Source organism: Rhinolophus sinicus, chromosome 7, assembly GCF_057876585.1.
Source record: "Rhinolophus sinicus isolate RSI-liver-muscle chromosome 7, RSI-T2T, whole genome shotgun sequence".
Taxonomy (NCBI): domain Eukaryota; kingdom Metazoa; phylum Chordata; class Mammalia; order Chiroptera; family Rhinolophidae; genus Rhinolophus; species Rhinolophus sinicus.
In genome coordinates, this window is record NC_142507.1 from 43555286 (window position 1) to 43626636 (window position 71351).

At 47.9% G+C, this 71351-nt stretch overlaps 2 protein-coding genes and 1 long non-coding RNA gene across 8 annotated transcripts in view; 1 reads left to right on the plus strand and 2 right to left on the minus strand.

Annotated features, from left to right (window-relative positions):
• Window positions 1-13127: 13127 nt before the first annotated feature.
• Window positions 13128-27254, minus strand: KCNA2 (potassium voltage-gated channel subfamily A member 2). Of its 5 annotated transcripts, none has more exons than XM_019730466.3 (3): window positions 27030-27254; window positions 24839-25097; window positions 13128-24395 (listed from the first exon to the last, which is right to left on the minus strand). In XM_019730466.3, the coding sequence occupies exon 3, from the start codon at window positions 24230-24232 to the stop codon at window positions 22733-22735; it is 1500 nt and encodes a 499-aa protein (XP_019586025.1). In that variant the 5' UTR covers window positions 24233-24395; window positions 24839-25097; window positions 27030-27254; the 3' UTR covers window positions 13128-22732. The 5 variants fall into 5 exon arrangements, with proteins under 5 accessions (XP_019586025.1, XP_074175244.1, XP_019586027.1 ...); XM_074319143.2 differs by lacking the exon at window positions 27030-27254 and adding an exon at window positions 26665-26958; XM_019730468.3 differs by lacking the exon at window positions 27030-27254 and adding an exon at window positions 26364-26472.
• A 3204-nt stretch (window positions 27255-30458) lies between these two features.
• LOC141568610 (uncharacterized) lies at window positions 30459-34784 on the plus strand. The gene is made up of 2 exons (XR_012491780.2): window positions 30459-32263; window positions 33799-34784. It is a non-coding gene; the product is annotated as an uncharacterized LOC141568610 (long non-coding RNA).
• Window positions 34785-64534: 29750 nt separating this feature from the next.
• Window positions 64535-71351, minus strand: part of KCNA3 (potassium voltage-gated channel subfamily A member 3) — a 19302-nt gene continuing 12485 nt past the window's right edge. Inside the window, exon 2 of one of the 2 annotated variants that reach the window (XM_088799483.1) lies at window positions 64535-65280. The gene's annotated coding sequence lies outside the window, so the exon portion shown is untranslated. Of the gene's footprint in view, window positions 65281-65336; window positions 71123-71351 lie in introns of those variants that run through there. The other variant, XM_088799484.1, reaches the window with a different exon arrangement.

Sequence of the window (71351 nt, forward strand, 5' to 3'; positions counted from 1 at the left end):
AGGGTATCCGATGGACACTTGTCTTATTAGGGAGACCACCTCAGGGATGGTGTAGATGCCTGATCTCTGCACTGTATACCTGAAGCTGAACAATAATGAATGTCAACTATAATTATATATATATATATATGTATACATATATATATACATATAATCACAGGAAGTGGAGTACAGCATAAGGAATAGAGACAGTGGAAATGCAATGACTGTATGCGATGTCAGAGGGGTAGTAGACTGGGGGAGGGGAGTTATCACTTCGTGAGGGGTATAAATGTCTAACTATTACATTGTTCTGTATACCTGAAACTAAAAAATAAATAAATAAATAAATAAATAAATAAATAAAAGGGCTCCAGGAAGTGTTTGTCCAGGAAATGTGCTCTGAGTATGGAATCTGGTGGGAAAGAAGACCTGGGTTTTCAGAGGGACAACATTTAAAAAAGAGTTGCAAAAATAGTGGTGACTATGTCTTATATTGAATAGTTAACCTGTGCCTTTATATACATATGTTCTAACCCTTGTAGCCAGTTGTCAAGGAGGGAGATATTCTTCAAGTACAGGTGAGGGAACCAAAGCCCAGAGACGTTACCTGCTCAGGGCCACACTGCTACTGAGTGGGAGGGCTGGTTTTCAAACCCATGGTGGGCACTGAAGCTGGTGCCCTGTACACTCCAGAAAGCTATCTCCTGTGACTCAGGGCTCAGGGCGCACTGGATAGAGGTGGACAAAGGGCAAGGAGGGAGGAAGGCTGGAGGCTGGTCAGAGGAAGACGTCCACGAGGCCAAAGGACAATCAGTCTGCTCTTGGACTTGCCCTGAGAGAACCCATGTTTTATGATGCTCTCCTGTGATATTTTCTGAGACAGCTGACAACTTCTCATTTATGGAAGAAGTGGAGGCCGGGAACTGGACAAAATGACCCCGGTGGCCACTGAAGGAGGCTCTCATTGACGTAGTCCTGAGGAAGCCATCTGTGCCTACTGTCCCACATGCTTCCTTCCAAGGCTGACTTGTCAGTTTTAGGTCAGTCCCAGCCTGGGAAACTGTCTGGATGACAAAATGACTAAAAAAAACAAAACAAGTTCCTGCCTGCCAGATGGGTACCTACTTCTCCCCTTGGCATCCCAGGTAGGGCAAACCGGCAGAGAGCATGACCCATCATTGTCTGCCTGTCACCATGAGGGATATCTAGGAGGTCTGGCAGGGGCCAGGATGTATCTGTCCAGGGAGAGTGGGGCCTAGAGTCTGCAAGAGGTGGCCCTGGCAAAGGACAACAATTCTGGACCATTCTGTTTTCCTGTGTAAAGGTTTTCTTCCCTCTGCTAAATATGGTGACTCTTTGGCCTAGGTCACTGAGCTATTCCTGGAAGGTAGGCAGTGTGCCAGTGTTCCAGGCAGGCACTGATCTCAATCTGTAAATAGATGCAGTGGAGCCACTGCCCAGCAGCCCCAGCGAGCGGCAGCCTCCAGTGCGCTTCCAAGCAGGGTGAGGGCCAGAAAGACAGGGACCAGGAGCCCACCCATAGCCAACCTCTGGGTGGCCCCAGGTAGGGGTTCCAGCACCCTGCTTCAGCCCCTTGTTAGCCCCTCACTGGTAGGGCTCTGCATGTACCTGGCACCTGGCCTTGGGCTCCTGAGCCTGGGGGTGAGGACGTAAGCAATGTTTGCGTGAGCCTGGTCAGCCCAGGTCTGACTGGAGGGGCAGGTGGCCAGCCCAAGAGGAATTGCAGCCACTTCTAGGACAGTGGGTCTCTGCTTAGACCAGAAAGATAAAAGCTGAGAGAGGATGAGAGTTGAGTTAATAAATTCAGGAAGAGTCGGAGCTGTATAAACACAGACGTGACCTTCATAATCTAGACTATTGGAAAGACAGGCAGCAGTGCGGTGGTGTTGGCGAATCCCAGCTCCCTGTTACTAGCCGGGCAAGTTACTGAGTCTGTTTCCTCAGCTGTAAAGTTTCAAGATTGTTGGGAGGAGTCACTGACATATCTGTAGTGCTCAGTATAGTGTCCGGCACATGGTAAACGCTCAATAACGTCAGCAATGATCACCGTCACCACCAGCACCACCACCACCACCATCATCATCGTCATCATCTGGTGCTTTTATCAGCACATTTGGACTCACAGTACTTAGATTTGAAACCACCTCCAACATTTCGTTATTATGTGACTCTGGTGAAGTTAGTTGACCACTATGAGCCTCAATTTCCTAATTTGTAAAATAGGGAAGATAATAATAATAATAATACCTTTCAGAAAAGTGTTAGGAGTAGCTAAATGACTTAATATGACAGCACCTGGTACCAAGTAGTCTCCACATAATTTAATTAGAGTGGGGAGACCCTCATAAAACTTAAGAAGGTCAGTCTAGGACCCTTCCCCCACAGAAGTACAATTTTACATGGCAGCAATCACCTCATAGACTTATTTCCTCAGGAGATGATGCAGATTAGTAACTGAGTCAGGAGTGTCTCAGAGGCAAGTGAAGAAATCCCATCCAAATTAGCTTGAGAAAATAAGGACTCCTAAGAGAGTTGAGCCGAGCTTCAGGTATGGTGGCACCCAGGCATTTCAACAATGGCGTCAGTACGTTGTGTCTCCTGCTCGGGCACTCGGCTCCATCGGGCTCTTATTTCTCAGCCAGGCTTCGCCTCGTGGTGGCAAAGCTGGCTGTTGTCAGTGCCTGGCTTGCATCATTCCACGCCTTGCTTCAGAGAAAAGAGCAATACCATCTCGCCCTGAGTAAGCATCGCGTTCCCTTAAAAGGATTGTTTGGGTCACATGACCACGCTTGCACCACTGACCAGATTAGGTCTGGGTCACATGCCCAGCACTGTGACAAGGCCTAAGGGCCCTGTAACTGACAGCGTCATTGGAATCCAATGAGGAAGGACCATTCCCATACAACAAAGAAGCGTGCAGTTACCAGAAGAAGGGAGAAGGCTCGCTGGGCAGGCAGATGCAATAGCTGTCGATGCGAGTTAAAAATATGCTCTAGGTAAATCCCTGGGTGACCCTAATGCATCATCTTAATGGGCTGTTAAGGGGAGGGTGAAGACTTACAAGATTTCATTCTATGGGTCCCTCGATGCCCTGGCAAGCAAGGATTCATGGAATGGGCACTCACTGGGCTGTTTTGTCCTATGCACACAGCTGGTCCCCAGCTTGCCCCAGACCACATCCACGCCCTCACCCCTGCCTTCAAGCCAGCCCTGGAGGCCAGACCACCACCTTGCGCTACAGTGGTCCAGACAGCATGAGGGTCTGAAGGCTGCAAATTCATACCCGCTTAGATGAGTGCTGGGAGGGGATAAAGTGAAGTAAAGATGGCCCTGAAAAAAACCCTGCACTTGGACTTGGAAGCCGAGGGCTGATGCCAGCCTTGTTCCATCCCAGCTGCATGACCTTGGACACATTGCCGCCTGCTGCCCTCAGCCTCCTCCCCTGGTAAACGAGGGGCTGGGCTGGCTGGTCGCTGACGTCTCTCCCAGTGCTGACATTCTGGGAATCTATGAATGTTGTTAAATTCATGAATCGGCTTCTTTGCCTGGAACAAGTCAGCTTAAAATACATGCAAATTGCACTAAGTATAGCTGTTCCCTTGCTGAGGAGGCAGCCTGGCATATTTACATAGTTTGAAATTGGCTGCTGCATGCACGGTGGGGGTTGGGGGGGGCACAGTACAGGCTCTGAAGGCTGCCCGGCACAGTCATTTCTTAGCGCAAGTGGGGTTCTAGACCTTTCGCAGCCTGGAGTCCTGAGGCCTTTTGTGAGCAGGGAGGGGGAAGGGAGGTGCTCTGTGCTGGAGCCTGGGTATTCCAGGATCCATCTGGGTACTCGTCCTATTATCTTATTGAATCCTCACAGCGGTCCTCGAGAGCAAATATAACTGTTCCATTTAACCAGTGAGAAAACCCAGGACCATAGCCTGTCCAAGCTCACACGGCGAGGAAGTGCTGCGGTTAGAACCCAGGTCTGGCTGAGTCCAAAATCCACATTCTCTGCCGCACAGGCGAATGCCATAGATGAGTGAGTGCTGAGCCTGTGGGTTCCAGTCTCAGCACCTCTGAGCTGGTTCATTCTGACCAGATCACTTCCTCTTTCTGAACTGCAGCCTCCTCCTCTGCGAAAAGGAAGTGACGAGCTCTCCCGCGAGAGGGTGGCGGTGAGAAATGTAAACTGTCTATAAAGCACCCAGTGGCTGGCATGTAACATTTGCACACGGTTGTTAATATCATCACTGTACTTTCTGATCGGGGCCCGGGGCTGTGTTACTCTTGGGAGCGACGCTGCGTGATGGAGTCCCTCTCTGGCTGACCCCAAAGACCACACAGCTTAGGGTGGATGCAGGTACTAGGCCAGGTGTGGGGTCCTGGTTCCAGTCCTGGCTCTGCTCCCTGCTGCTTGGTGACCTTGGCAGGTCAGGGAACACACAGGGTCTCTCTCAGTGTCTCCACCCCTTGGTCACAGCTGCCTCCCAGGACGGCTGTGACGCACTAGGGTATAGTAATAGTGCTCTGAATAGCTCTGTGTCCGTCCAGTTCTCTATCCAACCAGCTGCATGACCTTGGCAAGTTTCTTTGTCTCTGGGCCCAGTTTCCTCATCTGCCAAAGAGGACTAATAATACCCACCTTATTGTCACCGTGAGGCACAGACGAGGTTTAGAATGTGAGAGCACCCCAAGGGCTATAAAGCAGGACAGACATGGGAGGTTGCCACGCTCGGGCCGGGTCCCCCTCATCCCCGCCTCCCACCAGAAGGCAGAGGAAATGTGGACTGGAGCAGCTTGTTTGCTGAGCACGGGTCGGGAATGTCGGGGGGCTGGGGCCAGAGAGAAGACATGTTGGCCGTGGGCTAAAATTTGAGCTCCTGTCGAGGTGAGGGCAGGGACTGAGTCTCGTGAGCTAATTCTCCAAGAACATGCTCAACGGGGCCAATGACTGGTGGAAGTAGTGTCCTACATCGTCCATCCTGAGGAAAACTGGACTCAGGTTTGTACCTGTCTCTGTACAACTGGAAGGAACAGAGGCCGAGGAGCAGTCTGAGGGCCCTGCTGTGTGCCAGTGCACCCTCACACCAACGTTTCAGATAGAAGTTTCAGAGAGGTTAAGTAACTTGCCCAGAATCACACGGCTTGTAAGTGAGTTTGAACCTAGGTCTGTCTGACTCCCGAAGGCAGATGCTGTTTTGGTATCTGTGCTTCCCTGGTCTGGGGAGGGGCCGTCAGCCTGAGTTTCCGTTCTAGATCAGCACTTGGTGTCCCCCCAGCTCCACTCTGCAGCTCAGTTGCCTCCCCAGGAGTCAGGTCCACTATGGATGGCCCTTCTCCTTTCCCAGCAGCCCTAGCTCTTCAAGTCCCTGCAGGCTCTGCACCCCAAATCCTCTAGCCTAGGACTGGTCTGGACCAGACTCTTCTCAGCCTCCAGGTGGCCAGTGGCAGGGCTGGCCAGACCTGCTGGATGGGACCCAGGGTGTGGTGTGTGAGGCTAACTCCCTCTGACAGCCCCAGGAGCTGTGCCCCAGGGGCTGGCCAAGCTGTGCCCCAGAGGCACTCCTGCTGGCAGGGAAGCTGGTTGGATTGATCTCATAATTAAATCAGGGCCAGGCCTGGCTGACTGTCTGGACTCTGACCCTGCCTGGGCTCTTGTCCTTGGCTCCCAGCGCTGGCCCTTGGTTCCCATGACTGGCCAGGGTTCGCCTCCGAGAAGGCGGAAGGTGTATGGCTGGGTGGGTTGGGACAGTGTGGGATCTCATGCGAGGGGCTGTCTGTGGCTAAGAAAGGTCCCCCCCACAGAGCACTGGCCCAGGTGCCCCCAATTAGGACTCGGGGAGGCTACAAGGTGAGATTCCTTAAATGAAAACCTTGGGTAAGTGGACTCTTGATCAGCTCACGCAGATGTCTCCATCATAAAAAATGGCGGCTCTGTGATACCAGATGCTGAGGCCAGAAGCGTGGAGTCATCCTAGATGCCTTTGTTCTTCTCACACTGCACACCAGCCTACCCGCGAATGCTCTTGGCATCATCGTCATCCATAGGAAACATAGGTTGGCTCCACCTGTGTGTCCAGACTCCAAGAACTTCTCACCAGCTGCTCTGCTGCAACCGCCATCCATGCTATCATCCATCGCCTGCATTATTGCGATAGCTTTCTAACTGGTACCCCGCCTCCATCTTTGCCTGTTGTCGTCTATTCTAAACACAGCAGCTGGTGTGATCCCAGAAAAAAGGTCCAGTTAAGTCTGTCTTCTGCTGTAAAGTCTCCGATGGCTTCTCACCTTACCCAGGGAAGTATCCAGGGTCCTTTCCGCAGCCTGCAAGGTCCTGCGTGAACTGCAAGCCCCCTCCCCTCTCCCCATTCCCATGCTGATGCCTTCCCCTCTGCCCACTCTACTTCAATGACAGTGGCCTTAAGGGCACATCCTGTCTTGCCTTGAGGACTCTTGCTGTTCCCTGAGGCTGGAATGCCTGTCCTACCTCTATCTGCATGGCCACCTTCCTGGCTTCCTGAAGGTCTCTGCTTAGATACCACCTTATCCAAGAGACCCTCTCTGCCCACCCCTACCATCTCCTCAATCCCCACGAGAGCAGGAGCTCTGCCTGCTTTGTTTATGGATGTGTATTCCCAGACTAGCAAGGAAGGAGGTACAATTCTTTGCATAAAATCAAGGGAAGTGCTGGCATATGATAGGGGCTTAATTCATGCTGCCTGACGTTGTGCAACTCTCCCTTGTCAAATGCTGTGGCTTCTGACATCTTTTGAAGAGCGTGGTGCTGATGGCTTGATTGACAGTCGGCAGACTAGCATTCCAGTTACCAATTTGCTGTGTAGCCTTAAGCAAGCTGTCCCTCTCTGGGCCTCAATCTTATCTATAAAATGAAGCAATTGGTCTAGTTGACCCCTGAGACCCTTTCCAGATTGGACAATCCAGGGTTCTAGTGCCCTCAACCTCCCTACCCCTTACTCACTGTTGGGAGGCAGTTATGACACAGACATGAGTTTTGTTTTGTTTTGTTTCCAACTGGTATCCTTGGCTGGTTACCATCCTCTCAGTGCCTTGGTTTCCTCCTCTGTGAATTGGGGATAATAATGCCTGCCTGGCCGGCTGTCACATAAATGTATTGTGAGGCTCAATGGATGAGATATTTCTTCAGAGTCTGGATCATGAATAAGAGGGAGAGTTAACAGCATGGCTTTTGGTGCCAGAGGACCTGTGTTCAAATCCAGACACTGCAACTTATGTAAGCCTTCCGGTGTCTCAGTTCCCTTGCGTGTAAAATGGGAATAATTAGTGTCTCCTGCATAGGATAGCCATAAGGATTAAATTAGATAATATATGTAAAGTGCTTAGAACAGGGTCTGGCGCAGAGTAGGTGCTATGTAAGCATCTTTTTAAATTACTAATTCCTGGAATCATTCATTCATTCTGCAATCATTTCCCAAGAGCCTAATCATGTGCTATTACTGATTCAGGGCACATGTCCTCCTCCTCTCCAGTTTCTATCCTGAGAGGAGTGGTCTTACCATGTGAGATTTTCGACGGTCTTATTTACCTCTGACCCCCAGAGCCAAGCACAACGCCAGGCTCATACAGCTGCTCTGCAAACGTTCACTGAGTGAATGAATGAGCAATTCGGAGGCCCCTGCACTCAGCAACATTTGAGAAAGACTGATTGAGTCCCTGTTACGCTCCCTGAGAGGTGTTTTATAGTGCTGATCCCTAAACAGCACTGCAAGGAGGGCAGTAGCACCCCACTTTATAGAAGAGGAAGTTGGGATTCACTGAGCTCAATTACCTGGACAGACAACCAGAACTGGGATTCTGGCCAGAGCTGAGGCTCCTTGCTTCATGGGGCACTTCCTTCCTCAGAGCAGAAGGTACTATTTATTGAGCACTTGCTGTGTACCAGGCATTGTGCCAGGCAACTTCCAATATGCTTTTCATCCTCACAGCTGCCCTCTGAAGAGCATTTATCCCCGGCCCCCACCCCTGATTTATCAACGAGGAGACTGAGTCAGGCTGTCAGAGGGAGGAGGAAGAATCGTGGTGCCCCACCCTGGACCCTGAAAATGCAAATTGAAAAGGGAGGCTGGGGAGGGGTGCAGAACCCCTCAGCCTTCTTCCCTTTCTCTCTCAGGAGCTGAGGCCCAAGGGAAGGAGGGCTTTTTCAGGAACTTTTAATATAGCAATTGCTCAATCACACCTTACAGCCTCGTGAATTCCATTGACAAAAATACCCCAGGAGGGTGATCCAATTCCATCACACCTCATAATCTCTGTAGACTTCCTGACTCTTTCCCAAGATGCCTCATTCCTTTATTTTCCTGGAGGCTCCCAGAGATCAGAGAGCTCAGAGGACAGAATTGGAGTCCTTGGCGATTTTTGCTGCAGTGTCATGTAAGACTCCAGCTGGAGTTGGCCACCAGGGCAGCTGTGGGGTTATATCAAGGGCACTAGACTTCGCTTTGATGGCTTCCAGCTGAGTCCTAGACTTGGCTCTCATTAGCTGTGTGACTTTGGGCAATTACTATGCCTCTCTGAGCCTCAATTTCCTCATCTGAAAATCAAGATACTGGCAGTGATCTCAGAGATGTTGCAAGAATTGAACGAGATAAGACAGGCAAACTGCCCAGCACAATGCCTGCACACGGGTGGAGTTCCTCACATTGGAGTTGAGTTGGAATAATTTACTCAGTCAGCATATTTACTGACTATCCACTTTGCATGAGGAACCCTTATTTTTCTTGATTTGAGAGCTTTCAAGGGTCAAGGCCCGAGGTTAGGCTAAGAGCGATGGAATCAGGTCCTAGGACTTGTGAGGATTTTTTTTACTGTGCGCGTGTGTGTGCAGGCATGTGTGTGCACACACATACGTGTGTACATGTGTCTCTCTTTCCCCGGGTGGTTCTGAATGTACTTCGCCCTTTGAGGGAGGAGGAGAAGGAGAACCCCTCCGTGCTGCCACAGCCGCCACCTGAAGTATCTTTGGGGCAGGTAGAGAAGGGGTGCGGTGGACAGGGGACACTGCTGCTGGGACGTCTGGCTCCAGCTGGAGCCAGGATGCCAGGCATGCCGAGGCCTGAGGGATGGGCTCTGTTACCTGCTGCCTTAAATGACTTATGACTAGAAGCTGAAATGGGAGACGGGTTGGTGCCTTTCCCCATCCCACAGATCTCTCAGGCCACTTCCCAGGGCTCCGTATGACAGGGCTGAGAGAGAAGACTGAGGCCATTCCTGTCCTGCTCACCCAGGCTGAGTGGGCTGTTTTGATTGTATCAAGTCTCCTCAAGGCAGACAAGGTTTTCTTGTTTGTCTTCTTGTAGGACTCACCTACGTGCCTTCAAGCACATGAGGGGAAGATGTGGTGGTGGTGGTGGAAGGACTAACATCTATCGATTGCCATACTTGTTAAGAGTATGGGTTTTGGCCTCACAGAGGCGCTGCCAGTTATTAGCTGTGTGACCTTGGGCTAGTTACACAACCTCTCTGAGTTTAGGTTTTCTAATCTGTGATATATAGATAGTAACACCCTTGTCATAGGATTGTTGTGATAACTAAATGACAATAGTGCAAGTGAAGCACTTAGGGGAGCATCTGACACAAAGTAAGCCCTTGACACACATACAGGGTAATGTGTGTGTGTGTGTGTGTATATATAGTATATAAATATAATATACCATATATAATAAAATATCATTTATATTAAATCACTATATTAAATATATGTTCAAATATAAAAAATATAAACATGCATAACTTTTTAAAAATCTTCATGACAACCTTGTAAGGCAGGCATTTTAAATTCAAGTCAAGACAGAAAGAACAGAAGTTTAGAAATATTACTTCCCTTGTTAAGGTCACATAGATAATACACTTTACATACAGTGGAGCCAGGAATGGAACCCAGCCCTGACCCTGAGGCACAGCATATCCCAAGATCTCCCAGAGTTTGGGAGCCTGAGGGAAACTGTTACATCTCTAGTCTCTTGGGATATGAAAAGGTTTGGCCCTGGGGCTGGTGTGAGGTAGGGCAGGCTTGGGAAGGCAATTTCTCTGGGACCTACGGGAGTGCGTGCTGGGGACAGGGCATGAGGAGATGCGTGGCACCTTGATATTTGACTCAGGGGACTCAGACCACTTGTACCTAAACATCTGAATCTCAGAAGATGGAGATCAGAGGTCCAGAAAGAGATACGGGGGAAAGGGTTTCCTACAACTGGTCGTATCTTTGCTATCCCAGTGACACAGCTACCACGACACAGGTATCATGGCCACCGTGGTGACTACGTGATGTAGATATTTATTCACTCAGTGGATAGTGATTGTGCCTTGGCACTATGTCAGATGCTGGGGATTCAGAGATTATTAGCAAGACAGAGATGCCTGGTTTAGGCTGGGAGAGACAAGGCACCACAAGCCACCAGAACAGCACAGCTGTGGTCTTACGTCTCACAGGGTTGTCGGTGGCTTCCCAAATAACCAGTGAAAAGAGTGTAAATCTCCCATCGGAACAGACCTGGGGAGAAGCAGATTTTCCTTGTTACAGGAAGCCACGCAGGTGGGAGATTTTCCTCTGAACTTCACTGCAAACCATTAAGCATGGTGCCCAGGCTAGTGTTCAGGTTGAATGGGTACCAGGCCAAAGAGCCTTGAGCTTTCCTTGATAAGCCAATGATTTGCAGGTGGGTTGTTTACTGACCTGGGTGAGGGACGGGCCTGAGGGGATGACCTAAGGGAACAAAAGGGAGAGGATAATCAGAGCTGACAGTTACATTAAAAAATGCCCCAGTCCTAGGGTCAAGGAGAGGCAGACTTGCCTCATTAGCATATCATTTAAATAGCACTAATTTCCCATCAAAATCTGTGGTCCTTTCCCTACTGCTGTGCTAAACCAGCCTGGGGACACTTCCGGTCTAGATCCCAAGGCCTGAGGCCCAGGCTCAGCTGCTGCACAGGGGACAGGTTAATGGGATGTCCTAAGAGCAGAATCAAGTTTAGTTCTGTGTCGGCCACTAAGCGACTGCTGGGTGACTTTTCGTCTTCCCCTGGAAGACCCACAAGGGCAGAGTATCCTAAACACTCAGTGCAAAACTATTTTTTGAATAGATAGTAGTTTTATGAACAAATGACAATGACTCTGGGACAATCACTCTTCCTTACTGGACATTGGGGAGAAGGTGAGGAGGCTACATTTGACCAATAGTTTTAACATGTGGGGCCATGGACAGTTGGGAACACTCTCCATGGAAAAATGACCATATTACAACATGGCATGCATAATTCCAGAAATTTTCTAGACCCTCTGAGGTCAATTTTTGTACCAGATTGGGACCCCCTGAACCAGACAAGGTTGAAAATCGTTCAACTTTAACACCTCAGATTTCTGAGTATCGTGGCCTACGTGGATCTTCCGGCCATAGGAACCCAAGAGAGAGAAGGCAATCACTGCTTTTACTGGGCTCCCACTATGTGCCAGGCATTCATTTAATCTTCACAAGATAAAGGAGGAATTGTGATCCCGTTCATAGAGATGAGACACCTGAGGCCCAAAGAAAATGAAACAGTATGCCCAGGGTCACAGAGCTGGTGAGTGATGAAGCTGGGATTGTCTAGGGTCAATTTTCTTTCTCAGTTGTTCCAATCCAGCTTCGTTCCTCTCACCACAGTGGCCCCAGGGCAAGGTGGGCTCTCCCCCTCAAGCCGCCTCCCCCACCCCATCATGCACCTCTCCTCACTGGGAGGAACTGGCTAAGCAAAGCCCAGGGTCCAGACTTTGTAGTGGAGAGTCCACAGGGCAGGTGTCCCAGGCCAGGCAGAGAGCGGTCCAGTGTACTCAAGTGGCCTACACTTGAACTAACTGAGCTCCCCGCCACCCCAAAGTGGAGCGAAGAATGGGGACCTTGATGTGGTAGTTTCCACACATCCCCACTCCCTTTCATTTTTCCCCCGTTGATGTATTTACCTAACAAAAGCTAGACAGTCGGGGACAGACAAAACTCTCCCCAGCTCCCATTCCTCAGCTCCAGAGGCAGGGGAAACCAGCGGGCGTGTCCTGGCCTTGGGAACATGATTGTTTCCCACTTTTCTGGAGCCCCACCCCACTAGCTGGCTCCCCTGCGCTGTTCTGCAGAAGTCTAGAGCTCTCTTGGGTGCTTCACAGTTTCCACTTCATGCTGGAGGAAAGGCCCACTGTGCAAGGTGCGGGCAGGAGCAGCTATCCCAAATGGTTCTCTTCTCTTTATCCCCCTCTCCCTTGTCACGTCAGTAGCTGCTGCCGAGAACAGATCCTTCTGAAGGTGAGACGGGGGAGCGGGAGGGCGGGAAGACCAGCTGCTTCAGTCGGTCCAATTTCCCAGGGGCAGAGTATGGCGGACATGAAGGGGTATAACTGGAGATCATTAATGAGAGATTTGGGGGTGGCATGTGGTTGCTCTTGGCTGAGGGCAAGGATTCTCTGTTGTCATACCCCGCACCATGGCCACTTCTGAGCCTCTGAATGCTGGGGAATCCAGCTGTGGAGTAAATTAGCCCTCAGAGGAAATCAGACAGAAATGCCTCAGGTGTGTGTGTGTGTGTGTGTGTGTGTGTGTGTGTGTGTGAGAATCTTCTCCAAGGAGGTGCCACTGCACCACTGTGTAGCTGGGAACCAGGTCCCTCTTCCTGGGGAGGCAAAGGGAGATGGGCCCCTCACTTGAGAGTTGCTAATGTGGTTGCTCCAGACCCCAGGGCACCAGCAGGAATGGGCAGAAGTCAGGGTGGGGTTGAGAACAGGGCCTGCAAATGTGGGTACAGCTGGAGTTCAGTGCCTTCCAGAGGTCTGCCTGCCTTTGGTCTCCACACCAGGTCTCCCTTCCCCACCCACCCCCTGGCTCCGTAGAAGACGCAAGAAGCACTGATACAATGAGGGAGGGGATTGCAGTCTGCCCCCCACCCTCCCGTCCACATCCTCTGCTTCATGTGTACTGGGCTCAGGAAGAGCACAGGGGCACGTGGCCAGGACGCTCCCTGATGCGCCCAGGAGAGGCTGAGCCCTCACCGCTGCAGAAATGGGAGTGGCATGAGGCAGTCACAGACGCACGTGCCGGACGGAACTCCAGTCAAAGGAGAAAGGTGGAGATGCTCGGTGTCTGTCAAAAATTTTATTTTATTGTTTTTCATTTCACACAGAATGATGTTAAAATAAATCCTCAGTAATATATATTTATACACTTATGTACTTGTGTTGATATTTACAAAAGACTGCGGAGCTTTATGAAGCCTATGTACACCCATGATCAGGTGGACAGGCAATGTTCATTGAGGCACGTATGTACACATATATGTATAACCTATGTACAAATATCAGACCCTACTGACACGGGAACTCTCAGCTGCAGAAGTCCTGGGCGGGGCAGTGTTGGTGGGGCTGAAAGCTTCCGGAATATGTCAGCAAGAATGATAATATCTATACATCCTGTGCAATGCAGTTACAGCTGGTGTCTAAATTTTCATGAAGCAAACAAAGAGTTAAATGACTCCCAACTCCCATGAGTCTTCCCACAAGTCCTGCTCCGCCTTCCGCTCCCATTGGTCCCCAGCCTCTTATCACCATGGAGACCCCCGTTCCCTTTCCACATCATCCTTAGGAAGCTTTATCATTAGCTTTGGAGTTCCTTCGTCTATTGATCCCAAGGAGGTTTATTTATCTGCCTGTGCTCTTTGAGTTTTCAGCAATTATTAGAGACAGGACACAGGAGGGCAGCTGAGGAGTCATAGATGAGAGGCAGGGAAGCCAGTGCAACCCTAATTAGAGTCTGTGCTGCATGAGCCTACATGAGCGGCCATTTCCACATTTCATATATATATGTGTGTGCATAATATATAAAACCTCCAGAGACAGCCTCTATAAGCACATAAGTACACAGGTCTACAAAAGGAAATAGCATCCTGCACTCATGAGCCTTACAGTTGGGTCCCTGGTGGAAAGTAGACAATCCTCCTTAATTGCTGGCACCGACTATTCCAAGATTGCCCTTGGTGGAGAAAAGGGGTGCAGGGATGCAGAACCCCAGGCCGAGGCCAGTTTGGCTGGGGCACTGTTTGCTCAGCAGGCTGGAGCTCAATCATGGGGCTTTCCAGCTTCCTGGGGCCCTCCAAATGAAGGAATCATCCAAGCACGACAACAAAAGGAAACTGGGTCGCTGGATCCCACGTGAAGGCAGAAGTGGGGCAAGCACAGAGCACACTCAGACCCTCCGAAGCGGATGCTCACGCTCACCGGAGCCAGCAAGGCCGCTCTTCCTGCTTCTGTCTCCCCCCTCTTAGCCCGTGGCTGCTTGCTCTGTCCCAGCCCTACCTGGCAGGTCACTGTCCTTGGCCTGCATTTCACAAACTAAAAAGGCAGTCATGTCACGAGTTGACATGGCAATTGTTTGGTAGCGAAGTCAGCCCCTATCTAGTCTCTTCCTCCTAGCTTTTCCCCTTGCTTTCTCTTGCAGCCCAGAGCGTTTATGCGCTCAGACAAATAAGGCAGTCAGTGTCTAGGGAATTGTTTTCCAGGAGAAGCAGGGCTTAGAGGCCTGTCATGAGGGCCGAGAAGAGACACAGGACTGAGTCCTTTGGGTAGCTACCTAAGGTCCTAGCACACAGCCAAGTCTACACTGCCTGCCCCCCCCCCCCCATATGTGGCTGTTGCAGCAGCCGTCCACACTGTTATGTAATCACACCTGCCTTGTGCATCCATCAGTGGAATGATGCAGGACTTCTCAGCTGCAAACTCATCTGGAATATATCTGACTATTTTAGGAGTGCAGGGGAGCAGAGAAAGTCATATCTGTTTTTACGCCGAGGTTCATATAGCGTAGAAGTAGCCATCCAGACAGGCTGCTCCAACTGCCCCAGTTCACCAGCTGGTCGCGCTCAGGCTGATGAATGGGCTTCTCCTATCTGACCACTACCAGCTTGGCTGGATTGGAGGGCTGCGGGGGCGTTTGAGATGGCAGACCCCCGGCACGACCTCCATCGCCCCAGATACCAGTGAGGAATCCCTCCCACCCCTGTCCCGGTACACAGCGAGCAGGAAGTGAGCTTGAAACGACCTCCCATGGGTCTAAGACGCTGCCCGGCAAAATGGAGGAGAGTGTGATTCCACTCAGACCCAGCTGTTTCTCCAAAGAGGCAACTAAATTAGAGCTGCTCTACTGCCCACATCCACAACCTACATTTGGTCAGAATCAACAACAAGATGGGTTTGTTAGCCGCACTCTCCCCTTCCGTGGCGCAGACACAGGCGTTAGAAAACAAACGGTACTTTCGGATCTCACAGAATTCAAGCCTAGGGCACCACCCAAAACAAAACAAAACAGAATGACAAAGAGAAAGCTAAACAGATCAGTCCTTTGCCAGGTCCTTCCAGCTTTCCACGCCCCCAGAGCTATAAAGTTTGGAATAACTTTCCTGGTCCCCAGTGATGAGGTTACAGCCCACCAGAGCAGACAGAATTAAGGGTTAAGCACCTCGCCCTTAGATCAGACTTCCCTTTTATCCCTGAGTCAGGCAGCCACCGGGGAGGGAAGGGAAAGATCCTGGAACTTCATCTTTTGTTATGAAAGAACCATCTCCTAGAGAGGTCCCTACATCGAAGGCAAAGAGCTGAACTGGAGAGGTGGTAAGAATGCAAAGGAAGGTCATTTTGAAAATTCAGACACATTCAGTTTATTTCCTGGATTGCCAAATTTAGGGGATCAGTCACTGTATAGTTGTCTAATTTTTGAAACAGTGGTATACATATATACATATACTATACATCTATTTACACAGACATATGTATATATGAAAAACCTCTGCTAACTCAGGACCAATTAACCAAAACCTCGATGAATGCGAATTATGTTTTCTTACTATACTTTCAGTACAAAGAGGCAAATGCCAGCAAGGGCATTATCTGATGAGCCAGATGTGCCCAGATGGCCAGCTTCCTGGGGTCTGGCAGCCAGCATACATTCAGCCTATCTCTTTGGTCTTCTCCGTTTACACTTCTGGACAGTGAATCCTGAGGCTCAGAATGGCAACCCTGAGCAATGCAAGGCCTTCTGTCATCTGCAAACACTTGACTTACTAAGGCAGGCAAGTTTATACTAACCTACTTAGGAAATGTCTTTTTTTTTTTTTTCAATAACAAAGGTTGAACCAAAACATGTTTCCCATTCCCACTCAAATAATCAGAACTATAAAGCAAACAGGACGTTCCCCTCCCTGAGCATCTCCCCACCAGTTAACTGAGGTGTGGCTGTACATACGTATACAGAGCAAGGTAGACTGAAAAGCATTGGAATGGGATCCCGGGGTTGCCAACCTCCCTGATTGTCCAGTCTGAATATTTAACCTCACAGATATTTTTTTTTTTTTCAGGAAAGGGGACTCTTCTGAACCCCCTGGTTATGTGCGCATATATTTGTGCAACTGCACACCGTACTGGGTGGTGGGGTCTTTCTGTCGCTAATGTCATGGTTAACCACCCAAATTTCTATCCCTGTAGACCTCTACCCACAATCCCTTGTTTCCCTCCATAGTTGTCATGGAGCCCCTTTGGTTCAGCAAGTCAGCCTATTTTGAAGGGCAGCCAGAGGGCAACTCCCCAAATCTGCCCACGTTACCCATCCCAGGTGCAGCCCTCCAGGCTGCATTCCCCCAGCATCCATGTCCCTGGGGAGGAAAGGAAACAAATAGATCAAGTAATGGCTTTTAGTGCATGGAAATGATCTACTGTAATGGCTCAGGATGCTTTATTCTTATCTATTGGTAAGCGCTTTCCTGCAGGCTTCCATTACACCCGGCCTGATTGAATGAAAGTCAATGAGATGGGCTGGTGCGTGAGGTCACTCAAACTCAGGGTTTCAGTGCCTAGAGGTTGTGAGAATGCTGTGGGAGAGCAGACAGAAAGGGGAGGCAGGACGGAGAGAGGGACAGAGATGCACTTACAAACAGAGAGAGACACACGGGAAAGCGACAGAGTGACAAAGAAAGCCTCCTCACGGACCTTCTTTGTGCATACATTGCACCTCTGCATACGTTTACATTCCAGAAGGAGGACCAGGGCCTCAGGACAGGAGTCACATGAACTCGGGGGAAGAAGAGGGAACTACGGAGACAGTGAACTAACAATGCCCAGAAACCAAGGGCATTATCTGATAATCCAGGTACTATCACTTTTCGGTCCTGAGAACAAGATTTTGAAATAGCTATTGCTAAAGAAAACAGTCACTATTTATTTTATTGCACTTTTCCTCTTTAAAAATATTTAAACACAAACTATGAGAGATGGAGCTGAGCTTTGGTGGGAAGGAAAGCAAAAAGAAGGGAAAAGTGAATGAGATTAGGTTCAGGGAGAGACCCATCTCAGCTGGTAGGGGATTGACCACCTCCACCTGTCCCTGCTTCCTGCTTTGATGGGGGAACAGGGCTGGTCTCTCAACAAAGGCCAAGTCTGAGGATATAGATGATGGTCTCAACAGCCATTGAGACACCTTCCTGCATCCGGCACCCTGCCAGTTGGCTCAGATGTCTAATGATGTTAGTAAGGTTAAGGTCATGGGTTCAAACCTGGCAATGGACCCTGCTGTGGCTGGGGGGAATCTCCATTGTGTCCCCAAGGAGCACCCTCCACATGACAGCCTATGTGGACCAGCCCTGTCCGACCAGGCAGCCATCACCCAGATGAAGGCTCATGGCACTGGGCCCCAGGGAGGCTGGAACTGGAGCAGGGCTCCCAACTCCCACTCCTGGGTCAACAATTCAAAACACTGTGCTCCTCCTGTCTGCCATGGTGGGTGTGGTGCCACCTTCACAAGCAATTTGCAAACTGTCCTATGGGGAAAGTCAGACTCCACCTCTCTTCTCTACTACTGTGGGTAGCACTGAATCTTCAGTCCAAGAATCTTCACAGGGCACTGCCCTTTCTCAACAGGGGTTGGCACTGATATTTTAGGGCTGCCCATGAGGAAGTCAGTTGGCCACAGACCTCACGACAATGGAGCGAGAGATCCAGAAAGAGCAGGTAAGACAAGCGAGTCCTACAGCCCTCCCCACTTGGGGCAGACACGTGAGCACCCAGGCTGGGGGCCCAGGCCAACAAAGCTTTCATGGGAGCCCTTTCCACACCAGGCCAATGGGGTCTGGAGGCACACTCCCGTGGGACCCCTTTTAAAAGGCTCACCTGCTGGTGAGATGCCGACTCCATCCTCAGAGGCCCAGTTGAGAGGGACAGAAGGATGCAGAGAGGAAGAAGCTTCAGGAAGCACGGAGCCTTAATTATGTCCTTACTTAAATTTAGGCTCCTGAAAAGTTTACTCTGAAATTTGACCAGCTCAGGTACCCTCTCTTCCTGACAACCTCCCCATCTTTCCTGGACCTTTCTCTTCAGCCCCCTGAAGACTCCAACTTCCTTGAAAGCTTGAGCACACAGAGGCACCTGCTGAAACCAAAGGGAAAATCGCTATCTTGACTTGGAAAAGCTTGAAAGGCCAGCACGTTGCACTAAATGTGTGAATTTGGACCCACCTGTCCATTCCCTAATGTTGCTTCCTCCATGGAGGTCAGGAGCTGTGACCGTCATTAGGAGGGAAGCATGGGACACACCCGGGATGGCCGCAGGAGTAGAGACCGCGATGCTTGATCTGACACCAGACTTGAACCCCCAACTTGACGTGAGGGGAAGCCTTTGCCAAAACGTACGTAGCTCTCAGCTAGTCCTTCTAGCGGAAGAAGCTGCTCTGTAGATAAGCCAAAACGATGGGTAATCTTACAAAGCATTTAAATCGGGCCTTAGAATATAGGCTACAAATCAGGCCCTTCAAAAATTGTTATTTGCTTGTGTAGCATGAGGTTCAGGCCCTCGGTCTTGTTTTGCTTAAGCTGAATTGGTGTGTGTTTCCTCAAGGCGCAGCAATTGGATGGGAGATGGGGCATCCAGATGGAGCCCCAGAGAGGGGCAGGAGCATGCCTGGCATTGAACACCCATAAAGGGGACTCGGCAGTTGACCCTGTTGGGCTCATGCCCACGAGCAAATAAGATGCCACAAGCAAGTAAAGTGGCTCATTTTGAGATAAATCTATATGCGGTCTCCACGTTCAGACCCACTGGGGATGAAGGGACAGTAAGGTCTGTGGACTGAGAGAATGTTGGGGGCATCCTCACTTCGGTTCTGATTCTCGCAGCGTTGAGTCATCACTGCTTTGAACAGAATGAATGGGTCTGAATACAGAGATCCCAGGGGTTGGGAACAGGAGAGCCTGGGCTATGGGGTTCTCTGTGTGGACTGGCTCTGAAGGAAAGGGCATGGCCAGGTGTGTACTAATAACCCGCCAGCTGTCCCGGGTCCTTCCACGCTCTGCACCCAGGTTTCTCGTGGGAGGAAGGTGAATAGGCAGAAACCCCTAGGAGGTTTCCAGTCTTAATTAGAGATCTGCTTGACAACGGTAGCCCATCCTTCCGCTTTAACCCTTGGAGGTTACTTCTGTGAAATCTGGAATGAGAGGGAGAGAAGAGACTAGAGGAAAAGGCTTCTTGAGGAGACTGAGGGGTATAGATACAAGCTAGGGAGCGGTGATTAAATCTGATCTTTTGTTTATGCCTATTAATTTATAGCTCTGGGGGTAGAGCAATGCATCTGAGTATGTGCACATTTCGTATGTATTGTGTGCGTATGTTCTTGCATGTGTGTGCTGTATCTTGTGTGCTTTGTACGAGTAAGTGTGTATAAACTGAGTTGTTTGTATTTTGTGTGCAGAAACAATCGCAAAGTAGCCTTCGTATATTTTGTATGCAGACTCCTTGTGTTCATGTAATTTTATGTATTTTGCATTTGAGTCACAGGTTGTATCTACATACATGGTGTGTGTAGGTCTTTTGTGTGTGCCCTACATTAAGCACACTCTATGTCTGTGCTGGATGTGCGTGTGTATTTTGAATATGGGTATCACCATGTATCTTCTGTGTATGCCCTTTTGGTTAATTTGGTCTCTGTGCATTTTGCGTGTATGCTGCACGTTTTGACTTTGTGTATCATAACAGTGTATCTATCTCTTTTGTGGTGGTTGTGCATGCATGTGTGCCTGTGTGTGAACATTTTATGGTCCCAGGTCAAGGACACAGGGATAAAAGATGTACCCCCTGACCTAGGCCTTAGGTATGGGTGGTTTTACCATCTCTTTTTCCAAGGTCTAGGTCCCTCCCACCCCATGTCATGGAAATTCAGCACCACCTCCCGTGAAGGAGAGGAAGAGGAGCACAGACTTCTTGCTGGGCCTGGGATCCCTGCAGACACCTGGGGATGTGGGTAAACAGGAACTAACGAGCACCCTGGGCCTAGCACCCTTAGCTGGTGCCCCACCCCCAAGGTAACTGTAGGTGCTAAACAGCCAACAGTGAGGCTAGGGCTGGAGTCACGATTGGGCAGCCCCCCCACCCAACTCACTGGGTTTGGGAAATTTCAGCTATTATGTTGGAAGGCAAAACAGCCCAGGCTGTGAGGCAACGCCTCCCCACCTCACCCCATTGCACGGTGAGCCTGCACTCTACCTGTAGGCTGTGAAAGTGCTCATTTACTCTCAACCTGTTTTGGGGGTGGGGACCAATTCGCTACCCATCCTTTGGTTTGTTGAAGCAGCTCTGGTGGCCAGTTTAATGGGGAGAGAGTTTGAGCTTGTCAATCAAAATGATGCCTGTGGATCGCCTAGGGATTCCACCCTTTGGTCCTGGACTTTAGAAGTTTCCACATAGAAGAGGCTCCCTTTACGTCCAGACCTGTGGAATTGGGTCCCCAGAAGCCTTCTTCCTTGGTGTCCTTGGTTTCAAAGCAGACGATCTGCTCTGGCCCTTTAGGGAAAGGTTCACGAAAATGACTGATGCATAGCTAAATGACAGTAAAAACCGAATGGGTGGGGAAAGATGAAAATGGAGATGGTTCACATGAGAGACCGTAGAGAAGAGGCCTGGGAGGGGGCTGGCCCAGGACAGCTGGAGCCGTGAGGGCCATGGGCCCGTGGGCACTCAGTAAGACAAGCTTCAGCCATGGGAAACTGAAGCCGCAGCACATGGAGGGCAGAAAGAGAATTCTAACGTCTAAGAATCCACAGAGACTGGAGTGTCTGAGGCAAGGGCAGCAAACCCAGGCCCAGTGAGGTTCCAATGAGTTCAATGAACCCATTAGGCCTCTTAGACAACCAACCCACCAAGCAGTGGATTTGCCTGAACCTGAACTCCAGAAAATGAATATATTTGTGAGTGTGAGTGTGCATATAAACATACACACACACAGGCATGTATATGTGTACATATACATACACTATAGTGCACATAGTCAAACACATGCATAAATTGCCCTGTGTCAAAAATATTGCATAAGCTTATACAAGGTTCAAATGCAATTTTTTCCCCCCCATAGCTAGCTAGGTAGAGGAACTCATGAAGGACATACCCGGTATATATTTATATACACTGGATCCACAGATCCGCCTTCCTCAGGACCAGATGCCCTGGTCAGCTGTACAGTCACACCCACGGCTCAGTTAATTCCTAACGTATGGTCATTGTGAGGTGTTTAGACGCTGCCTTCCCTGCTCACTCTCCTGGATTTGCAGAGGTCTGTGCCCCCATTTGGAAGAACAGGGATGGGGTGGGCTGGAGGGCCAGAAGTTTTGGGTCCCCATTCCAAATAGTCTATTTTTTTTTTTTCTCCTGATTGAGGGCTTCTGTCTTTAGGTAGGGGAAAAAAACCCTTAGTTCAATGCCATTCCTAGGCTATTAATACTCTAAATATGAATACTGTGTAGGCTACTAAGAAAATAGGTTATCTCCTGTTTTAAATATTGAGATTCATGCAACAAACACCCATGCAGCTCTATTGCATCACTGGAAGGTTTCACTGCAGTGTCACTGTAGCTGGACCACAGCACTAGGAAAGCAGACGTCTGCAAACTCCAGTGTAACGAAGAAGTCAGATGTGTTTTTGTGACCCCGAAGCCTGCAAAAATGGTGAAATTTGAAGCTGAGAGGTCCCTTGGTTTGTTAGCTTCTCCCCATAGGCCTAAGGGGGCAAATGTGAAACTTGACAACTCACATTAGGTCATACTAACTGTCCCTCCCCCGGGCTTCCCTCACATCGACACTGCAGAGAAAAAACCAAATGCAGCATTTTCTGTTATGAAACACACAAGCCTCCCAAGCAGCTACTTGGCAACTACAATTCGAATGCAAACCCCAGCCTGTGACACAGAAAGGAATTCCAACACACAGGGTGGTGTGTTCTTTTCAATGCAAAAATGGGAATGACCTTTTCGAATAATTACCAGCATTTTCAAGCTAAGCCACCTTGCTTTTCCTCTGTGAAGAGGAAGGTAGACTCAGATGAGTGGTGGTGGTGGTGGTGGGGGTGCTGTGTGCATTTAATTAGGAAGGAAAGGTGGCACTGATATGGTGGGTTATGTATGTGCTACGAGGTGGCCTCAAAATCCTGGCTCCAGAGGTGACTCCCATCTTTGGAAATCCCTAAGCCAGTAATGAAGATTCGCATGAAAGCCATGGATAGGTATTCTGTGTTCTAAATCAAAAATCAAAAGATCGAAAGTCACTTGCACGACTATTGCTTTCCATGCAGAACCAGAAACACACTGTAGAACACACTGACTACAATGCAGGCTATTATGCAATGTCTGCATTAGTTCCGGGGAGCTGTATGTTAATAAGTTTCAATCAGACATCGGTTAACATTTTGGTAATATTCACATAGTTTGTATTAGCCAAAGTGCAGTTGGCTGTTTTCAAGTTCTCCTCTCTAAAGTCCTCGTGACTGTTGTTCACCCCCTCCTGGATCTCCATGTAATCAGACTTACTAATGGTAGAGGCACTTCTACTTTTCTTTAGGTCAGGGGAGGATGGGATCTTTGGGCAGCTTGTCACTTGCAAGTACTGGGCCTGCTCCTCTCCCTCTGTCTCCCGGTGGTAGAAGTAGTTGAAATTGGACACTATGACGGGCACCGGTAAGGCAATGGTTAACACACCTGCAATTGCACATAGGGAACCCACGATCTTTCCCCCAATGGTAGTCGGAACCATGTCTCCGTAGCCTACAGTTGTCATGGAGACGACTGCCCACCAGAAGGCATCCGGGATGCTGGGGAACTGGGAATCTCGTTCATCGGCCTCGGCGAAATAGACAGCACTAGAGAAAAGGATGACCCCGATGAAGAGAAAGAATATCAGGAGGCCCAGTTCCCTCATGCTGGCTTTGAGGGTCTGACCTAGGATCTGGAGACCTTTGGAGTGTCTGGACAACTTGAAAATCCTAAAGACTCTTACCAACCGGATGACACGGAGGATGGCCAAGGACATGGCCTGCTGGCCCTGCTGGGCATCCTCTGGCTTCTCGGCCAGCTCGGTGCCCAGGGTGATGAAGTAGGGGATGATGGCCACGATGTCGATGATATTCATGATGTTGGTGAAGAAGCCGGCTTTGCTGGGGCAGGCGAAGAACCGCACCAGGAACTCGAAGGAGAACCAGATGATGCACAGGGTCTCGACAATGAAGAAAGGGTCAGTGAAGGAAGTCGACTGCTGGTACCCGATGGTGCTGTTGGAGTAGGTGTGGAAGGTCACTCCGCCACCATGCATGTCTTCGTTCTCGTCCCGGAATATGGGCAACGTCTCCAGGCAGAAGCTGACGATGGAGATCAAGATCACCATGACAGACACTATAGCGATGATCCGGGCCGGCCCTGAGCTCTCTGGGTATTCGAAGAGAAGCCACACCTGTCTCTGAAACTCGTTTTCGGGCAGAGGCCTCTCTTCCTCTTTGATATAGCCTTCGTCTTCCCGAAACATCTCCATCGCTTCTTCCCCGAGCTCGTAAAACCGAATTTCTTCAGAGAATATATCTAAGGGCACGTTCACAGGTCGCCTCAGCCGGCCTCCGGACTGATAGTAGTACAAAATGGCATCAAAGCTCGGGCGGTTCCGATCAAAGAAGTACTCATTTCGAAGGGGGTCAAAGTACCTCATCCGCTTCTTTGGGTCCCCTAAGAGGGTCTCTGGGAACTGGGCTAAAGTCTTTAGCTGTGTCTCGAACCGCAGCCCCGAGATGTTGATTACCACCCGCTCACAGCACTCGTGGTCAGCCTCTGGGTCATAGGTGTCCTGTGGGTGCCCGGGGAGGGCAGCAGCCTCGTCTGCTGGGTCTCCGGTGGCCACTGTCATAATTGGGACTAGGAGAGGTGCCTCACGCTACGCCTTCCAGCTGCCTGGCAGCAGGGAGCTCAGGATGCTGCTGACGGCTCCAGGAAACTCAGGAGCATGGGCCTGGGCTCCTGGGGGAGAGCCCCGAGGGCTCTCTGAGAGCCGGACAGATAGCCTCGCTCGGCTGAAAGACAAGGCAGGTAAGGACATGAGACCATTCCGTGTTGGCAACCCGGCCTGAGGTGCCAGTTTGAGTCGCCCATCTCTCAGCCAAGCGTTCAGAAACACGGCCACTACTACCACCACCAGAAAGCACAACTTACTTTCACCTTGTAAGTTGGCTGGGGCTCACAGGGAAGTCGGTGGCCATCTCTCAAGAAAGCCCGAGAATGCCCTGCATTGGAGGACGGTGGCAGTCCAGGCCCCTCTGCACTGCACGGGCTTCATGGAGCATACCCGACACCAGAAGCTGGAAGGGAGCCCTCCCCCGGGTACCGAACTAATATCTTGCGGATACCTGCACCCTGGGAGGTATTGTCAGTGGTGAATCTTGGACTTGGGTGTCCCTCACTGCCCTCACCGAAATGATTCTACACGTGGCTGTTATTAAATGATAGACTGAGTTACCTGGCAAGGCAGGGACCTGAAGTTCTCTTCCTTGCAGAGGTGATCAAATGCTGACAGACTCCTAGATACACAGATAGGCAGCCTGACTCCCCATCATGTCTTCACGCTTGAGCTGGAAATAACGGTGAGTCATTCTGGGCAGGAGGGCAGGTTCCAGGTCCTGGAGGTGAGCCCCAGGGCTGAGCTAGGCTGGAGGGGCCGTGGGGTGCCCGGTCAGGGGCATGCAGGACTCGAGGACGGCAGAGCTTGGGTCTGGAGCCTTTGGAAGGAAGGAGATGAGATGCAAAGGTCAGCAAAAGCTGGAGTCCTCCTGGCTGTCCTCAGGAGGTTGCCTGGATAAAACAGCAGCCAGGTGGAACCAGGGCTTTCGGGCAGCTGGTGCCAAGATTTAGGAGCTCTCTGGAAGCTTCCCTTCCATGCCCCCTTCCATTCTGGTGTCACATCGGAGACTAACCCTCAGCCCCCTCCAGCCTCCTCTGGGCAGGCTTCCATCAGCTGGAAGCGTTTTCTCGCAGGGAGCCAGCCTTCAGGCTTGGCTGAGACTGTCTCCTCGGAGGCCTCTCTGGGCTGAGCCAGACTCCCTGTTGGTCCTCAGCAGCCATCAGGAGAGACTCTGAGCAAAGCCCTCCCGCCCCCAGGTCAGGACACAGCATCTTGCAAGAAAGGGCTTCCCAGACTGAGCCTACTACAAACTCTGACCTCCTCAAGGTCCTGGAGGAAGAAGAGTCCCCCCAACCCCTACCAACGCATACTCCTTCAGAGCTCATGTAGGGAGACTCCTCACACAAAAAGACCCGCTCTACAAAACTGGCTGGCTGGGGCCCAGGACTGACTCTCCCTTGGGGATCCCTAGGCAGCAGGCCTCCATCGGGCGGGTAGCATTTGAACTGGGCAGGCGCTCGACCACCGACTTCTTCCCAAGAAAAAATCCCCCCCATCTCCTCGGCAGGGAGCACAGAACGGCCGCTCAGCCAGTTTGACTGCCAGGCGGCTGGGCAGCAGCGAGAGGGGAGCCTGGATGAGGCAGGCATCCGAGCTGGCCCCCTGCCGGCTCCATCCTGCCGGCCCCGGGGTGGGGAGGGGTCTGGGTCCTCTCCCCACTGCTCCCGGCTCTGGCCGGGATTCCGCCCGGCGTGCTTCGCGTTCGGCTCTGCGCGGGCGGCCCAGACCCACCGGCTGGCCGCGGCAGTCAGCGCTACCTTAACCCCCTCCTGCCCGGTTCGGGGGGGCTCTCGCTGCAGGCCCGAGCGCAGCCCAGCTCTTTTGCCCCTGGGGTCCGACCGAGGGACGGCCGAGGCTCCATCTCCACTGGAAAACACTGGAGCCTGAACTCTGGAGGGTGGGGAGCCGGCGGCTACCCCAGATCTCAGCTCCTCTTGAGCGCGGGGGCTCCACGGCAGCCCGCGGCCCCAGGGAAGCGGAAAAGCCCTTCTCCGCCGCAAAGCTGTTTTGATTCTGAGCCGGAGAAGAGCCTGCAGCCCAGCCGTCCCAAGTGACACGGGTCCCACCAACCAGCGCAATTTACCAGACATGGTTATGCTGTCAGCTGCACTTCCCATCACCCGCCAGCTCCTCGCTGCGCCCTCCGCCCCGCGCCACGCACAGCCCGGAGGGTCCCCGAGCCCATCTGGTGCCCTCTTCTTCCTTAGGGCGCCAGCTCCCCACCCCCCGTCCGCTCCGGTCCGGCCGAAGCTCGCCCGCCCGGGACTCAGCCCGAGCCCGCCGCGCTGCAGGCTGCACCGTCTGCTACCCCGCAGCCCCTCCGGGCGCCGCAGCCCAGACCCGGGAAGCAGCACGCGCAGCCCAACGCCCCGATACCGATTTACCCTTCCCGATGGGCACTCGGAGCCTCCATGTTTCTGGGTGACCGCAAGCGCCGGCGTTACCGCGGTGGCGGGCGGCAGCGGCGGCGGGGTGCGGGCGGCCAGCCGGGAGCCGGCTCTGCAGTCCCGCGGGCGGCGCGTACGGAGCGCCCGGCCGCCGCCCGCAGCCGCACCGCGCCGCACCGCGCCACGCAGCGCCGCACCTGGCCCGGCTGCGAACTCGAATTAAAGGGGCCGACCGGGGCCGGGGCCGGCGAGGCGCGCGCCAGCCGCCACCGCCACGCTGGTCGCCTGGTTGGGTCCCCGGATCTCGGCCCCCACCCCATCAGGAAAACACCCGCTTCTTTGGCAGAGCCCAGCTTACTAACCAGAACCTCGCGGAGAGCTCAGCTGGGTGCTGCCGGGGCCGGAACGCAGGGCGCAGAAGTTGCGGAGCGGTCAGGAGGGGCTCCTGACAACATAATGAAGTAGGCAAGGAGGAAACAATCGATAGCAGTTATCCCAGGCCCGAGGGAGAGGTGTTGCTATCATTACGACGTTGCCAGACAGAATCTGTAGACCCCCCTGCTGGGCCCCGTGCGCCGGCTCGCCCCCTCGCCCGGGCCTGCCTCCCCACTTCCCTCTTTCCCATCCACAGCTTTGGCTTGGCGCGGAAATGCAGCAGGTGCGGGCCGTGGTGTGGCAGAAACTTGCTGCTGCGTTTGCCCCACCGGGAGGAGCCACAGGGACCCGCAGAACTGCAGAGCCGGTCCTCCGGACCCCTCCCCCAGGGCCTGGGTAGGGAAGGCTGGGGAACCTGCAGTGGCCCTAGGGAAGGGCCAGCTACTCACCAAACGGGCCCCCTCACAGACCTTACAAAACCAGCTGGCCCACGGGACTCTGAAAATGGGAGTGCAGCTCACAGCACCTGGGGTGGGCCTAAGATGCCCTCTGCTTTGGGAACAACGTGTGTGGGAAGCCCACCCTGCCCTCTGCTCAGACAGGGTATCTGAGAGGGTTGGGTGGCTCCCACCCAAGCACTCCAACCCCTGCCAGTTCTGTTCTTCAGATCCCTGTCAGAATTCCTCTTCCAAATCCCAGTTCCTTGAACCTAGACTGCAATGCAGAGAGGCTGTAGTCCCAGGAAGGCACCTTCTGGGTCCTTCTTTCTCAGAGAACCTCTCTCTAGGTCTGTAGCTGTGAGGGAACCCACAAGGTCCAGCTCTGTGAGATTCTGGCCTTTCATCCGGGGACTCTACCTAGAGCTGCAGAGGGTGGCCTGGAAGGGCAGATGACTGTGTGGTAGGGCCCCTTGAAGCTGGGTGGTCAATGTCCCACCAAAGGATGACCTGGGTGTTTTGGAACCCTGACAGTTACTAGGCAAATTAATTCACGTCTCTGAATCTCAGTTTCCTCATCTGCAAAATGAGGGTATCTCGTGGGCTGTCTTAAGGGTGAAACTGTTCATGTAAACAGTTTAGCGCCCAGTGGAAACTACACAAATGATGGTTTCTCTACTGTTTCCCTATGAAATTTGCCTCATAGCCCCCCACCTCCAGCTTCGCTTTTGGCTGTTTCTCAACCTGCCCAATCACCAGGGTTTTATTGTACGATTCTCTCTGCTTCCAAGCTTGCCCAGCCCTTACTCTCCCTGCGGTCTCAGCCCTTCCCACCTCTGTCACCAAATTCTGCTCCACACTCCTTCTGGAAGCCTTCCCTGCCCAGCGCCACAGGATGGTTCCTCCTTGTTCTTGCCACAGTGGGCCCTCGGGTCAATGAAAGCCCAAAAGTCTTACCCATTTGATTGTGTCTATATATGTTCTTTGTTCTCCTTTGTTAAAACAAAAGCCGTAGACAAGAACAACTCTTGAGGGAGAGTTAATAATTATGCAAATTGGCGACATGTGCTTACCATGTGTCAGAAACTGTGCTAAGCACCTCTAGCCCTGTGGGATGTTTAGTCCTCAGTTCTAGTCGTTTCTACCTCGGTACCATTTCAGGGAAAAGGAACCTGTGGCAGAGAGAGAGATGAAGCAACCTGCCCAAAGTCACTAACTGATGACTCCATCACTTGAATGAAGTCTTTGAGACTCCTGGACACATAGCCCCCACTGCTCACATAGAATGAGTAGCCCTTCAATTTCACTTCCCTCTTTGGGGTCTTCTTCTGACCTCCGTTCCATCTGATTGGCCTCCCCCCTTTAAAGCCAGATCTAAGTGTGAGCAACAACCAAAAAGGAATTAACGAGAGAAGGAAATAAACCTAGTTGTTCAGGAGCATAGGGTGTGGCCCCTGCCCCAGACAGCTGTCTCTCGGTTTGGCAGTGCTATGTGAGAAACGTACACAGACCCAATTCCTAGCTCCGACACTTGCTAGCTGGGTGAACTTGGGTGAGTTATTTAAACTCTCTGAGCCTCAGTTTCCTAATTTGTTGAGTGGGATAGCAAAACTAGTTCCCAGGGTGGTAAGGATTAAACGTTATAAAGAGTGGTCAGCCAACTAGCTTAACCTAGGTGTTTAGTCATGGTTAACTCGCTTTCCAGCCCTATAGCAGTCACCATTTCTTATTTTTGGCCACAGAAGAACAGCTGGAAAGCCCCTTGATTCCCCCCCAACCCCCCGGGGTATGTCAAACCCCAAAACCACTCCTTTCCCCTTTAGTCCGTCTCCTGATTGGGGGCCATGCCTTCAGCAGAGGGAAGGACTGGTGACTGCCACAGAGTGACCTGCACCGGCCCCACGTATGGAATCTGTTGGTTCCTGTGGTCTGTGACGACAGTCATTGAAAAGAGGGGTTTATGAGAGTGCGCCTACACCCACCCCGCCCAGGCACCGCAGGTGCAGGAGGGAGGGTCTCTTAGTTCTTCCCACCACAATTCATATACACAGAAAACTACACGAGCTCCCTTCCCAGGTGTCACTCCCAGAGGACCAGCGCTCCTTCCTTGCATGACTGCCACCTCTGCTGATACTTGCTCCCCCAACCAACCCACTCGCCCCCTGCTCGGTGGCAGCACCGCGCGCTCTAGCCCACAGGAAGCAGGGCAGGGACGTGTGGAATACAAGCCCAGGCACTGGGCTGACAGCTTTCCACAAGTCCTTTGATTTAATCCTTGCAAGCACCCTGTGGGAAGCATGCCATTATCTCCATCTTATAGTTGACGATATTGAAGCTCAAAGAGGACAAGTTGCTGTCCAGGGTAATTTAGTGGCGAGGCTGGGATGGAACTCAAGACTGGCTGACTCCACAAATCACCGTGGCGTTCCGCTGCCCGCTTCCACTGCTGGGGGTCAGGCCTCGGGGCTCAGTTCCTGGTCTGAGGAACATGGGTTCAGCCAAACAGGGCTCGCAGTGACTTATCCACACATCTGGGGAGGTTGTCCAACTTGACGGGAGGTCTGTTTTAGAAGGGGGTTGGTGCTGGTGGTAATGAACTATTCACACCAAGGGAGTCGGGGCAGTCGTGCAAGGTTCTTCCCTGTGCCCCTTCCTGAAGCAGCTCAGTTGATGTGTCTCACATCTGCAGGGCCCAGGGCCAAGCGTCCCTCACCCCGGCACAGGGCGGATAAGGCAGAGCATCTGACCAGGGTTGCAGTCTGGGTTTTTGCCTCAGCATGCAGGGCCATGTGACCCAAGGTCTCTCACTTGACCTTTTGTGCCGCAATTTACTCGTAAAATAGGAAAGATAGCATTGCCCCCTACCTGCCCCTTGCTTCACAGTGTTTGGAGAGAGAGAGGAAGGAGGGAAGGAAAGAAAGAAGAAAGGAAACGAACATTCATTGTTTGTATGTATTAAAATCTCATTTGTTAGGATCGGAGAGGAGAAAATGTGTGAACGTGCTTGGAGAAGCAAAAAACTGGTCAGCGTGGAAGAGTACACTGTTCTTGTGGTTGTCATCGCTGCCAGTGTGCATCGTGACTAATGTCTGAGGACGTCCCCTGGAAATGGAATGAGCAGCCGTTCCAGCCCCCTACTTACCTCAAGGCTGCCTCCTCCAAGAAGCCTTCTGAGATTAACTCCAGCTGCCTCTAAGGAACTCCTGTGCAGAGGCGTGGGCCTTGGCTCCTGTCCTGAATTAGCTGCTACACTCTCATCCCACTCTACTGCGAATCTTGGCCAAACAAAAGACTATTTTAAGGAATGGCTAAAGAGGGGAGATCCTCCCTTCCATTTTGGAGCTGCTGCTCTGTGTTAGACACTGTGCTGGGTGTCTCACCATCAGACCCCTGACATTAACACCCAAAGGCAGAATAGTGTGGTTCAAGTACAACTGATGCCAGCAGGTCTAGGGCCTACTTCCAGGCTTGCCATGTTTTAGCTCTGTGACTCAGTTCCTCGCCTATAAATGTTGTTGCATGGCTGGAATATAAAGCACTTAGAACGGTGCCTGTCCCAAAGCACTCAGTGTCAGCTGTCAGCAGGTCATCCTCTCAGCGTTGCCACCATGTCTTCTCTATTAGGAATGAAGTGGGAGAGGTTTAGGATGAGCTGTGACAATCCATAGCTTTTGTGTTCCAGGCCATATCCCCGGGAACACCTGAAGTGTTGGTGGCTCACTCAGGTTTCCCAGGGTGGTCTGGATGTGCGTGGAGGCAGCTCTGAATGCCCCCTCCTCCCATCTGTAAGAGGGACAATTCCTGCTCTACACCAACCCTTCAGCCGGCTCCATCTGTATGGAGCCCCCACTGGTTCACAGGCGTAATCAACTCAGTCCCACAAGCCAGCTGGCCTGGGTCAGATCAAAGACTGGAGCAAAGGCTGCTCGACCCAGCACCTCGGGCCTGTGCTGGGCCAAGGCTGCTCCCTGGGTGCTCTGTCTTCAGCCCAGGTCTCTCCCTGGAGCCACAGACCCATCAGCCCCACTTCCTAGGCCTGCTTCGCCCTCACGTCCCCCTTGTTGGGAGAGATGTCACCTTTCACCCTGCTGCCCAAAGGAGAAACCTGGGAGACTATCAGCTCTTGTCCCCCTGACATCCGACAAATCCAGTTCCTCACTGGGCCTTGACATCTGTTCCGCTTCTCTCTGATTCCCTGTCCTGCTCCTGCTACCCTGGTTTAAGCCACCAGAGAGCATGGTCTGCTGCAACCTTTCCCGGTCCCCGGCTTTCAGACCAGCTGTTCCCTCACCTCTTCTCCCCTCAGTTGCTGTAGTGGTCCTTCTAAAGCGTCACTTGTCTTTGAGGTCCTCATCGACTCCCTATTGCTATGATACGACCTACATGTCCTAAAAGGCATGCAAAGCCCTTCACGATCGGTTATCCCCTGCCCTCCCTCTGTCCCCCATCCTAGAGGTCTATACCGGCATCAAAGTAAACTGCTTTGAAGGCTCTAACTGGTTGAAAACAGATGGACTAGGTTAAAACCTGAACTCCGACAGGTCTAGGGTTGAGTCCTGGCTCTGCTCCTCCCCACTCACGTGACCTCATGTGGCTGCTTCGTCTGGGCCCGATGGTTACTATAATCCCCTGTCCTTCTCCTCTCCCCTTTACTGTCTTTGGTCTATAGAGAAGGGGAACCGAGCAAATGAGAAGCAACTTGACACCAGGGAAAGAACATTGGCCTGGCAGTTCCAGCCCCAGTTCTGCCACGATCTAGGTGACCTTTGGGTGTTTGACCTTGGGTAAGTTACTTCCCCTCTTTGGGCCTCAACTTCCACATCTGTAAAATGGGAAAGCTGGGCTACATGATATATATGACCCCTTCTTGTTTCTGACTAGCTCTTCGGCTTCACCCTGGTTATCGAACCAGACCATTAGTATCTAAAGGGCTCCTATTGTAACTATCTTACTGAGAGGACATGGAGGCTCAGAGAGGTCATGTGACCTGCTCTAGGAAGTGGCGGAGCTGGGATTCAAGCCCAGGCCTCTTTGATCCCCAAGTCTGCAGTTGCCCCGTCACGTCTCACTGTTTAAAAAGGGAGGAAGGAATTTTGAAGATGCCAAGTCACTTTAAAGATGAGTCCTGAAAAAATTCAAACCAGTGCAAACCTGACACTCAGTGCATCTTAACGATGTTCTGAATCCAAGAAGGGTCATTACAAGGAGAACGCAGGAAGTCTTCCATGCTGAGGCCTACAGAGAGAAAAATGGGCTAAAACGGCAGGGAGGGGGTTCAGTTAGGCATGGGGGAAACGACAGATTATGGGACATTTGATGGGCTAAGGGACCCAAAGAGGACCTTTCAGAACAGGCAGAGGCCTGATGGACACATACCACTTATGGTAGGTTTGTCCTTCCCCAGCATGCTAAGCAAATAGAAGTAGGTGAGTGAAAGATTGGATAGAAAAATACCAGATAACATATTTGTGTTTCTTGGCTGGAATGAGCCCTGGTCTGGAGAGGCAGCGGGACCTTGTCCAGGGAACTCAGATCTGGGGTTCTGGATGACTCAGCCTCTGACTGGCTTTGAAAAAGAGGAAAGGGAAGATAGAAGATGGAGGAGATGGCACTATCTTGGCAACTTTCTTATGTTGCAGAGCCAAGATGCACCTGGAAAAGTGAAACAATCTAGGAATGGACGAGGGCCTCCGGGCATGAGGGATGGCTAGGCGGGTGGAAGGGGAATGGAAGGGATGTTTTCCGCCCCCACACTCGGAGCCCAAACGGCCTGCCTGCTTTTCACCTGAAATTCCAACAGCATCCAACAATGCCACCCAGTGGCCATGTAGGGGGGTACAGGGAGGTGCTCAGGGAAGCTGAAACTAGGTGGGAGAGGAAAAGTACCAGCCACTCAGAAAAAGGGAAAATTCTCGGGCTTCTACCTGCTTAAGGATGTGATGCAGGACTCTCCACGGGTCTCTGGGATAGGTAGAGCTGTTTTGTAAGGGTCCTGCACACCCCAAAGACTCCCTCTCTTCCCTGAACTCTGGCCTTTCAAATCTACTGGGTTAAGCCAAGGCTTCCTTAATTCGTGGATACCCTGTGTGTGGAAGAGGCAGCTGTGTGTCTGCAGACCCTCCCCAGGCCTCCCTTTCTGGGATGATGAGGGCAGAGGATGCAGCTGCCAGTTGCCCCCCACCCCCCACCCCCCCGAGTTCATCTGGTCATGGTCAAGATCATGGTGTTGTCAGGTCAGCTTGGTGGGGTCTGGGGGCAGCAGTGGAGGGGGCCGGAAAACACTTTACAAAGCACTGAAAAACACTTCCCTCCCTTCCAGCTGCACCCTCTCTGAGGTCCATGATATTTCAGAAAATAAGCAGAAGTTCTTCCTCTAAGAAAGATGGGACCCCAGAGTGAGATCATAAAGAAGATGGCGGCATGGATCTTCAGAAAATCACCGTAGAACCTGGAAATGAAGGTCTAATGGAAACTCTTCTCTCCAGGCAGATAAGATAAGGATAATACCTAACAGAGGTGGGTATATTCTCCCATTCTACAAATACAGAACCCAAAGCTTGGTGAGGTTGAGTTACTTGCCAGCTGCGCGTAGCCAGCAGCCAGATGCCAGAGGCAGTAACTGAACTTCGGTCTGTGTGACTCGCCAGCCCCTCTAGCTTAACACCAGGCATGAGCCAAGCACCATGGAGGGTACCAGAGCTTGGCAGACAGGAGCTGCTCAACAAACACCATTAATTACATCAGTAGATCCTTCACTGGAGCAGAAAGCAGAGTTGTCAGCAATGGACTCTAACCCAAGGCAGAATGAATTGGCTTAAGCTGGGAAAGAACGTACAAAAGTGCCTGAGGAAAGGAAACCTTTCATAAAAGATGGAGCGTTTGACAGGCGTTTTTAAGGAGAATGTCCAAAGACCCTGAAAGTGATGTTGAGACAAGAGCTGAGCTGTCTGTTCAGAAAATCTGCATGCCTCCTCGTTCTTTCCTTCCTTCCTTCCTTCCTTCCTTCCTTCCTTCCTTCCTTCCTTCCTTCCTTTCTTCCTTCCTTCCTTCCTTCCCGTCTTCCAGAGAGGATCTCGGAACAGCCTGTTTCAAATAGCAATCCCCGTCGCTCTGCACTTTATCATGCTGTATTTCTCGTCAGAGCATTTATTGCTACCTGTCAATTTACTAGAGGCATGTTTATTTATTGCCTTATTCCCCTTCCACTAAATTGCAAATCCCAGAATTTAGCTCTTTCCTGTATTCCCAGTGCCTAGAATGCCATGGTTGCTCAATACATATTTGTGAAATAAATGCCTAAATGGATGAGTGAGTTCCAGGAAAAAGGGACAGCAGGGACAGAGCACAGAAGCCCCTGTCCCGGGAACACCGAGTCATACATAAAACTGGAGCGAGCAGCATGGAAAGACACAGTAAGACGGGGCAGGTCATTGGCAAAAAAGGCCTTGAACGTCAGGCTGAGGAGTTTGATTTGTTTTGTCCTGGAGACAAGAAGGAACCATTAAGGATTTTGTGTGGAGAGCGACAGGGCCCAACTAGGTTTTAGAAAGATAACTTAGGAATGTAATGCCATTTGTAACGAACTTTGTAATGAAAACTTAGTTTTATGGATGTTCTCGAGAGCAGAGGCCGGAAACTAGTAAGGAGAAGGTTGCTTCTCTTGAGAGATGACAGGGAGGAAGGGGCGAAGCAGTGAGGATAGCAGGAAAGCAAAAACACCAACAAGGAATCATCATGGGGGTGGGGGTGGGGAATAGGATTCAGTGGGCAGTGAGATGGGAGAGGCAGAGGGAGTTGGCACCTTTGGCCAAGCAAGGGGCTCAGAGGAGCAGTGTGTCATGTACACCTGTTTGTGTTTGTGTTGTGCTGCGTTTGTGTTGTGTTGTGTGTAAGCTCCCATTGGTGTTGGGGGATGGTGCTCATGCAGGGGCAGGTCTGGCAGTCATGGGGGCGTGTGGGGCTGCTGTGACAGGCCTGTCCCTGGTCTACTAGGCAGGCTGCAATGCTGGCCTGGTGTTCAGGAAAGAGGCCAGGGGGCGGGGATGGAGAGTTGATAGTTATCATCATGGAGAGGTATTTGAAGCCACCAGGGAGAACAAGACCCCCCAGAAGGAGAGCATAGAAGAAGGGAGCAGAGAAGAGGGCAGATGTCTTTAGAACACACACACTATGGGGAAAGGAAGGGAGAGGAGAGGGAGAGCCAGTGCATTCATGCTCAGAGGGCAGGAGGAGGCCTGAGAACAGCGCGCCAGACACCTGCCTCCGGGCCAGGGTCTCACTGGCGCCCTCACCCCCTCTGTTGACAGGACTTGCCATCCCATCTGCGGCCCACGGCCCTCCCGCTGCGGCCCACGGCCCTCCCGCTGCTTCCCACACAGAAGCACAGGACATGGCAGGGTCCGATACCACTGGGTCCCGATTTGGGGTCAATGTTTGTACTATATCGGGGTCAGGACTTCTTCAGGCAGGAAGACATAATTTATTGGTGGCATCTGTAGAGCTAAAAATAATACTTCTAAAAATAGCAAAGTCTCATTAGAGTTTTATCCAAAGTAGCCTTGTCCTTCCCATTCATCTGTTTGGAAGAGATGACTGCAGTCCTGAGATAAGACCCAGTATCCAGACTTGGGCCCGAGGGAGGGGAAGCCAGGGCAGTTCTGAGCAAGGTTTGCGAGGTGGAGAAACCCGAGCTGGCAGAGGCCAGGACAGGCAGTGTCGGGCACTGCGGCTGCAAGGAGACGTGGCAGCTGCCTCCCTACTGGGGCTCACTGACTGGCAGGGGAGACAGATTTGCAGGTGTCGGGTGATGGATGCTAAGATGCCATGGGAGCCTGGCTCACTGTACTGGGTGGCTGCAGGGGTGGGGGCACAGGGAGGACTCAGGACTCGGCCCTCCCTGGGCTGTGGGGCTCGGGCTCCTGGAATCTCCCACTCCCACAGGAGGAAGGGCCCAGCCACATGAGGGCGACCTGCAAGCTTGTGATAAAAGATGTTTTTCCTCTTCTAATTCTTCTCTGGAGAGTCTGAGGAGCCCAGAATCCCAACCTCCTCTCTGCCTTCGCCATTCAGTTGAGGTGTGGCCGTGGAAGATTATGGATGCCTTCTGTCCTTCTGTTTGGAATTATTGCTCTGGGGGTGGACTCTCCTTTTGGGAAGTCGGGGGAGGGAGGTGTGGCCCTCCGATGAGAAAGAGACCCAAGAGGGTAATGAAAGAAACTTAAGGAGAGGGTGAAAAGGCTAGAGAGCCCGACACAGGCATACTTAACATCGCAACTTAGACTACTCATAGGCAGCTCAAACTTGGCAAGTCCAAAATGGAATTCTCCTTTGCTCCCAGGCCCCCAAATTGACCCTCACCCATGTCTTTAAGTGGCACCACTCTCACCTAATTGCTCAGGCCCAAACCCAGGAGACAGCCTTTGACTAACCGATCATCAAATCCTATTGTCTCTACCCCCAAATGTATTCTGAATCTGATGTCTTCTCTCCCCCAAGAAGCAATCCAGGTGCCAGACATGCTTATGTCTCGCCTGGGCATCCAGCGGGTCTCCCATTCCTACCCGTGCCCCCATGCAGACACCAGAGTGATCTGCTAACAACGCACATCCAATGGTTGTTTGCTGCCCTGAGAATTAAACTCACAGCCCTGCTGTGGTCTGCAAGGCTCTGCGCCATCTGTGCCTGGATACCTGTCTGACCTCATTTCCAATCATCCTCCTACTTGCACTTGGCCGAGCCAGCTGCTTTCTTGCTGGTCCTCACACCCAGCGTGCACATCCCTGTGGGAGGCGCTGCGCGTTCACTGTCCCCAGACCCTGGATGTTCTCACGATTCCCTCCCTCCCTTTATGGGGTTCCTGCTTAGATAGGACTTCCTACGAGATGGTTGGCATATACTGGGGGAATGAATGAATGAATGATAATAGCCAGCACATAGGAAGCACCTAATAACCAGCATGTAGTAATAGCCTGGCCTAAGCTCTCTTGTCTTGGCTATAAAATCTGCTCCCAGCCCCAGACTTCCTTCCCACTGACCCTGCACAGAAGATGGAATAGCTCTGCAGAACGGGTCAGACGCATATGCTGCCCTTGGCCACCAGAGGGCGCCAGACGCACTGGCTCCTGCACACTGCGGTACAACCTGGGAGGCTCCAGCCATCCTCCCCCAACGCAGCAGACGACAGATACCATGTTTCCCCGAAATAAGACCTCGCCGGACAATCAGCTCTAATGCGATTTTTGGAGCAAAAGTTAATAAAAGACCCGGTCTTATATTATATTATACCCGGTCTTACAGTAAAATAAGACCAGGTCTTATATTAATTTTTGCTCCAAAAGACGCATTAGAGCTGATTGTCTGGCTAGGTCTTATTTTCGGGGAAACAGGGTAGTAGGAACTGGATATCCGCAGGCCAAGGTTTCTGAACCAGTACCTGGCTCCCAGCATGTTCCCTAACCCCGGTCCTGGGGGCTTTTAAAGGAATGGCGAGTAAAAAAAATGAAGGTAAAAAATGTTTTTTCCCCCATTTGTCAAGCTCCAAACCCCAGTCACCTGAGGTCAGGTGTATGACAACAATCCCTCAACTCCATTCATCAAATACCCAAATGCAGAAACTGGAGCTTTAGTGAGATTAAGTAACACAAGCCCCTCTAAGCAAACCCCTCCAGGAACAGCGTTCCCAGCCTCTCAGGGCTGACTTGGGTCTGCTCTCCTCCTAGGAGGCCATTGTCCCAGGTACACACTTCCTACAACAAATGCAGCTGTGAGCTGTGCTTGTGTGAGCTTCCCGAGAGCAGAGGGAGAGGGAGGGAGGGAGGGGGGGAGAGAGAGAGAGAGAGAGAGAGAGAGAGAGATTAGTCACGAATCGGTGAGTTCCCAGGGCCAGGAGTCTCGTCCCAGACATCTCAGGCCCTAGGCCAAGTGTGACCCTGCCAGCATCCAGACTCAGCCCCTGTCCTCACACATCCTTGTTTCTCCTCCAGGTGAGTCCTGTGCAGGCAGCTCAGTCCAGCAGGCCCGCAGGGCTGGACATCGCCTTCGAGGCCCTGGGAGCATCCATCCTGCTGAGAAGTCACTGCCCCTCACCCCAGCCCGATCCCAAGTCCTTCTGTTGTGGTCTGGCCCACTGGCATGACTGCTGCTACGTCCTCCTGATGGAAGCAAGCTCTGTCTCCCTGGCTTAGCTGCCCACGGTCTTGCCTGTGTTTCCTGCTGCCCCTTCTCAGGGGCTCAACACCGTGCCACTAAGACCAGGCTGTCATTTGGCAGAGGGCCAGAGGGCGGACTGAGCAGGGCAGGGCAGGGCAGGGCAGGGCAGGGCAGGGAGTGAGATGGGGAACTGCTGGTCTAGCCAACAGATGTCCTGAGGTAAGGATGTGGTGGGGGGTGAGTACGCGGATCAGGTGACGGCAGCATCTGAAGTGTTGCAGTCACTCTCCCAGGTGTCCCGTCTTCCACACAGCTCCTGCTCCTGGTCATTCCCACAGACAATTCCTTTAAAATTATCCTCCTTACCACCCATAGGTACCCCAAGGGTGGGGTCATTGTGCCTACAAGACAAACTGCTTTTATTATGTCACGACGAGTGTGTCCACCCACTGTTAACCATGGGAACACTGCTAATGGCTCGCATAGCTTCTGGCTGCAGGAGAGGCTGTGCACCCCCTCACTGAAGTGTGAGAATTCAGCCCCAAGGAAAGCTCATGGACTGTCGTGCAGGGTGCCAGGCGGGGTCTCAGCTCCGGCTCCCCACATGAGAATGCAGGACACGGTGAGGCCAAAAAGGAACACCCACGGAGCCATAGATAGGGGAGTCATACCACTATATTCTTGCTGGCGGTTGGATTGGAGAAACAGGAAGCAGGAGCCACACTGTTCGCAACCCTCACTGCACCGCTTGCAGGCTCAGCCACCGTCCTCTTGCTAGCCCCCATTTTTTCTGCTAGAGTAGCCACGGCAGTTATATTAGTGGCCAATGGCTCACTGGTTACAGCTGATGGCCAACTAGCCACAGCTGATGTCCATCCAATCACAGTTGATGGCCATTTACTACCTGAGCCAGGCACCTTTCCATGTGAGGCCGGGAGCCTGGAAACTACTTCCTGGGGCTCTGTCCCCACATGGAGATTCTGTGTTGCTTGGGCAGCCTTGTTACAAGTAAAGGTGTGACTTTTCCTCGGGCTTTTTGAAATTCTAAAATAATTAGAGCACGTTACTATTACCCCCTTGGACACCAGTCTCTGGAGATTTCTGACAGTGGACACTGGCTTTGGCACCCTGACTTATTTTGTCCTGCCAAGGCCCACTCTTTAGCACACTGTTCTTTTTGCTGGGCGAATAAGGGTTTGTCAGCTAATTATTTGTACAAGTTTCCATAAGAAATGGATTCGTGGGCTGATTTTAACCATAGCGTTCCCAGATAGCATAATGCTTTAACCCAGTTAAATTCGGGTGTCTGTGGATGCAGCATGGTTATAATTCCATTAAAAACAACAACTGGTAGGATTTCCAGCTTTGGCAGAGTGAAGAGGTTGGCAAATCCTCTCATCCAAAAATAATGTTAGAACTGGACAAAATTGTCAGAAACAACTATTTCAGGGCACTGGAAATTCACCAAGTACAAATAACACATTGAGAAATGTTTATTCGTAAGAAAAACTGTTGGGTGGCTTGTTGGCTCAGTTGTTTAGAGCATGGCGCTAATAACACCAAAGTTGCCGGTTCGATTCCCGCATGGGCCCCAGGAAAGCTGCACCCTCCTTAACAAACAAACAAATAAAAAACGATGAACTTCTGGTGGGTTTCTTGTCAGGGCTCTCCTCACCTCCAAGCTTGGGAGAGGCAGCTTTATCAGAGTGTAGCCGTCTATGAAAACCAGCAGTTCACCACTGGAGAAGTGAAGTAAAAACTTCTGCGTGTTAAAAAAAAAAAAAAAAAAAAAAAAAATACAGTAAGGAAATTCAAAGGACAAATGATAAATTAGGGAAAATATTTGCAACTCGTAATCCAGACAAAGGGCTAATCTCCTTCATATATAAAGAGCTGAGAGACATCAATATAGAAAAAGGGAAGCAACGCAACAGAAAAACGGACCACGAAGAATCAGTGCACAGATGAAAGAACGCAGATGTCCCTGACCATGTGAAAAAAAATACACTCCCTCACTCATAATAAAGAGAACAGCTCAGTAGGGCCACACTGACATATCATTGTTTTCAACCTATCAATTTGGCAAAAATTCAAAAGTTTGACCACACACTGTGTTTCAAACCTCTGGAAAAACAGGCACCCCCATTCATACATTGTCCACGGCGGTGTTAACTGGTTCGACTCCCATGGAGAGCAACTTGCCAATAGTTTTAAAAATTACAAATGCATTTACCCTTTGACCTAGCATCCCATTCCTAGGAATTCATCTTATGGATACACCTGAGTACATCAAAATGACACACACAAGGTCATCCGTTGCAGAATGATCTGTGATAACAAAAGGGTGGACAGAGCCCAAGTGTCCATCACAAGGGGATCGGTAAAATAAACTATGGTATATCCACACGTGGAATACTATGCTGCTGGAAAAAGGGATTACGTAACTCTATGTTTAGATAGAGAAACAGGAGCTCTTTATATATTGTAAAGTGAAAAAAAAAGCAAGGTAAAAACAGTATATTTAGTATGCTACCTTTTGAGTACAAATGTCTGGAGAATAAAAAATGCACATTTGTATGTGTGCATAAAGAAATACTGGAAGGATACACAAGAAGTTAATCTCAGTGGTTTCCTATAGGGGTTATAGAATAAAGTGGTCAGGGCAGAGTGAGAATGAGACATCTCACCATGTATCTGTTTTTATTTATCATTTTGATTGAAATATTACTATCCAAAACAAACAGCAAAAAGCTTTTTTTAAAATTCACCATGATTGGATGGTAAAACATACACACACACAAGCGTTTTGAAACATCATCCCAGAGTCCACAGGACCAAGTACAAACTGACTCCTAGGCCTACACTCAGGGGTCCCAGTTTCCCAGCTTTATCTCACCCCTCAGCCCTCCAAGGCCTCAGGCTCCAGAAAACCAGGCTGGTCCTGAGTCCCTGAGAATACCATGTGCCTTGGGACTTGAGTCTTTGTGCTTTCCATGTCCCCCCATGGAATGCCAACCCCTCCCCCTTAATCGGTAACACCCAAGGGCCTCTTCCTGCTTCCCCTGTGAAGCTTTCATAATACCAAGAATGTAACAAGGATGATGATGATGGTGATAACCACTGTTTACTGAGCACCTACCATGCTGGGCACTGCAGTAGGTGCTTTCATGCATCTCCTTGAATCTGCCCAGCAACCATATGAAGGAGGAATGGCTGCCATCCCTGTTTCACACAGAGGGAAACTGAAGCCAGAGGTGGTGCAGTGCCGTACCCCAAACCTTGGTGTTTGGGGTGACACAGGCCTGGGCTGCACTCCCAACTCAGCTCCTTCCTGGCTCTGTGATTTTGGAAATCTACGTCATCTGCAGAAGCTTTAATTTAATCACCTGTAAAATGGGAATAATAAAAATGCTTACTTCATGGAGTTGGTAAGGATTAAAGGAGACACTGGAAAGGAAACACCCACAAAATGCTTGGCGCTTAGTAAGTGCTCAGTTAAAAGCCAGTCCCAAAGTCCTTATAGTCCAGATTCTATCCACTAACCCAGGTTGAAGTCTCCCTCCTTTGAAACGTTAAGCCCTCGCCACCCAAGCCTCTTGTTTATAGCAACGACACCATCCCTAATGCCATGTTATCTTTACCCACCTCCATTTGTTCTAACTGATGGGATCAATTAGATCATAAGGGCTTTAGGACCAGGACTAGCTCCTGGGCTTCTCTGTATATTCCATAATTGAACCCAACACTTAGTAGATGCTCAATAAATGTGTACTGATTAAGTAAGTCTGAAGAAAGAACATAGGGAAGCAAAAGAAAGAACAAAGGTAGAAGAAAAAACTAAAATAAAATTAGAGACCTTTAAAAATGAATTTCACTATAGAAAAGGTTCGTAGTCCTAGGCTTGGGTCGAGGCAGAAGTGAGAAACTCCTACGAGGTGGATAGGAAGTGAAATAGCAAGGACAGGAATGAGAAAGACGGTATTGAAAGTAGTCAAACGTTGAGGCAAACATTTATATTTAGAGAGAGTGCTCTTGGGCAATGTTGAGTTCCCCCTTTTCTTGAATTCAGTTAGATGTGGATGATTGAGATGGGATTTTTTCTTTTTTTTAAGCCGCAGTTAGTTCCCAAGTGCCGTAACCACTGAAGCCTTATTGTTTGGGGGTGATGCTGGTGGTTGAAGGGGCTTTTAACTGCTTGTAGGCTGACGTGTATACCCTGATAGGGAAAGCAGCTGGCAGCGTTAGTGGGCAGGGGTCATGCAGAGACCCAAAAGCAATCCCCAACTTTGTCTTCTCACTGGCTGCCCGGATTGAAAGCTGGCATCTCAGTTTTGATCCATAGACTTTTTTTAAAAAGAGAGAAATAGCACAGAGTCTAGGAAAATAGGTGAGCAGCAAAATGCTTTCCCCTTCATACGTGTTCACCCTCTGAAATCCCACCCATCTTTTAAGGTTTGCTGTGAAGAATCCTCCTGGTGGGGAGACCTGACCTGACTAACCTCCGTATTCCTACGGCACTGGTTTCTGCTTGGTAACAGGACGCACCCCAAGCTGTTTGGTATGAGAGGGGTGAGAAAGAAAGACTGTGTTCAGCCCAATCTGCGAGCTCCTTGAGAGCATTTTGTTTATCTCTGCACTGCCTTAGGGGGCCTCACCTAATGCCTCGCACCTGGCACCTGACATATAACAGGTACCCCCCAAATCTCTGTTGGTTGAGCTCTCTCTGTAGAGGACTAGACAAGAAGAGATGACGTAAAAGCATACAGGAGGCCAGATCAAATGTCCCATTGCAGTGTCCCGGTGGCACCCTGGACCTCCCACATCTTATCACCAATCACACAAGATTCACGTGTACATTTAGACCCGTCTCCCCCATCCTCGGGAGCTGAGATGGATTGGCTTGTGCTCAGATCAGTGCTAACTGGTTGTTGAATGCGTGAACACAACTTCACAATGCTTGATTGGCTGGAGCTCAACAGAGCCAATTCCTCTGGGAGTCATGACCTTGCCCTTCCAACTCAGGAACAAGTCCTTGGCTGTCGGACCTCACACGCTCTCCTCAAACTCACATTAGCTTCTGTTGCTCTCCCAGGCCCGGTCCATAAGGAGCTCCAAGGGTGGCCCCCAAACGTGGCTGCACATTAGAATCTCTTGGGGGAGTTTTGAAAATCCCTGGGAACCAGTTTATGTGTCAGATCAATTAAATCAGAATGTCTGGGATGAGAGTTTAGCATTGCTGATGTTTAAAGATCCCCATGGGGTCCCCAAAAGGCAGCCACCTTTTGGAACCACTTGTTTGGGAACCGCCTTTTCACTGTCAACATCGAAAAGTCTCAAGAAACCAGAGAATTAAATGAACAAGGACGTCCGCGTCTCTTGACACAGCATAAATGGAGGGACCACAACAGAACATTTGTCAAAGAGCCGAGGCTCTGGTGTGATGGCTGAGGGTCGATGCTGCTCACACAGGCAGGTCACCCTGAGAAGGAGGCTCACGTAGGTGCCGCCTCCTCGGTGCCATTGTGCTGTGTTTCCTCTGTGTGGTTATTCAATATTTGATGATTTTGGTGCCATGTTTTTCTCCTCACTAGACTGCGAGCAACTCAGGAGCAGGACCCTTGTCTTCGTAAACACACTAAGTGTCTGACCCATGGTGGATGAGAGACAAATGTTTGTGACATAAATGTGTTCATTCATTCATTCATTTGTGCATGCATTCAGCAGAGGAAGATGATGGCTGCCAGGAAGGCATAGAATTGGCATGGAAGAGGAATTACTTAGGAAGAAAGGACAGAGAATAGATCCCCGGAGGAGACAGAATCCAAAGTGGGGGAGTAAAAGCTGAAGACGAAAAGAAAAGACTATTCATTTGTGTGATGCAGTGGGCTCAAAAGTTAGTTAGCATCTGCAAGTACGCTGTACTTTTTCTCCTTTTCAGGGTATTAATCACAATTAAAATCAATGAATTATTATGGCATAATGACTCTTCTCTCAAGGCATTTCGCTCTAGAAAGGCAGATCCTACCCGTGGCGTTCACCTCCACGCCCCCAATGTCTAACACAATATGACACATACTGACGCTCAGTAAATACTTACCAAGTGACTCAGTGGATTGCTCAGTGTCAGTTCCCTCTTTGATTAAAAAAAAATCATAATATATTCATCTCAGGATTGTGATGAGGAAAAATTTAGACATTATCTATGAGCTCCTGGTGCGTGGTAACAATCACAATTGTTAATTCGTTACCATTATTAAGAAAAACAACAGACAGTAAGTGTCTACTCTGTGCCAGGCCCTGTGCTAATTGGTGGGCAAAAAGGAACAACTGAAAGTGCGAATAAATTGCACCTTTTAGAAAAAGTAAGGATTTGAGGACCTTAGTGTCATCATCTCTCTCTTCACCCACCAAAGAGCCTCAGCAAAGAGCCTCCAACTTCCACCCACAGCACCCCTCCCTGGCCACACCCCAGGCAGCGAGTCTTGGAACCAAGAATGGTCTTCCCTCCTCTGCCACCAGATGGCAGCACAAAGCCCGAGGACTGCTGAGCCTAAGGCTGGCCAGGGATATATCAAACAACCACGGTGCACGGTCTCTGTCTGAAGCACGGGAGAACAGGGGCGGGAGGGACCCAACCTCTGCCCTCTGGAACTGATGTACTGTTTGGGAGTTATAATTAATGCTTTGGGATTGGCCCCTTCCCTTCCATTCTCAACCCCCAGATTCCAGCTCCTCACCTGCAGGGTCCTTATTCAAGCTCCTTCCCAGAGAACCTCCTTTTCACCTCCATTCCCTCACAGATCCCATATTGCTTCTAGGGAGCCTCAGAATCCCCTTTCAGGCCCTGAAGATGCCTCCCCACAAAAGCTTGTCTCCTTATGCCTGGTTACCTCTCAACATGGCCCTCAATTCATCTCCCGCTCTCTCTGTCCTTGGTTAGGTCATGCTTGTGTGTTAAAGCCCGCACACATCCATGCTCATATTTGCTCTCACCCCCTTGGAAACCCAACTGAAAGCTCAGCTCTAGGAAGTCTTCTGAACTGACACCGGATGGCGGCTCACTGCACCATGTGCCCCATCAGGACTTCCTTTCTTGGTAAGCGCACCCTGGGTTTCAGGTTTGGGTTGACCTGCTTGCACTATGCAATCAGCAATCTCTATTCACTATCAGCAATCTCTGAGCGCTTCCTGTCATCCAGCAAGGGAGGGCAAGAACAGGTCTTTCTCTTAAAAAAAAAAAAAAAAGAGTCCTTTTCTACTCTCGTGATCTGTGCCCTACATTCCTCAAGCCCTTAATAGTGGGTATGTGAGTGATGTGTGGGGATGAGGGGGGAGGATACCGTGGAGAGAAGCTTAAAAGTGAAATAATGCAGTTTTCCGGTGCCTCCAAGACTCTTTGATGAGCAAATCAGGAAGGAGGACATTATAAAGTCCAAAAGTCCGAGAGAAATTGGGTTTGTATTCTTCTTGTAAATCTAATGCCTTCTGAAGCTTACTGAGAAGATGCAATCTTCTCATTAACTCATTCATTCAGAGCAACGTGTGGGTCACAGACTGGCCTGTAGGTACAGGAAACACACAGATAAGACTCATTGCCAGTTCTCAAAGCCCTCAAAGCCTCATGGGGACACAGGTTAGTGCACAGCCAATTACGTAGAGCAGGAGAAATGCCAGGAGAGAGGGAGCTAAGAGAGGAAGGGGCAGGGGTGTCCGTGGAAAGCTTCTGGACTCGGTGACCGGGAGTTGAGCATGGAAAGGCCAGTAAGAGTTCATTAGCCATGTGGAGAGTCAGGAAGAGGAATCAGCCCTGGAGAAAGCATGAAGGGAGACAGCAGGGAAGGCCAAGGCGCTAAGTCATTCATCATGGCTGGAGCACAGTGTTCAGGAAATTCAAGAGAGGTGCTGGTGGGTAGCAGGGGCCAGAGCTCATAGTCTGTCTGGAAAGCTCTGCTAAGGCTATTTGGACTTGACTTTGGAGGTAGGGAGCCTAAAGGATTTTAAGTAGAGGGGTGATACGATCAGGTTTTCCCATTAAGGAAGATCACTCTGGCTTCAGGGGTGTGCGTGGGGTGTGCGTGGGGTGTGGGGTGGACCGGAGGGAGGGCCAGCAGGTGGGGAGAGAGGATGGGAAGCTGCGGCAGGGTCCAGGCAGAGATGATGTGGGTATGGATGTCCCCGTCACAGACCCCCGTCCACTGAATGCCGAAGCACTTGGTGGGCACACAGGCAGCTCCAGGACTGCTCTGCATCACACGTGGTGAAACGCTGATGCTCTTCACTCATGGTCGTGATGCCCTCCCAGAAATCTGCTTTTCCTAAAGTGGTTTTCTTGGGCTGAGGGCTCGGGCGCTCCACAGTAACACTGATGATGAATTACATCCTGAGTCTAGTAAGTGGGACAGACAGGTCCTGTAGCCAAGGGACAAAGCCCAGACCTGCTCTTCATCAGCTAGCACCAGCTGGAATCCCTCGTCACTGGGCTGGCAGCTGGGAGGGATCACTTGGCCACCAGGAAACCTTCTCAGCTGGGACCTTGCTGAGAATCTGTGCCAGAGAAGCTACATCTGTCGCCACTCAGGGGAAGACCCAGCTGCTCGGCTCAGTCCCACACTAGTGGCCATGGGAAGGACCAGGGGGCAGAGTGGGAGGAGAAGATAGGCCGCGCTGCTCTTCTCGGTTTCCAGAGCAGCATACTAGATTTGCATTTCCCCATTTCATAAGGGAAGTGGGGCAGTGGGACTAGAATCAAAAGAGGCCCCCACTTTATGGCAGATGCTGAAGCCCACAGCTGTTGAGTGTGGAGATTTCAGCTGAGCCATCAGTTATCCCTCTGAATCTCTGGGGTCTCGCCTTTGAACCCCTCACCCTTTGCTTCTGACCCACAGGTGGCTGGCTACAGCCAGACTTTTAGTCTGCACATGGTATGTTTTGGGCAGTGAGCCTCAGGAAATGTGGGGTGAACCTTAGAGTGGATGTGATAAATCATGGAAAAATCCCCCAAATATTGGAAGAGAGACACTGAAAAGGAGAGTGAGATTTGTTTCATAATCAGTGAGATGGAGTCTTGGTGCCACGGGCTGGCTTCTCTGAAGGGAAGGTCAGCCAGGGGTGGGCCTGACAGTCATGGGTGCTGGAAGGCTGAGCCTGAAGCAACCCTGCAAGGACTGGGGAGTTATCCAGGACCAAGGTGGGGAAGGCCTGGTGGCTGTGGATGTCACTCCCCATGGGAGTGGCGCTCACTGTGGAAAATGAGAAGCCCCCACTGGGGAGAGGAGCCAGGCTCTCTCCAAATCCTCCGCTGCCAGGAAAGCCAAGTGACTTTGGGTTCCACTTTGGATGTGTCTTGGTGGGGCAGGGAGCCGGACTTACTCTGCGCGGCACAGACCAGACATGGAAGGTAAGGCTCAGTTCCAAGCAGTGGATGGAGTTTGAGTGTCACATGAACCGGTGGGTGTGTGCCTGGGGTATCGGGGCCAACGTGGCAAAGCTCCTACAAACCAAGCCAAAGGGCAATGCCTGCAGGGGTTGGGGTTGTTTAGTCTAGAGAAGAGGGCAGAATCGTGTTTTGGAATCCCTGTTGCTTCCGATGGCAGAACGGAGGCCAGCAGATGGAAATAACAGGAAGAAAAATTGCAATTTGCCATTAGACCTATCTGATTATTTTGAGACAGCAAAGCTCATTGGTTAAGACCCTGTCCTGTATACTAGAGTTACAATGGGCACTGCCGTGAGCCTGTGGTTGTGAGACCCCCTCAGTGTCGGCCTGCACCATGATTTTAAACAGCTGCATCGTAATCAATACACATTGAGAGGTTGTGCTTACGAATCTATATTTATAACCTGTCTTGAAACATCTGAAGGTCTGAGCTCCCAGGTTCATACTCTCTCATGGAACAACGAATGGGACCTGGGTGACAGCTGCCTCCTCTCAATAAGGCCATCGCACCCCAGTTCATCACAGGTGCCGCCTCCCTCCCCCTTTCCTATACTTGTGCAGTGTCACTGTGCCCAGGTGCCTGGCCCCGGTGGGGATTGTAGTTTGCAACCCTGTTCCAGTTAAGAGCCGACGGTTTGAATCCTGGCTTTGCCACTTCTCAGCTATGGTGATCTTGGACAAATGAGTCTACCTCTCCAAGCCGCAGTTTCTTTATCTAAAGATGGGACTCATAAGAACACTTACCTGGTTGAATTAGAGAACGCATGGAAAGTGGGAAACACAGAGGGGCGACTCTTAGCTGTGGGGAGCTGTCCAGCCGTGGAGGGGACAGTCGCATAAAGCCTGAGGGGAGCCATCACCAATACCGGACCTGCAGAGGCTGTGTGTCCTGGCAGAAGGCAGGGGCTACAGAGGGGTGGCAGCCACCAAGAATCTCTGAAATACGTGGGCCATGCGCCTGTTCTCCCTGAACCCTTCCCAGTGACCAAGTCAACAGTGTTGGTTTAGGCCTGTCCTTGATGCTCATTAAAGTCAGATTGGTGGAAATATTGGGAGGGGAAAGAGGGTGTCCCCTAGGGCAACTTGCACCCACTTGAGAGGCTGTTGAATGCTCAGAGTGAGGTGGAGGTTCCAGCGTCAGCTGCCTGAGTGGTGAGAGCCTGCCCCTGCCACTTCCCTTTCTGCATGGTCGCTCTGTGTCCACTGGCAGCATTTCCTCCCTTAGTAGCTGGCATAGGCTCATCAGCCAGCCCTGCAGGCTGGGCAGCCCCTGGAGCAGCTAAACCCATCTCAGCCCTTGGCTCTGTGGTAGAGCATTAGGATGTCAGCAATGGCCTGAGCCCTGGGTGGGGCCTTGGGTGGTATGGGTGCCAGTCGGGAGGCCTGGACTCAGCCTGATGAGAGAGGCTTTGGTGGCTGGCTATCCCTGGGCCCTGGGACGCGCCCTGGTGGAGCAATGCAGAGTGACCGAGGTATTTGGTTCTAGATCCTCAGCCTCTGTGTATTTTCTGGCTCTGGGAGCTGAGTCTGCTTTATGTACTTAGGACGCTGAGCCAAGAGTGGACACATGCTCACTCACGGAACTATCAGAGGAGAGAAAGCAGGAGCTACAGGCTCTGAGCTCAGCAGTGCAAGGGAAGAAGGTCCGCGTGTACCAGACATACTTGGGCAGAAGATCGGGAGACAGAGGGAGGGATCACCAGGTCTAGAGGTCACAGGAAGGCAACCTGTTTGGATCAGAGGATGGTGGCTAACATGGCACAGGTGCCAGGGACTGGCAGGAGAAGTGGGGAGAGTTGAATGAGCTGGGGCATTCACGCCTTTAATCTGCTTCTCCCACTGCTTCTCCAGTCTCCCTTCTTCCTCCCCTCTCCTCGTTGGCATTCATTGTGGCCCTGACACCTAAATATTGTCACAGCCAGAGAACAGGTGTCAGTTACCGGCCCATGTGCCTCAGCCTTAGGGGGTGTTTTGTGTGCTTGTATCTTCCTTCTGACCGGCCTGAAGAGAACAGAAAGCAGGGCTCTTAGCCCGGCCCCCTGCAGAATCACTGGGCCAAACCCTGACTTGCAGCCAGACTTACCATGATGGAAGCGCTGAGGCTTTGGTTCCTGTGCTCGGGCTCATTGGTCTTGGGGAAGCGTTTTAGTCTTTGCCTTCGAGGCACCTGTCCCTGGGAAGCTGCCCTTCAATAAGCCTTGGCCTTTGCATTGGGCCTCTATGGCTGCTGAGTTATCATCCCAAGCCGTGTCTGATGGCCTCTGACTTGGATCTGGGAAGCTGTTCAGACAGTAGAGTCTAAGGGAAATATTAGATCTGAGAAGATTTCACTTGCTTCAGAGCATGACCTCGTAGTGATACTTCTTGGCTGTTCTCCTGGTTTTCCCAAAGTAACAACTGAGTAAAATCCTGTTTTGACATTCTGAGCTGATCTGCTTACATTCTACTGAACCGCACCTGCTCTGTGAGATGGCGAGTGTGTCAGGAGGCTGGCAGTCGGGTGGGCAGACAACAGCAGCTTTAAAGGAGACGCATGCCGTGGTCGTTGACTTTATCCATGAAAATACAATTCAGCTCTAAAATTGTGGGTCATCTGGTATATGGCAAGTCCTGGATTAGTCTCCAGGGGCAGAGCAGCGATGGAAGGTACTGTCTTCTCTTAGGAAGTTTGTGTTGGGGAAATCGTAGGGAAATACACGAACACCAGTCAAGTAGCAGAATGCAAAGACACCCACCCGCATTCCACTGTATATCCAGCCACAATCATATACACCTCTGTACGTGTCTGGTCATACATGTGAAGACCAACCCAGGCTGTGGGTTTTGAGATTTGGGCCCTGAAAACCTATAAGTAAAATCTCCCCTCTTTGAATCCGCAGTTCATTATAGCACAGTGGCTGGAGTGTGGGCTCTGGAGCCAGAGGGTCTGGGTGAAAATCTGGCTCCCTCCATTCTAGCTATTTGAGCTTAGACATGCCATTTAACTTCTCTGTGCTTCAGGGTCCTCAGCTGTACAACAGGGATTACAGTGCCTACTTTCCAGGGTTCCTAAGAGGCCTGAAGAAGTTAAAACAGGTACGTGCTGGAGGGTGCCTGGCACGTGGGCCGTGCTCGGTAGCTACGACCATTAGTCCTGAGATCTCACGGCTTGCACAGGCAAATGGTTGACATTCCGGCCTTATGGGAAACAGAGGCCCACGTTTAAGACGGGTCGGTTGTCAGTAAGAGATATGTGCCCCGTGGCAGGAGAGGAGAGGGTCCTGGAAACTTCGTGCTCTCCATGCAGCTGTTGAGCCCCAACGTAAGAGGATCTGCCTTGTGCAGGTTACATAAGGCTCGTGGGAAAACAGATGCTTGAGGCATGGAGTCCATAGTCCACTTCAGGAGGTGAAACAGATCAGAATGTACAAGCAAAGAATAAAACATGATAAATACCACAAAATCTTAAGAAGATTTGTGAGGTTGTGGGCAGGCGGGTGAGGAAAGACCTCAGGTGTGAGAAAGATCATGAGTCAAAGCAGGAGAACCCCTCATCTGATACATGATTTGCAAATATCGTCTCCCATTCAGCGGGTTTCATTTTGTTGATGGTTTCCTTTGCTGGGCAGGTGTCTTTCAGTTTGGCGTAGTCCCACTTGTCTATTTTTGTTTTTGTTGCCTTTGCTTTTGGTGTCAAACTCCCCCCCCAAAATCATCCCCAAGATCAATGTCAAGGAGCTTACCACCTATGTTTTCTTCTAGGAGTTTTATGGTTTCAGGTCTTACATTCACGTCTTCAATGCATTTTGAGTTAATTTTTGTCCAGCTTCGTTCTTTTGCATGTGGCTGTCTAGTTTTCCCAACGCCATTTATTGCAGAGACTGTCCTCTCCCCATTATATATTCTTGGCTCCTTTATCATAAATTAATTGATCATATATGTGTGGGTTTATTTCTGGGCTCTCTATTCTGTTCCAATGACAAATGTGTCTGTTTTTATGCCAATACCATGCTGTTTTGATTACTATAGTTTTGTCACAGAGTTTGAAATCAGGGAGTGTGATGCCTCCAGCTTTTTTCTTCTTTCACAGGGCTGCTTTGGTTTTTTTGGGGTCTTTGTGGTTCCGAACACATTTAGGATTGTCGGCTCTATTTCTGTGAACAAAACTTTTGTTTTTAAGGAAAACGACTTAGACAGAATCAAATATATTTAAAATCTTGGGCAGGCAAAAGAAAAGCACTTCATGTTTCTCCAACCCTGTCATTTACCAGCGCTATGACTTTCTCTGAGTTCCTGACTTCTCTTTGTCTCAGATTGTCATCTGTTTAATAGGGATAGTAGCACTTGCCAAGTTGCTACATAGTAAGGACTGAATGAGATATTTAGGAATCTGAATGCATGAGAGGTATCATCCCAGTGCCTTGCACATAGTAAGTGGGTGCTCAGTCAACATTGCTTATTATTACTATAAGCTTTTCTTGGCTGTCTGTTAGTGTAGTCTTGGAGGGAGCAGTTTGGCAGTCGGAGCCCTAGGATTTAGCTGGACAGATACTGAAACACTTGCCCAGGATAGATAAATGCCGCCGATGTAGAAGTGAAAGATTGTTTGTGATCAAACAAAAGACAAAGGGGAAGAGAAAAGGGAGGTTTGGGAAATAACAGAAGTACTGTGTGTGTGTGTGTGTGTGTGTGTGTGTGTGTGTGTAAAAGACAATAAAACTAGGGGAAAGGCAGCATTTTATGACTGGTAGAAATGGATTTCACTGCCCATTGCATGGTTGACTTACGTACAGGAAAGCCACCAATTAATTGTGGCTTCATGATTTGCAGTTTTGAACAATGATGCTCCATTAATTCTCCAGCAACACCTGCAAACCTTGTCCAGAGCCACAGATTTCTCTCACTTTGACTTTGTAGCAATGTCATCCTATTTAATGAACATCTATCCTCCACACCCCACCCCCGACCTCAAGAAATGCAAAGAATACTGAGAGTATCAGACCAAAATATTTTGGGCATGGTTCAAAGTCATGGTCTACCTTCAGTCACAATGTCACTGTCCTTGAATCCTGGCCCATGTGCATGAGGTCTGGCTGGGGGGGTGGCAGCCAGAGTGAATACCATGCCCCAGATGTATGCATCACGGCTCGCTGCTCTGTGAGGTGATCTGTGGACTATCTGGGGCCATTTTTAATCCCAGACTGCTTTTCCCTCACTAGCTTTCCCTTGCTATCTCTTTCAGAGTGCATGGGAAGGCGGGACGGGGGTTGGGGGTGAGAATGCAGTCTCATTTAAAAACTATATCTCAAACATCTGTTAGTAGACTCTACTACCATATATTTCATGCATTACAAATTCTTAAAAATGACTTTAGACAATTTTTTGTTTATTTCTAGCATTGCTCCCCTGTGTCAGCAGAAACAATGTAGAGCTGCTTATGCATATCTCTCTCTCTCTCTCTCTCCCCCACCCCCACCACACACACCCAAAAACTGAGGTGTTAACAAATGGTAAAAATGCATTGTTCAAGCGGTTACAATGTGTGATGAAGACAGACTGAAAATTTTGCAAACCATCAGCACGAATTCCATTTTCCAGGAGAGATGAAAAATTCTTGCATGCAGGAGAATTTAATTACTTTATTTCAGTCTGAGCTGCGCACAGAGTTTCACCAGCTACTGTAGGGATGAGTAATCCCAGATTCCTGAAGCTGAGCCCATGTGTCAAATGAGAGACTGTGTAAGTACTCGGTAACCTGTGAAGTGCTGAATAAAGTTCATCCTTTTATCTGGTTTCGCTTAATAATATATTTTGGATTGTCACCTGGGTTGTTTTTCATGAAGTCCACAAACAATGTGGCAAAGAATGAATAGTTTCATTATTGAACACTAAGAATTGAAAAGCTCTTGCATTTTCTGTTTATAATTGAATTCTACTTCTCAATGTAGTCTAAACGTTTCATTCCGTAACACAGTGACCCCTCCCAAACCCCTCACCACTGTAAACCCTGACAATGCCCCAGGTTTGGACGAGTCTTCATGGATGTTGATACACTGGTGAAATAATAGTTATCGTTTATCAAATGCTGCTAATCAATGACAACAGATGTTTTACCAGGCACTGTTCTAACTAATGTGTGACAAGTGGGCAGAGTGCTGAACCTCCCTGATCTGGCTTGATGGAGTCAATCAGGCAGTGAGTGAGTGTGAGGATGAAGGATGGTGATTCCAGACCAACATCGGAAAATACACCCAGAGATCATGGAGGCGAGTTCCCAGGAGGATGCCAGGAGAATTCCTTCTTCCTCGTGAGATAGTCACTTATCGCTAAATCATTTGTCAAGGGCCACGTCATTTGGTGGCCTCTGTGGCTGAGCCATGCAGTAAAACTGATGACAAGATTCACCTCTGCCAGGCTCCTTGCTCTTTGAGGAAGGGCATCCCCTCGTGAGCCCCGCCCTCTGCTTTCCAGCTCATCACTCAGTTTGAAACCTCTCTCTCTGAACTGTCTCATTCTCTTTGGGATCACGTGTGATCCAGATTTCCTCTGTTGCCTTTTCTTTATTTACTATTCCTCAGTCTTCCCCACTCTTTGACAACGGAGGGAATGGCTGAGTTGCCATGGCAACCCCCTACCCCCACCTCTTTTCTGTTCCTCCACAATTTTTCTACATTTTAATAACACCACTATTTATAGTGCACAAAGCCTCGTCCCCTCCACCGCAGCTCTGCAAGGGAGATTCCTGTCTGACCAGAATACTAATGACTAAAACATGGCTTTCCAAGTGAGGCGGCAAGGAAGCCCTCCACAGCAAGCACGTAGGTAGATATAGGTTTTCAGAACCAGGGTGGGAGCTATATATGCAAAGAACCACAGTCGACAGGGCTGAAAACCCAGCCTTCTAAAACACGCTGGATACATACAAAATATACATGCTGGATATGGCTGGAGGGGAGGAGGTGTGAAGTGAGGCTTCAGGTTCTCAGCTTTGTTACACTGACAAAGGGAATTGACCTCCTGGGCTCTGATTGTACCAGGTGGAGAAGTCATAGCCAGAGTATTAGGAACCGCAGTGAAGGTGGCTGGAAGGCATGGAGTCCTGGAGGAACACAGAGGCTCCATCATTTACTGTGGATGAGACTTCCGTGCTCTCAGCTATGCACCACCTACCTGGTAGGGCTATTGTGAGGGGCAGAGATAGTGTACCCCAGGCGTTTGGTGGTAATACAGCCTCATAACAAAGCATCTGGGTTCTGGAACAGTCTTCAGACCCCAGCTCTGCCACTGTCTAGTTTTATGACTTTGAGACAAGTTACCTAACCTCTCCACGAATCAGTTTCCTCATCTCTAAAATGGGGATGATAATAATAGAACCTATTTTTTAGGGTCGCTTGAGGAGTCAATAAGTTAATCTAGGTAAAGACTTAGAACAGTGCCTGGTAAAACATCTGTTGTCATTGGTTAGCAGCATTTGATAAACGAGAACTATTATTTCGCCAGTGTATCAACATCCATGAAGACTCGTCCAAACCTGGGACATTACCAGGTGTCATGCGGGGTCTTGGGTCCCGCTCCCCGCATAAGAACGCAGGATAGGGTGAGGCCAAAAAGGAACACCAACATAACCATGAATGGGGGGTTCATACCACTATAGTCTCGGTGGCAGCTGGGTTGGAGACAGAGGAAGTGGAGACACGATCCGTAGCCCACCGTCCACTTCTCTGCCAACCAACCAACCCTTTGCTGACTGCAATCTGTGCTTGCTGTCTTAGCCACGGCAGTTATATCAGTGGCTAAGGGCTAACCGGTAACAGCTGGTGGTCAACTAGTCACAGCTGATGGCCATCTACTACCCGAGCCAGCACCTTTCCATGTGAGGCCGAGAGCCTGGAAACTGTTCTCTGAGACTCTGTCCCCACACCAGGGTTTACAGCGGTTGAGGGTTAGGCTTGGTGGAGGGTTTTGGTAGGGGTCATTGTGTTACGGAATGAAACATTTAGACTCCCTTGAGAAGTAGAATTCAATCTTAAATAGAAAAATGCAGGAGCTCTTCAATTCAACACTAAGTTCAATAATGAAAACATTCATTCTTTGCCATGTTGTTTGTGGACTGTATAAAAAAATAAATTTACATAGGAGCAAGGTGGCTTATGTTAGCTTAAATCTGATTTGAATGTAAGATATTGTTTATCCATCCTGAGGGCTCACAGGTGGGAAGGCTCTGAGTGAGGCTGTGTAGCAGCCCTCTGATAGCAGTGCTTCCTCAACTTTCCCGTGCATGCGAATCACTTGGGGATTTTATTAAAATTCAGATTCTTCAGTAGGGTTGCGGTGGAGTCTGAGATTCTGCGTTGCTCACAAGCTCTTAGGTGATGCTGATCCCTGGGGACCATGAAGTAGCAAGATTGGAAACTCTTCCCAAAGACACCTTGAAACAGAGGGGTGGGTTTAGAGGAGGAGTTTCCTCCCATTTCCTGTTCAGATCCAAAGCTGGAATTACCCAATGTTAATATAAATTGGCTTTCACGAGGGAATGAAATTAAGAAAGAAGCCAAATAAAGCCATATGCCATTGGTTGGCTTTTGGCCAGAAAGTTCAGAGGCATCTGACTACATTATATAAGAACTTTCCTCTTGCTTTAGTCACTTTGTTTTTTTCATGAAGTGTTTTCAGAACCACTAACACTCCTAATTTTTTAGGATTTTTTTTTTTTTTTGGCATTGATTTATTCAGAATATTTTGAAGAGATGGTTGTTGGACCAAAGCCCAAGTGAAACTGAGCCAAATAAAGATATAATTATTGAAACAGTAACTTGAAATTTTGACTCCTGTTGAAAAGCATTGCTCTCCTGCTATAAATTTCCGGCAATCTCTTATTTCAGTCTAAGCTCTATTAAAAAAAGACCCTCAAAACAAAATCTTGACGTGTTTTTAACAACTAATCATAATGGTGACCTATAACAGCTGCAAGCTCACTTCTGGATTACCAATGGAAGAATTAAAGGTCCCTGTCATAAGAGGAGAGGTTTAGCTACTTTACAAGATGAATCAGTGGGTGACTCACGATTATACATCATGTGATTTAAAAATCCCAGTGGGCTTTTTTATGGGCTTCTCTTTGGAGAATAGACAACCTTTGAAGGGATATGTGATATTAGAGAGAGAAATGTGAAGTATACTTCTTTAAATTCTAGATTGACCATGATTCAAAAGAGCTTGGTAGGAGTGTGTAGGTGCATTTCATTAGAAAGGTTATCTCAGTTGGATTTAGGTTTCTAGCCATGTAATCCACCCCTTTTATTGTAAGGCATTGTTGTATCTATCTTAGTGCAAAAATACGGTCATTTCTACTCGGTTATTAAGCAAGATCTGCTTAGTCTCTCAAACAGGAGTACAGATCGAGATATGGTGATACTAGTTAAGGCCAAATTGCCATTTAGTGGCACCTTTCACCTTCACGGATGCCTGCTCGATCAAGAAGTAACAACTCAGGTGGGAGATGGGAAAATATTTCCGAGATGGACAAGAATATAGATTAAAAAATGCAAAGCTTTTTGTTGTCAAATGGAAACCACATAATAGGATTTCAGATTAAAACCCCCTGGTTGGCAGATCACCATCAGGAAACAATGAAATGAGATTTATCTGAGAATGGCTATCATAACCCATCCTTAGAACACAAGAGCTTTGTTCCTTCTAAGCTAGTGGGAACCTGTTAAACAGCCGCAGCCTTATAATTTGTCTCTGAATAAATCACCAACACCAAGTTACACTAATTATATCTTAGTCTTCGGCTCCCTAAATTCCTCTTTAATAGACCTGAAGAAGTTACAATGTATAATGTGGGTTGAGGCCCGTTTGCAACCTGTAGAGTTAGTTTTTTACTTTCCACTAAATCTATATTCTTCTGTTGTCACAAGTAGGAAGATCCATATTTTCAGTTTTGTTAAGAAGTTTGCTTAGAATTATCAGTAACTGAAATCGTACTCTAAGTTAGTTCGGGGTTCTTGATTGCAATGATCTAAAGTTTGGTGCCTCCTGTAGGCTAATTTCCGGTAGATTCCATAAGAATAAAAGCATGTGTGTCTATTTTTGAACTGAGGTCATTTTGACAGAGGGTTTATAGACAAATTAACAGGCAAATCCTGTGCAGTTTAAACACGAACGCTCCTGTCCAACTTGAAATACTTCAAAGGATTGGAGATTGAAGCAGTCCTCTGATAAAGTCTAGAAACTACTGGAAATGTTTAAATACTGAGGTTCAAATTACACTGGTGATAAAATTTGATTTCCTGTTTCTAAGTCCAAAAGCTTACAATTAGGACCCTGAAGGCTTTTGGAATAATAAACAGATCTTCTAAAACAGCAACTGGATGAGGTAAGTGTGGTTGACTTGAAAGTACAGCATAATGTCTTCAGTGCTGCTCATGTGTTTCAAAATTAAGAGGGAAAATTTCCAAGAGAGCGCCATATTTGGGGTTTTAGTGAATCCAAAATATTTTTAAGCACTGCAATAGTTTGAGATGTTTTTTTATAAGGTTTTCCACTGCTAAGGCAACTGTCTACTTTCTTCAGTGTGCATTTGTTTTATGAATCTAGTGTTGAGAGTCTCTAAACCGTGACATATCCACGAATGACCAGCAGCTTTTACAACTTGTGACAGATAACTAGACTGACACCGGCTGCAAGCAGGTGAAAACCTTTCCCTTCCTCACTTGCCTCGCTCAGTCCTTACCTGCTCACCCTAAACTCCTGTCTTATTTTCTGAAGGCCCCTGGGCTGAGCTAACTGTCCTTTCCTGCTTTCTCATTGTATCCTGAGCCTACCTGGTACAGAAATTGTCACCATGCCATAATCATGGGCTTCCTTGTTTTCCACTACTTCTATAGGTCTTTGAGGGCAGAAGTTATGTCTTCACAGGGTCCTATTTATCCAACAAATGTTTACTGTACATCCACTATACCAGACACTGTGAATACAAAGACGGCTAGGACACAGAATCAGCCCTCAAGGTGCTCACAATGTCGAGGAGAAAAAAGAATGGACAGTCACATTTTGCATTGAGTTCTTTGACAGAGGGCTACTGAGAGTGCGTCAGAGAGATACTTAACTGAGGTCTTCCTAGAGGAGATGGCACGGAAAGTAAGTCTTGAAAGAGAATTAGCTATCACCCAGATAAGGAGAACAGCATGGATGGATGGAGTAGGGCAGAAAAAGGTATGAACAGAGAGAGCATCAAATGTGAAGATATATAGAAGAGAGAGCACATTCCATGTAAGGAATTCACAATATTTCAGGTGATTGAAGTAGAAAGTACCTGTTGAATGAATGATATGGGGGGAGGACATGGATTATGAGGGGCCTTGGATGTCACGCTAAAAAGTTTGGCCTTTATTCTAAAAGGCTACAGGAGGAGTCATTGAAGTGTTTTAGCCAGAAGATTCATTAGCATTTTTGTAGTTTATAGAGATCACTTTGGTTGTAGTACAAAAATTTATGAAGCGACTGCAGTAAAACAGGCAGGAAATGACAAGCTACAGAAACAGTTCAGGGGTGAGGCGTGGAGAAAGCTGCGTCAAGAATTCATTTGCTGTGAAGAGGCTCAGATTAGATGATCCCAGGTTTCCAGACAGGAACATGAGGAGAAATGGTTCCATTCCCCAAGATACGGTGCACAGTTAGGGGGGCAGGTGGTGCTGAAAAGCGGAAATGAGTCACTCTGGGTTAGACATGTTGAATTTGAGGTACCATGGATAGTCTAGAAAGTACCCAATAAGATATTTTTGGCAAGGAGATTGGTAAACAAAAGGTAAACTGTACACGCGGGACAGGAAACTCCACAGGGTTGGCTGACGAAATCTGGTGTATTGTTAGGTTGTAGAAGAATATCACAGACCCCGATGGCAAGAGGTAAAGTTGGGCCTCCCACACATTGGAAATTTGTCGGTAGCTACTTCCCATCTTTCTCTGCAGCAGTATGACTGTTCTGTTTTCTGTCGGTTTCTTTCTCTAAGCTTCCCTATGAGGCTTCACCAAAACATGGACTACATGGGTTTAGGGTTGTCAAGAGGCTGACCTTGGCTCAATTCCATTTAATGGAGATCTCTAAGTCTCAATTACAAATTCAAGGGAGAGAGAATCTAATTGGCTCAGTTTTGGGTCAGGTGACCACTTGTGGACAGAGAAGGGGCTTACATGGGTCCTAGGCCGGTCCCTTCTGGGTTGTGGGTTGGCAGGTTCTCTAAGGATGGGATGTGAACAGGGAGGAAATGACTGGCTGGGGACAAAAACTGGCACCTGGCGTACTGTATGAATGGGATTCAGGATAGAAATCTGGGCCAGAGACAAAGATTTCGGCAAATAGGTAAAACTAAGGTATTGGTCGAGATGACCTGGGGAGAATTTACACTCTGAGAAAAGGTCAGGGCTGAGAAAAGGACCTTGGGGAGAGCAGTATTTAAGGAGTGACAAGAGGAAAACAAGTCAGTGGAAGTGACTAAGAAGAGATAGAAAGAGGAAGAAGGGTAGTGTCACCAAAACCAGGGAAAGGAAGGGCAGTGTCAAATTCTGCAGAGACTGGGGAGGACGAGTCTGAAGGATTGACAAGCAAACTAGTAGTGAGGAAATACTCAGCGAAGAGGTGGAGACAGAAGCCAGATTACAGGGGGGTGGAAGCCAAAGTAGTAGCACGTCAACTAAATGAGGGGTGAGGAGGTTGAGACAACTTCTTTTTAAAAAGGTTGACTTTGAATGGAAGGGGACAAATGGAGCTAAAAATGGATATGTGGTTGAGGGAACATTTATATGTTTACAATCAAAGATTCTGGGGTGGGAAGATATTGAGCATAAAGGCCAAGATAGACAATAGTGGATGAAGTCAAGTTTGGGAGGAGGATGGACCAGAGCTCCAGAGACTGGGGCAACTTTCCCACTGAAGTGAGAGGGAGAAGTGGCATGGAAGAGGCACTCCGCAAATCGTTCTGAAAAATAAGTGAATAGATTCATGGAGAGGTGGTTGAGCCAGTTTGTGGAGCTGAGGTGTCCATTTCTTTTGGGCCTTGAGGGCATGCTGAGGCAGGACAGGGCTTGCCAACTTGAACGTGTAGGACAAGTGCAATGGAAAGGCCTGTCTTCTGTTCTTCCTCAAGATACCTTGATGGTGATTCCCTCAGTTGCCGCACTTCTTAGGGAAGCCAGAATTGGAGACAGCAGGGGTGCTGAGGGGTGTGGAATGTGGCCGTGCAAAAAGAACTTCCGATCAAGAGTCCGAAAACCTTGCCTTCTAGTCACCTTCTGAAATTGACTGACCACCCTGACCTTCACCAAACTGCATGATTGTACATCCAGTTTCTTCATTTGTAAAAACTGTGTGATATCAGCTTCTCTGTCTATTTTACAGATTACAGATTTTACAGCATTGCCTTTTCACTTTTTCACTGCGGATGCCAAGAAAATGTATGCAAATGGACACTTTGGTCAACGTGGCTCAAGCAGTAGTTCGCCGTAATCAGAAGTGTCTGGACGCTGATGGGAACCACTTTGAGCACCTCTTGTAATTGCAGAAGTCAAATGTGACTTGTATTCATCTTTTTTTATTGGTATATATTGAGTGTTACAATTTGAATAGTTTTTTCCTTTCTTAAAACGTGTACACATTTTTTTGGCACTGTGTGTGTGTGTGTGTGTGTGTGTGTGTGTGTGTGTACTTAAAGTATTATAAATCTTGTAAAGCACAGTACCACTGCACGGCCTTATTAATGTATATCCGAGGCATCCTGAGAATGTGGGTTGCCTGTACCGTGTGCCCCGTGGAGCTGTGTAATCCTGTCTAACTATAGGTGCATATATGGCAAGGCCCTGGAGTAGCATCTGCCAGGTTCCTTCTTGGCTGCTACACATGTTGAGAACTTGGCCTGACTGATATAGGGCATTTCCCGCCGGCACAGAAAGTGCCTGGAGGGAGAAGCATAGTAAAATAAAAAAAAACCTCATTACTTTCTCGAGACTAGGACACAGAAAGTTCAAACAGCTTTATAAATTGCCTCCAGAAATTAGAAGGCAACAATTAACTCTGCCTCAAGAATTCGCATCCACATGACCAACGCTGCTTCCCCCCTTCTCTCCTAATTGTTTCCATCTCCATTGCCACAAATCAAAAGACAACACAAGCGTTTGCTTCTGCAGAGTTCCTCAGCTTCTCTATAGAGATAAATGAAAACTGAAGACATACGGTATATTTACCGTCTTCTAGCCCAGCTTCCGGATTCCTACCAGGCCCTCTGACGAACTACCATCATGCAATACTTGATTGCGTTTAGATTCAGACGATGTGGAAATAACTGTCTGTTTTCATGGCTGGCATAATGGGTATAAATTAAACTGATACTACCTGGCACCCGCTTCTCACTGACATTGTGAAGGTTAATGAGACCGTCCCTGTGAGTCAATTTGCGCCCTCCGTCTTCATCCAGAAGCATCCATTATGCCAAATTGGACCAGACACGGGTGAGAGACGGTGTCACATTGACTCATTTTCTTGTCAATTGTGCATTTTGAAATCAGATTTCTGGGTGATTTTCTTTGTTCCTCCTCTTGTGGCTTCCTTTCCTAAACAATGACTTCACTGACCTTAAATTTTAAAGGACAGTGTTGTCCCCGGAGGATTTAGTTCTTCATTTGGCTCAACCATGACTCAAGTTAACCGGTATCTTTTAGACAGAACAACAAGGACTAACATAAGCTAATAATGTAAACTATGTTGGCTGTGATGAATGGTAGTTATAAATACCTGATAAATGGACCCAAGACAGAGAAAAGCACACTATTGATTGTAATACATAATACAAAAGAAAGGACAGAAAAGTGAACTGAGGATTGACTGGGTTCTCACCCATCAGAGGTGTGCAGCAATCACCGTGTTTCCCCGAAAATAAGACCGGGTCTTAAATTAATTTTTGCTCCAAAAGATGCATTAGAGCTGATGGTCTGGCTAGGTCTTACTTTCAGGGAAACACGGCATTATGTACTTTTTTGTTTCTGCTGAAGTCCAGCGGAAAAATGAGAATTCTCTCTGATGGAGGCATGGTTCAAAGACGATAATCTGTAATCTCTGGGAAACAAATTGCATTGCTTAATTCACTCTGTAGATGTTCACAAGAGACTTACCGATTTGGTTCCTTAAAATGAAATACAAATTATGTCCCATGGAGTCCACCACCAAAGCTGCACGACCAGAAAGCTTAAAAACAGTTATTTCTTATTTCAACAGGAGGCTTAGAGAAATGTTTTGTTCTTTTGTCTAATAGCTAATTACTACATGTGTAAGGCAGCCTAACTCTGCACTTAACACACACACAGACACACACACACAGAGTAAAATTCCAGATGGAAACTCGAGGGCCTCTGTTCTGTTGATGTCGCATTTGTTGACATTCCAAAAGCACAGACACATTTGAGTAACTAGCTGCTATCAGGAAAAGAAATTTAAGATCACATTGCTAAGCACAAAATAAGAATAACGGGTGTGTCAGAGAACAAACTGATGATTGCTTGACGGGGAGGTGGTTGCAGGAATGGGTGAGAAAGATGAAGAGAGTAGGAAGCAGAAATTGGTGGTTACAAAATAGTCACAGGGAAGTGAAATACAGTGTGGGAAATATAGTCAATAATATTGTAAAAACTATGTATAGTGTCAGATGGGTACTAGACTTATTGGGGGGATCACGTCATAAATTCTATAAATGCCTGACCACTATGCTGTCCACCTGGAACTGATCTAAAATAATATTGAATGTCGACTATAATAAAAAAATATATAGTCACAGGATATAAAGCACAGCATAGGGAATATATTCAATGGTGTTGTAATATCTATGTACCCGTCAGATGGCATAGACTTGTTGGGGTTATCACCTGTGAGGGGTGTTGTGGGGACAGAGCCAGGAGTGCAGTTTCCAGGCTCTCGGCATCACGTGGAAAGGTGCTGGTTCAGGTAGTAAATGGCCATCAACTGTGATTGGATGGCCATCAGCTGTGGCTAGTTGGCCATCAGCTGTAACCAGTGAGCCATTGGCCACTAATATAACTGCTGTGACTACGCTAGCAGCAAATGGGGGCTAGCAAGAAGATGGTGGCTGAGCCTGCAAGAGCGGATTGCAGTTAGCACAGCTGATTGCGGATCGTGTGGTTCCTGCTTCCTGTGTCTCCAACCCAGCCACCAGCGAGAATATAGTGGTGTGACTCCCCTACCTATGGCTCCGTGGGTGTTCCTTTTGGCTTCACCATGTCCTGCGTTCTTATGTGGGGAGCGGGACCAGAGGCCCCGCAGGCCGCCCCGCACGACAGGTGTAAATAAATGTCTAATCACTATGTTGTTTTGTACACCTGAAACTGATAAAAACGCATTCCTTCCTTCAATCACATTCCTCCTAGTATAATATGTGCTCTCCCAGCACTATTGAAGCCCTTTTCATGAAGAACAATTACACTATGGTGATTTTATGTTTATTTATTATTTGATGAATGTCTGTTTCCTCTGCTAGATCACACATACACTCTGAGTGCAGGGCAGTTGTGTGTCTGGTTCACGGTATTCCCAGTGTCTTGACAATAAATATTTGTTAAAGACTGAAAAAAACCCTATGTGTATGTAAAGGCTGATTATAAGAAATTATAGTGTATCATGGAGCAAAAAATATCGGCGCTTTATAGAGAATACATAGGAAAACAAGATGTCCTTAGTTAACATTTGACTGCTCTGAATCTAAATAGTGAGCCTCCCACCCTACAAGCTCAGGAATGTCTGTACATCACCCATTAGACTTGAAGTTCTCTGAGAGCGGGGTCACCTTCCTAGTCACCTTCGTCCCCTCCCCGCTTCCCCCCCCCACGGTGCTTGGAACAGGGCAGCGCACAAGTGATGTTCAATACATATGCGTGGATGAAATAACATATTTGCTTTGCCACAATTTGCTTGTCTAACTGACACAAGGATAAAGGCAGAGACTTATTACAAATAAGATTTTTTTCTTCCTTGAGACATTTCTGGGCCCTCAACAGTGTACGATAAGAAGCAATGGAAGAAATCTAGGCAACGTTCGCATCCAAAAGACTTGCTGAGTGTAATGTACAGGAGTGTTCACCTTCGTTACGTGAGACAACACGTAACTGTCTGCGGAGCCAATCTGACGGTAGGTGATGCTTGAGATGTTGACAATAGCCCACCTTTTGATGTTTCCTCTTTTGCAAAAACAAAAAATGAGAGAGAGAGAGAGAGAGAGAGAGAGAATTTGGAACTAATTATTAATATGAGTAACAGAATTTTTTTGGGGTATTTTATTGAATTCTGTGCATAACATTTGCAATGAAAACACTATAAATCCAATGACAAATTTAAAAAATGGATCAGATGAAAATATCACATAATCAACTCACAGGTATTTACTTGATATTTACTTAACAGAAGGCCTGAAATTATTATGACAAGAACATCAGAAAACGTGGCATACGAATTTATTTTAACTTTACATTAATATGTGATACATGAACATAATTCAATGTCAAAAGAAAATATAGAAACAAATATAAAATATGTTTGATGTTACATTTAATTCATAATTCCAGTATTTGTTATTATGTCGTTGTTTAAGAATGATTATTTCATACAAAATAATAGTTGTTTGACTTCTGTTTGATGAGAAGAACTAAATTTAAGGTTAGAAAATTTTAAATTTTCATATAATATAGCATATGTTCCATTTACTTATTCACAGTAACATTGCGTTGCTAGTCATTAAAAGTACAGAATGTATCACAGACTGTTGATTTACAAGGGAAAGCAGTAACAGTGTCTATATGTTGTTTGAAAAAAGAATGAAAATATAGCATTATGTCATGGATTAAAACTAAATGTTCTCCATATCCACATTGGGCAGTCATCACATTTTAATTTTATGTGGGAAACTACTTAAGTGGATTTTAAAATATGTGGGTAAACTTTACCATATATTTGATCGATGACTACTGTTAATAATACTGTTACCTAATACTTGATAACTAATTCTTTTTGAATAGGTACAGGAAAGAATGAGTTATCGTAAAACAAAGACAGTTTTTCTACCCAACCCTCTTCCCTGTCCTCCCTGGTCATAGAATCCACGTGATGAGGAACAATTGGCTGAAAAGTTATTACTTCTGGTGGGTTTGACCATCTGTTTTCTCTGAATCAAAATGGCTGCAGTTTTTTGGGTTGATTATTGCTTCCTTCAACTGTGCACAAATCAGATGGATTTTTAAAAATCAAAATTAGAAAGAAGATGAGTGAAGATCATTTTTTTCAGTCTAGCACTTTGACATGATATGGATTGAGTGTCTGGGGTCAGGGTGTGTGGACTTAATATCTTTTAGATGGAAAATGGTTGTCTGTCACGCTGTGGGAGGATGACACTTAGGAAATACCTAAAAAGCTCTAACAATAACAGCAACCATGCTTTGTAGACAAACCCTACAATGTCCCAGTGTATCATTTAGAATGACATTTTAGCCAAAGTGTTTAAAGATAATTAATGGCAGTGATAGGAAAAAAATAACACGACAGAAGGTGAATAGTGCAAAGAACACAAGATTTAGACCCATTTGCCGGCCATACGATCTTGGACAAGTCTCTTCATCTTTTTAAACCTTGTTTGTTCGATCTCTAAACTTCGCATGGTATTAGTACTTCATATGGGTATTTTAAAGATTAAATAAAATGTGAATGATCTTTGCAAAGTATGAGATAATAAACAAATATGAGACATCTCTATGAAGAAATTCAAGTGTTGTATTTGTTATTCTGGCATCTGCATAATTGCTATCTATCTGTATAAGATTTCAAATATGGATTCTTACATTGAGCATATTACATAGAAATACTACACACACTGTTTGCTTTCCCTTGTATAGATATGTAGGAACTTTTAAACAAAAATTACACCATTTTATGGGGTAGTTCCAAAAATGCTCTATACGGTGCCCTTAAAATTGAAAAACAAAAGAGGATATTCCTATTTGGTTTATAACCATACAATTTTATGGCATTTAGGAAAAACACTTTGACAGCTTTAAGCAAACTAAATACTTAATCCCCCCAACCCCTAAACCCAGCATTAAGAGATAGTATCATGGAAACAATTTACCAGAAAAGATTCTACTATGGTTTGTCTTAGTATGGTCAGTTCACAAATAGTTGCAAGATACATTATTAACACAATATGCTAGAATCACCATTTAGCAAATTTGACCAACTTTTAAAAAATGGATAAAATTACTTCTCACAAAGATCACTAACACTAATACACAAGAGATTCAATTACATCTAAAGTGAAAATTCAGATTCACAAAACCAAAATGATCAGATTAAATGTTTTAATGAATTGCTCCATTAGTCAAAATACCTATTTCCTATTATGATAGAGGCCTTAAAAAACGGTCCCCTTTTCTGAATGGAAGGATATAAGATTAAACTGGACAAATAATCTCAGTATGACAAAATAGTTCTGTATTATTCAAATGGACTGCTATCATTTTAACAATTTCCTTAGTGTCCATATTTTAGCATCTTTCTATTATAATCTCCTTCCACCATAAAACCAGCAACCAGAATATACTCTTATTTTTCAGTGGATACAATTATCTCTTATCTATGTTGTGCAAAACCTATAACCCTTCTTTTTCCAACTGTCCACTAAAGTCAAACCCACTAAAGCGTTTGGGTTATCCCTGAATTTTATTTCTCACTCCTGAGCAAAATTAATTACAATATGGCTCTATCAGGCCTCTTTTGTATTCACGGAAATTGGCAAAATTTTGTGAATGTTATTTTAAATTATAGCCATTGTTGCTTCTGGGACAAAAAGGGCATTAATCTTTTAATGTGACAAAAATGCACCTTACAGTCAGTTACAGTTCATTGATAAGCAAAATATATTTAATTCTGATTTTGTAAGTGTTTATTAAACTACAAAAATTTAAATAGAAAGTTCAGTTGAATGGACGTGTTGTTTAGAGAACTAAGTCGACATTCAAAGATGAAATGCAAAATCATAATAAATACAACATGGTCAACATTAAAAGTAAGGTTTACATTTTTACATCTTGCTGAGGTCAATTAGCAAGGTTAGAAATAGGAACATTTGAATTTGCAGTCTGTTCAGTCACAGTAGAGATACGTGGTATCTCAGTGACGGGAGGAGAGCAATGTACACCTGTGCGCATTTAGTTCAACAAATCTGGAAACGTTAGAGAATTTTGAAAGATGTAAAGAAAGATACAGATTACTAAACTCAAAGTCTTCACGGTATGGATGAAGCAACTGGGGCTCAGAGAGGTTGAAGGGACTTTCCTAGGGCCCATGAGAATCGTTGGCAGAGCCAGCACGAACGCACACGAGCTTAGTTCTACCAAACTGCTTCTTGTGCAAAAGGAATCGAAAGATCATAAGGCAAACACTATCCCTCCAACCTTTCCCCACCTTCCCCTACTCCCAGGATCATACTGCTGAGGGTGCAGTAAAACTCTAGGACTGTTTTAGCATTTCGTATCCCATTTCAAATCACCTTAACGCTAATTAAATTTAGCAAATCACCTCCCTCTTTTCCAGCTGTTCCATTCATCTGTTTCCGTTCCACAGAGTGATTTTTCTACCTTTTCATGATCCCATTATAGACCCGTGTCAGTTCTCACAGGAGAAAAAAAAATCGTATTTCCTCTTCTCACAATGAATTTGAAGAATGACCTATTTACAATGCTTTCAAAGCTTCAGTCTTATTTTAATTTATTCTTTCCTTCAGAAATACATAAGAAAATCTGAGTACATCAGTATTCTTCAAAGCCTTTTCACATGTGTGCAATGAGGATTTGGGGCTGGAGAAGGGCTTTGGGGGTTATTTAACCCAGCACAACTATTTTGCAATTCAGGAAACTGAAGCCTAGGGTAGCAATGCTAAGTGACTGATCTAGGCTCTGACAGGTAGAAAGTCGGTAAGAATTCTGGTCTCCTGATATCTACAACGATACTATTTTTACTACCCACTCAAGTGAACTAGATGGGATATGACAGCTTACTCATCTGTTACCACGCTGTGTTTTCATAGCAAAAGTCCGGGTTTTGTCCTTATTTGAAAGTGTAGCCTGTCAAAATAACAGATATAATATTAAATACATGCTAATGCTTTAAGCTGGGTCCCTGGTGTTTTATGAAGGTAGTTCCTGTCTATTTTTGTAACACCTACAGATCCTTACCGGAACATCTGTATGTCTAAGACCTCCCACAGGACAGCTGGTTGATTTGTGTCAAACATCCCAGTAGCTCAAGTGAATGACTTTTACTGCTGACCAGGCTGTGACCATCAGTCATGAGTATGAAGGTGGCTGGGATGCACGGACTATTCTCTGGGCCACTGTCTCTACTACACGGGCTAACACAGAAGGAAAATGCGGTGGTGGTTATATTTTACTTTAACTACAAATCATCCAGATTGGAGGTTCACGTAGCTCAAATCTGAGGTCACTGTCACTCTTTTACTTCACTTTTTCCTAGAGTGATCTGGTCTCAAAGTTTTGACCACAGAGAAACTACCAGCAGAAATTCACTAAAGACATTGCCTCAAAGAAAGTTACATGGATTTTACCTCCTATTCACCTGTTTTGCTGCAAATATAAGGTTGTGGCAGTTACTGATTCTTATATATTAACAATGAAATTCATCACCTTATTTCCTTCCATAGGACCTCACACAGTATTATAATCTTGGCTTTGCTACCAAAATATTTTGATAGTAATTAAAAAGTGCTCTTATTATAACTTAGCTTTCTTATGCATTTGAATAACGGGAGACTGGTTATTTATGCATTTGCTCAGGTATTTTTGAAAATAAAATACGGAAATGAGAAAAGTCTTCTTTATACTAAAAGTTCACAGTTTGACTTTCCATAAGGCTTATTAAATAATATACAAATAGCTACCATTCTGCTGAAATGTCACAGTAAATACATCAATAATGGCACAGAAGTGAAATGTCTCCAAATGGGAAATCATCTTCATGACCTCCTAAATCTCTTTTCCAACGAAAACTTTGCTTTTTTTATTGAAAAAAGTTTCATTTCTAAAATAATATAAAAATATAAAATGAGTCAATTACACATACAATTTTGAAGGACATTCTAGAAACATTAGATGAAATACTGTATATATCTTTAAGAATACGCTTTGTCTCGCCATAGCAAACACTGCATGAAAACTAAATTGAATGAGTACATCATATATGAAATGTGGAAAACTATAACTGAATGTTAAATTTTAGTTAAGCTAGACAACTTAAACATATAGTTAGTACTAATACACTTTTTTAAAGTTAAGCTCAGCTCTAACCTGCCTACAAGACTAAGTTGCAAATCTATAATTTTTGAATTAAAAAATAAAAGAATGGCTAATCAAGCAAGGCACATTTCTTTTAGGCAAGTCTGTCTTTAATACCACTCATGGGGCACAGTGTAGACTTCATTTATTCACGTGCAAATGGGCTAATCTACCTTACGTATGGGAGCCTTTGGTACAAAACACACCTTCACAAAGTTGCACATAACCCAGAACACAGAAGATGACATTATCTCATGATAAATAGAGTCCGGTAGTCAACTGAAAGGAGAAAACAGTAATAGTTGGCTTGTTGGAAACAAACTTTTAGGTTTTCTTTATCAGCAATACTGATTAGTTTTTGGATCATTAGATTTCATCACAATGTCAAAAGGTCGAAACAATAGCCTACTATTTTTTAACGTTCTTCTATATCTCTTGATTGGCATTTTTTATACTGTATACAATTTGAAGAGACTCCTCCAGCTTCAGAGCTGTTTTCTTGATATAAAGCATTTGTTAGAGACATGTTATTTAATGTCAACTGAAACAAAAATATGTGCTGGCAGACAGATCACCACCTATCGGCGAAAGGACCAACACTGCATTCTTGAGCTGGGCAATTAAAGAATGAGCTTCCTACAGTTAGTGCAGTTGGACAGTGCTTTCTGTGGGGCTCTTCAGATATCTGTTGGACAGAGTAAACACAATAATTTACTGTACATTTACTTTTTAAAAAATCATAGACCTTACAGTAACGTAAAATAGGCAATCCATTATACTTTTCAAAACGTTGGATATTTTTCTTACTGTTACCCTGAGAAGGTCAAGCAATTTAGTTTTCTAAATGTATTACCTACACATTAAATGATTTTCATTTCTAAGTTAGGAAAAGTGTCCGAGTATGCTGAAATTAT

Coding starts and splice junctions, on each gene's coding strand:
- KCNA2 (XM_019730466.3), bottom strand. CDS start 24,232: ATGACAGTGGCCACCGGAGACCCAGCAGACGAGGCTGCTGCCCTCCCC.